Source organism: Triticum urartu, chromosome 6 (assembly GCF_003073215.2).
Source record: "Triticum urartu cultivar G1812 chromosome 6, Tu2.1, whole genome shotgun sequence".
Lineage (NCBI taxonomy): Eukaryota > Viridiplantae > Streptophyta > Magnoliopsida > Poales > Poaceae > Triticum > Triticum urartu.
The window spans coordinates 546,743,032-546,814,681 of NC_053027.1; the positions used below are offsets into that span (position 1 = coordinate 546,743,032).

Sequence of the window (71,650 nt, forward strand, 5' to 3'; positions counted from 1 at the left end):
CTTGAGCTTAGTTGAATCACCTGGAGCGGTATCATCGGTCCCTGCATCTGGTTTTGAAAATAATCTGTGAGTCACGGGGACTCAGCAATCTCACATCCTCGCGATCAAGACTATTTAAGCTTATAGGTAAGGTAAAGGTATGATGTGGAGCTGCATCAAGCGACTAGCATATTTGGTGGCTAACATACGCAAAAGAGAGCGAGAAGAGAAAGCAAAGGCATGGTCGAACAACTATGATCAAGAAGTGATCCTAGAACAACCTACATCAAGCATTACTCCAACACCGTGTTCGCTTCCCGGACTCCGCCGAGAAGAGATCATCACGGTTACACACGCGGTTGGTGCATTTTAATTAAGTTATGTTTCAGGTTATTTACAACCGGACATTAACAAATTTCCATCTGCCCATAACTGCGGGCACGACTTTCGAAAGTTCAAATCCCTGCAGGGGAGTCCCAACTTAGCCCATCACAAGCTCTCACGGTCAATGAAGTATATTCCTTCTCCCAAGACAATCCGATCAGACTTGGCATCCCGGTTACAAGACATTTCGACAATGGTAAAACTAAACCAGCAAAGCCGCCCGAATGTGCCGACAAATCCCGATAGGAGCTGCACATATCTCGTTCTCAGGGCACACTCAGATGAGCCAGACGTCGGGTAGGCCAGCCCAGAGTTGCCCCTGGTAGCCCCGGACATCGCTCAGTTGGACCAACACTTAGAGAAGCACTGGCCCGGGGGGGTTAAAATAAAGATGACCCTTGAGTCCACGAAACCCAAGGGAAAAAGGCTAGGTGGCGAATGGTAAAACCAATGTTGGGCCATGCTGGAAGAGTTTTATTCAAGGCGAACTGTCAAGGGGTTCCCATTATAACCCAACCGTGTAAGGAACGCAAAATCCGGGAACATAACACCGATATGACGGAAACTAGGGCGGCAAGAGTGGAACAAAACACCAGGCATAAGGCCGAGCCTTCCACCCTTTACCAAGTATATAGGTGCATTAAGATAAACAAGATAATATTGTGATATCCCAACAATAAACAAGTTCCAACAAGGAATGATCTCCAAACTTCACCTGCAACTAGCAACGCTATAAGAGGGGCTGAGCAAAGTGGTAACATAGTCAAACAACGGTTTGCTAGGACATGGTGGGTTAGAGGTTTGACATGGCAATATGGGAGGCATGATAAGCATGTGGTAGGTATCGTAGCATAGGCATAGCAAAAGAGCGAGCATCTAGCAAGCAAAGATAGAAGTGATTTCGATGGTATGGTCATCTTGCCTGAAAGTTCTCAGAGTTGTCTTGATCCTCGTAAGCGTACTCAACGGGCTCCTCGATCACGTACTCGTCTCCCGGCTCTACCCAAGCAAGAACAACAATCAAAAAGGAACACAATCAACCACGTGCAATGCTCAAGCAACATGATGCAAACATGGTATGATATGCGTGATGCGATATATGATGCATATGCATGATTTGCAAAGGAATGATTGGACCTGGCCTCAAATTGGAAATACAAGAGTGCCACTAGAAAGGTGAGGTGATTTCGGTCGAAATTCGATATAAAGATCACCGGAATCGGATGCACGATTTGGAAATGGCAAGCAAAACAAATATGGCACCGGTCTGCGATTAACAGCAAGTAGCCTTCTAAATGCATCAAGATAAATAAGCTACTGCACTCAAACATGATAACAAAACATATGGCAGGGATCCACCCATAATGCTTGACAAAAGATGAACACTGAGCTACGGCTAATTCACTCATTAACAGGTTCAAACAAGCATGGCAAAAGTGCAAAAGATAACAGGTTTCAGACTTAGTGAAATTAACAGCAAGTCGGGAATTTATCATCAGGAAGCAATGTTTAGAGCATGATAACTACATGCTACAGGAACATATCATGGCAAAGCAAGGCATGGCATGAAGCTATGCAAAGCATATAACAAAAGTCCCTTAGTGACCATGAGCCAAAAGGGATCAGAAAATACAATTTCAACCATGTGAATATAGCAAAAACATAAACAGATTCAGACTTAGTGAAAAACTGGAGCATGGCAAAACAGATAACGAGTAGGCATGTTTATGAGCCCGATGCACTCACTACAAGGAAATGCATGACAAACTAAGCATACACCCAGCAAATAGACATGGCAAGAACAGAACATAGCATGCACGGATCAACAACAACAACCTCGGCAAAATTGCTAAACATGTCAACAATCTGCCAGGAACATTTTATAACAAAAGTAGAGCTCGATTCAGTCAAGCTAGGGTGCTCCATAATTGCAAACAAAGACACAGATGGATATAGCACAACAATATCTACAAAACATCCTTACTGATCATGCTCAACAGAGGCACAGATCACTAGGAAACAACATGAACATATGGCATAAAAATAAGGACAGGGCAAGGACTTACTGAAATTCTAAGTCCCTGAAATCAGCATCATTGAGTAAGCTACTTTGCATGCTTGTGCTAGTCACCACAAAGATCACAAAAATACATGGCATACACCCCTGTAAAGATGGCATGACATATATCAAAACACATGTAGAGCTCAGGATCATAGCATGCACACATTAATCATGGCAAAAATGACAAAAGGGCATTTGCTAAAACAGATCTGAAACTATCCTCACATAGCCCTCTTCCAACAGCACTTCGAGCATCAAGATGAGCTCAAATGAAAATGATGCAATGAGATGAAATGATGTACTCGTCGAGACGAACATTTTGATATGCTACACGCGTGAATCCGAGCTACGATGAGGGAGTTATGGCATGTCAAAGTATCCACAGAAGTTAGGGTTAGGGACGAAAAAGTCAACCCCGAGATTCTCAGATCTGGATCCGGCATGGGTTATGAGGTTCGTCGGTGCCGGAGTTGGACTTGGAGCCGCCGGAGAGGACGAGGGCACCGATGAGGACGTAGCCGGGGCCGGATCCGGTGAGAGGAGGACGGTGCGGCGACGTCGGTGGTCGGACGCGGCGCCGGCGTGGACTGGCGGCGTGGTGGTGAAGTCCGGCGCGGTGGCGGAGCTCGCCGGCGTCGGGAACCGCGGCGGCGCGGCGGAGAACGCGGCGGCCGGAGCGGGCGGCTCGGGCGACGCGCGGGAGAAGGAGGACGACGCGGGCGGCGTGATCCAGATGGGCCTCGGGGGCCGGACGCGGGCTCCCCGGGCCGGCGGCCGGCGGCGGCAGGTCTGCGACGCCACGTGGCGCGAGCTGAGTGGCGGGGCGGTGTGTCCGGCGTGCCCGGACACGTCCGGCGCGCTGAGGGACGAATGAACTAGGGTTTGGAAGGGGAAGATCCGGGATTTAGAATGGGGTGTCTTTATATAGAGGTAGACGGAGCTAGGAGGGCCCAAATGAGGTGCGGTTTGCGGCCACGCGATCGTGATCGAACGATCTAGACGATGGAACGGGTTTATGTGGGTTTTGGGCCACTTTGGAGGGGTGTTGGGCTGCAACACACACGAGGCCTTTTGGGTCCTCGGTAACCGTTGGAGTATCAAACGAAGTCCAAATGGCACGAAACTTGACAGGCGGTCCACCGGTAGTAAACCAAGGCCGCATAACAAGTCTCAGTACAATCCAAAGACGTTTAACCCCCACACACGAAAAGAGGTAGAAAGGGACACCGGAGGACATAGAAGCGCCGGAATGCAAAACAGACAACGGGAAAAAGGCTCGGATGCATGAGACGAACACGTATGCAAATGCAATGCACATGATGACATGATATGAGATGCATGACAAAGATGAAAACACACGGAGACAAAAACCCAACAACGAGGAAAAATCATAACTTCGTGCCGGAAACGACAAGAGTTGGAGTACAAATAAGGTAGGTTACATCCGGGGTGTTACAACACTCCACCACTACGAAAGGATCTCGTCCCGAGTGTTGGAAATATGCCCTAGAGGCAATAATAAATTAGTTATTATTATATTATATTTCATTGTTCATCATAATCGTTTATTATCCATGCTAGAATTGTATTGATAGGAAACTCAGATACATGTGTGGATACATAGACAACACCATGTCCCTAGTAAGCCTCTAGTTGACTAGCTCGTTGATCAATAGATGCTTACGGTTTCCTGACCATGGACATTGGATGTCGTTGATAATGGGATCACATCATAAGGAGAATGATGTGATGGACAAGACCCAATCCTAAGCCTAGCACAAGATCGTGTAGTTCGTATGCTAAAGCTTTTCTAATGTCAAGTATCATTTCCTTAGACCATGAGATTGTGCAACTCCCAGATACCGTAGGAGTGCGTTGGGTGTGCCAAACGTCACAACGTAACTGGGTGGCTATAAAGGTACACTACGGGTATCTACGAAAGTGTCTGTTGGGTTGGCACGAATCGAGACTGGGATTTGTCACTCCGTGTAACGGAGAGGTATCTCTGGGCCCACTCGGTAGGACATCATCATAATGTGCACAATGTGACCAAGGAGTTGATCACGGGATGATGTGTTACGGAACGAGTAAAGAGACTTGCCGGTAACGAGATTGAACAAGGTATCGGGATACCGACGATCGAATCTCGAGCAAGTATCGTACCGATAGACAAAGGGAATTGTATATGGGATTGATTGAATCCTTGACATCGTGGTTCATCCGATGAGATCATCGTGGAGCATGTGGGAGCCAATATGGGTATCCAGATCCTGCTGTTGGTTTTTGACCAGAGAGTTGTCTCGGCCATGTCTGCATGACTCCCGAACCCATAGGGGTCTACACACTTAAGGTTCGATGACGCTAGGGTTATAGGGAAAGTATGTACGTGGTTACTGAATGTGGTTCGGAGTCCCGTATGAGATCCCAGACGTCACGAGGAGTTCCGGAATGGTCCGGAGGTAAAGATTGATATATGGGAAGTATGGTTTTGGCCACCGGAAGTGTTCCGGACATCACCGGTAGTGTACCGGGACCACCGAAGGGGTCCGGGGGTCCACCAGGTGGGGCCACCAGCCCCGGAGGCCTACATGGGCCAATAGTGGGAAGGTACCAGCCCCTAGGTGGTCTGGGGCGCCTCCCACCAAGGCCCAAGGCGCCTCCTAGAGGGGAGGGGGAAAACCCTAGGCCAGATGGGCCCTAAGGCCCACCCCAGGTGCGCCTCCCCCTCTCCCCCTTGGCCGCCACCCTAGATGGGTTTTGGGGCTGCCGCCACCCCTAAGGAGGGAACCCAAGATGGGGGCGCAGCCCCTCCCCTTCCCCTATATATACTTGAGGTATTGGGGGCTGCAAGACACACGAGATCATCTCCCTCTTGGCGCAGCCCTACCTCTCTCCCTCCTCGTTTCTCGTAGTGCTTGGCGAAGCCCTGCTGGAGTTCCGCGCTCCTCCACCACCACCACGTCGTCGTGCTGCTGCTGGACGGAGTCTTCCCCAACCTCTCCTTCTCCCCTTGCTGGATCAAGGCGTAGGAGACGTCACCGGGCTGCACGTGTGTTGAACGCGGAGGCGCCGTTGTTCGGCGCTTAGATCGGAATCAACCGCGATCTGAATCGCTACGAGTACGACTCCTTCATCCGTGTTCTTGTAACGCTTCTGCTTAGCGATCTACAAGGGTATGTAGATGCACTCTCCTTCCCCTCGTTGCTAGATTACTCTATAGATTGATCTTGGTGATGCGTAGAAAATTTTAAATTTCTGCTACGATCCCCAACAGTGGCATCATGAGCTAGGTCTATGCGTAGTTTCTATGCACGAGTAAAACACAAAGCAGTTGTGGGCGTCGATATTGTCAATTTACTTGTCGTTACTAGTCTTATCTTGATTCGGCGGCATCGTGGGATGAAGCGGCCCGGACCGACCTTACACGTACTCTTACGTGAGACTGGTTCCACCGACTGACATGCACTAGTTGCATTAGGTGGCTAGCGGGTGTCTGTCTCTCCCACTTTAGTCGGATCGGATTCGATGAAAAGGGTCCTTATGAAGGGTAAATAGAAATTGGCATATCACGTTGTGGTTTTCGCGTAGGTAAGAAACGTTCTTGCTAGAAACCTATAGCAGCCACGTAAAAACTTGCAACAACAATTAGAGGACGTCTAACTTGTTTTTGCAGCAAGTGTTTTGTGATGTGATATGGCCAAAAGTTGTGATGAATGATGAATGATATATGTTATGTATGAGATTGATCATGTTCTTGTAATAGGAATCACGACTTGCATGTCGATGAGCATGACAACCGGCAGGAGCCATATGAGTTGTCTTAATTTATTTATGACCTGCGTGTCAACTTAAACGTCATGTAATTACTTTACTTTATTGCTAAAGCGTTAGCCATAGTAGTAGAAGTAATAGATGACGAGACAACTTCAAGAAGACATGATGATGGAGATCATGGTGTCATGCCGGTGACAACGATGATCATGGAGCCCCAAAGATGGAGATCAAAAGGAGCAAAATGATATTGGCCATATCATGTCACTTTTGATTGCATGTGATGTTTATCATGTTTTACATCTTATTTGCTTAGAACGACGGTAGCTTAAATAAGATGATCCCTCACTAAAATTTCAAGAAAAGTGTTCCCCCTAACTGTGCACCGTTGCGAAGGTTTGTTGTTTCGAAGCACCACATGATGATCGGGTATGATAGATTCTAACGTTCGAATACAACGGGTGTTGACGAGCCTAACATGTACAGACATGGCCTCAGAACACATGCGAAACACTTAGGTTGACTTGACAAGCCTAGCATGTACATACATGGCCTCGGAACACGAAAGACCGAAAGGTCGAGCATGAGTCGTATAGAAGATACGATCAACATGAAGATGTTCACCGATGTTGACTAGTCCGTCTCACGTGATGATCGGACATGGCCTAGTTGACTCGGATCATGTTTCACTTAGATGACTAGAGGGATGTCTATCTGAGTGGGAGTTCATTAAATAATTTGATTAGATGAACTTAATTATCATGAACATAGTCTAAATTTTCTTTGCAAATATGTTGTAGATAAATAGCTCACGTTGTAGCTCCCTGTTTCAATACGTTCCTAGAGAAAGACTAAGTTGAAAGATATTGTAAGCAATGATGCGGACTGGGTCCGTAGTCCGAGGAGTGTCCTCACTGCTACACAGAAGTCTTACGCCTTTGATGCACCGCTCGATGTGCAAACCCCTACAACGTCGTCTGTGGATGTTGTGAACGCCTGACAGACACATCCTGATGACTACTTGATAGTTTAGTGCACCATACTTTATGGCTTAGAATCGGGATTCCAATGACGTTTTGAACGCCATAAGACATATGAGATGTTCCAAGAGCTGAAATTGGGATTTCAGGCTCATGCCCGTGTTGAGAGGTATGAGACCTCTGACAAGTTCTTTTGCCAACAAGATGGAGGAGAATAGCTCAGCTAGTGAGCATGTGCTCAGAATGTCTGGGTGCTACAATCACTTAAATCAAGTGGGAGTTAAACTTCCAGATAAGATAGTGATTGATAGAGTTCTCTAGCCACTATCACTAAGCTACTAGATCTTCGTGATGAACTATGACATGCAAGGGATGGAGTTGATCCCGGAGCTGTTCGCGGTGCTTAAGACCGCAAAAGGTAGAAATCAAGAAGGGGCATCAAGTGTTGATGGTTTAACAAGATCACTGGTTTCAAGAAGGGCAAGGGCTAGAAGGGAAACTTCATGGATGGCAAATCAGTTGCCGCTCCAGTGAAAGAACCCAAGGTTGAACCCAAACCCGAGACTGAGTGCTTCTATTGTAAGGGGAACGGTCACTTGTAGCGGAACTACCCCAAATACAAGGTAGATAAGAAGGCTGGCAACTTCAACAAAGTATATACGTGTTATTAATGTGTACCTCACTAGTACTCCTGGTAGCACCTGGGTATTGGATACCGGTTCAGTTACTATTATTGGTGACTTGAAGCAAAAGCTACGGACTGAACGGAGACTGGCTAAGGGCGAGGTGACGATGTGTGTTGGAAGTGTTTCCAAAGTTGATGAGATCACCATCGCACGCTCCATCTGCCTTCGGGGTTAGTATTGAACCTAGATAAATGTTATCAGGTGTCTACGTTGAGCATGAATATGATTAGATCATGTTCATTGCAATACGGTTATTCATTTAAGTTAGAGAATAATGGTTATTCTGTTTACATGAATAATACCTTTCATGGTCATGCACCCTATGTGAATGGTTCACTAAATCTCGGTCGTGATAATACACATGTGTTGGAAATATGCCCTAGAGGCAATAATAAATTGGTTATTATTATATTTCCTTGTTCATGATAATCGTTTATTATCCATACTAGAATTGTATTGATAGGAAACTCAGATACATGTGTGGATACATAGACAACACCATGTCCCTAGTAAGCCTCTAGTTGACTAGCTCGTTGATCAATAGATGGTTACGATTTCCTGACCATGGATATTTTTTTGGGCAGGAGAGGATGCTTACTCAGGTGCTCAATGTCTTATTGCTTGGAAAAATGTTTGCTTACCAAAAATATACGGTGGTTTAGGGCTCAAAAACCTACATGTACAAAACAATTGCATTCTCATGAAATTCACTGCCAAAGCTCTCTCCACTACACAAACACCTTGGCTAGAATGGCTAGATCTCCAACACCCTAATGCTCTAGTCTCCCCACCCCTGCAAACCTCTTTCCTTTGCCGCACAATTTCACAGCAACTCACTTCTCTACAAAATATAATCTTTGTGTTGACACACAGTGGTTCACACACCTACTTTTGGTTAGATACCTGGTTGACTCCACAACCCTTGTTCATTACCTTCCCCCACTTATTCTCCCACTCCACTCTAAAGCTGGTTAAAGTGGCTAACATTCTGCGTTTTGGTATTCAAACTAACCTCCGTAACCGTCTCTCTCTCACAGAAGAACAAGAACTTGTCTCGCTTGTGGCTGTTTTGCAGGACTTTATGTCTTCGGCAGGGGAAGACCAACGGTTCCTTCGACATGGCATTGCCTTCTCCACCAAACATGCATACGCCGCCCTCATGGAGCAGCCGGATCACGATCCTCATGCTCTGCTCATTTGGACCGCAAAGATTCCTCGGAAGCTCAAAGTCTTAGCTTGGCTGCTCTTCAAAGACCGCCTCAACACCAGCATCAACCTTGCACACAAACATATAATCGCCTCAGATATATGCCCTCGGTGTGCGAGGCTGCCAGAAGACTCCAGCCACTTGTTCATCTCAAGCCCTCTCGCCAATAGGATCTGGCAACGTCTGGGCTTTCTGCCCCAGTCTGACGATATCACAGACCTCTGGGATGTCGCTACCCCCCCCCTCACCTCCCTATCTGGTCTGCTCGCAATGACATGGTATTTAGGACGATTGATCAAAGTTCTGTAATACCCTTAGAAACCTTATTTCCACTATGGATCTCTGGTCTCATCGTCTTGTGCTCCCATGGGACAAGGAGGATGTCTTCTCGTGGCGCTCCTACCTCTCTACACGGTACACCGTGCCTATGTAATGTTGTACTTACTGCCTCAGCAGTCCTAATATTCAGGTGGGGGAGCTCCCCCTATGATTCTTAAAAAAAAGACTGATCGAAGAATCACCACGAATCCCAGTGGCGCTGCCGCCGCTGCGACCGAGCCAACGGTGACAAGACACTGACCGGCACAGCAGTGGCGGAGCTTCAATCAAATGGTTGGGCGGGCCAAAGAGTACAAATTTTTATTCTGAACCATATTATGTGTATGTGTCCATTTCCGGCTGCTGCTCCCGAGAACCTCCACTCAGCTGTGTGTTTTCTTCGAGGAACACAAGCGACAGTTCGAGGCTAATGTCGTGATGCCTGTTGTTTGTCTATATGGCTGTCCATCGCCATGGGCTGGGGCTTCGTATAAAAAAATATTTTTACTCCAGACCTGGGCGGGCCATGGCCCACTCGGCCTTGCCGAAGCTCCGCCAGTGCGGCACAGGCCTCTGTCTTCGTGCTTGCTTGCTTTGTGCTCTAGTTGCTGTTGTGCACGGAGAGGCCGGAGGCGTGACGTGAGACCGTGAGAACGGAGATCGGTCGAGCAAAGCTTGGCGGGAGCAGGAGGGGAGTGCGTTGTGGTGGCGGTGCGTGAGCCATGGCGCTGGAGGTCTGCGGAGTGTTTGGATGGCTGCTCGGCGGGGCCCACGCAAGCGACTGAGCGCTTCGATGGCGCTGGGTGCATGTTCGCGGGGCCCACGGAGGATGTCGTCGGACCCACCTCATATCTTTGTTTAGCTCGTTTTGGCTTGACTGTTCTTCCATGTGGCCTTTCTTTTCTTTTTTCCAACGAAAAATGTGTGGTTTGGGTTCGACATCATTCATGGTTGAAATTTGAAATTTCATATGTCAAATGAACCCTAAACTGCTAACTTGGCGCAGTTTTTCCCTCGGTTCTTTTCTGCATGCCTCTTGAGACTTGAGAGAGGGAAAAAGCTGAACCAAGGCAACTGTTACGTACTCCCTCCGTTCGGAAATACTTGTCATCAAAATGAATCAAAAGGTATGTATGTATTTTTTTCTAGATACATCCCTTTTTATCTATTTTGATGACAAGTATTTACGGACGGAGAGAGTAGGAGGAAAGTATGTTTCTTATGTACAGAGAAATAAGATATACTCGTAGATATGTATTGACATCTAGACAGAAAGCCATGCAACGAATATTTTATTTAGTTCGTGTATTAGCATTGATCAAAGTCAGGCTTCATAAACTTTGTCAAAAGTTTATAAACAAAAACATGAGTATATACAATAACAAATCAATACCATTAGATTTATTGATGAATGTACGTTCACATCATATAGATTTGTTATGATAAATGTTTATATTGTTTTCTATAAACTTGGTTAAATTTTACGAAGTTTGACTTCAGGCAACTCTAATATGCAGAGTAAATAAAAACAAAGGAAGTACGAGACAACTATACAGGTCTAGCTAGTGAATAGTTCATCACATGACACGGCACATGTGACTATCTGAACTCCCATCCGATGGCTATAGCTAGCTCGTATATGAAAACGAGGCAAGAACATTAAACCAGGGGCAGATAGAGGCACGGTATCGCTGAACCAAAAAAAGATCATTGTGGGTTGATCTGTTTTGTTGTTGTTGTTGTTCATGGATTCATGGTAGGTAAGTATGGATGCATGATGTAATTGTAAGAGCATCTCCAACAGCCGCGCTAAACTAGCGCCGCGTCGCAAATTAGGCCGTTTTAGCGCGCGCAACGCGGCGGGTCGCTCCAGCGGGCGTGCAAAAACGGCGCGCGCGCTATAACGGATTGGGCGCGCGGTTGAAAACACTTACCCGCGCGGTGTATTTCGGGCGCCAGCTACAGCGCGTGGCACACTTGAGCGCTCGCGCCGCACTCTCTCCTCTTCTCGTCCTACGGCCCGCGCGCGCCGGCGCCCTGCCGCCCACCCATGGACGCGCACACCGGCGCCCCGCTCACCCCGCTGTACAGCCGCGACCCCCCCCCCCCCCCCCCCCCCCCCCCCCCCCCCCCCCCCCCGCTGCCGCCGCCGCAGCAGCAGCCGCCGGCGGCGCCGGAAACCCTAGCGCGGAAAGCGCTGGCGTCGCCACCGCCGGAGCTCCGCCGAGCGTCGGCCTCGCGCGCAGCCTCTTCTTGCCGCCGCGGATGACCACGGCGCCGGGTGGCGTCGCGCCGGCGCCGTCCCGTGCCGCCGCCGCACCGTCGAAGAAGGTCCCCAATGCGGCGCGGACGAAGAAGGGCAAAACATCCGCGAAGAAAAACAAGGCGGCGGACGGCTCCGGCACCACGAAGGCGAGGGGAAAGAAGCTTGCAGGGCGTTCGACGGCCGCGGCGGCTACCGAAGCGCCGGCGAGCTCACTCGTTGAGCCGGCCGCCGACGCGCACCACGTGTCATGCCCCCAAGGTGAAAAAAATTTCCAACTTTTTTTTTCTTCTTATTTTTTTAATGCATCATCATCACATATAGATAGCTTATTTGCATTGTTCAAAAAACTTTGTAGTCTCAACGATGATGCATACATGTCCACTATGGGTGTTGGGTCCAACAATTCGCATTGGTCTCAAACCAATGACATCCATTTCGAAGACCATGAGTTTGAGGTGGACGAGGAGGGTGAGGGAATTGTCGAAGCGCCGAAAGGAAGAGCGGGCAATTACTCAACCAACGATGACAAGTTACTATGCCATACTTATTTGCAAGTGTCGAGGGATCCATCCATTGGAGGTGATCAAAGTAGAGACGCGTATTGGGGGCGAATGAAAGAACACTTTGATGCTCACAACTTGAGTGGAATTGACCGCTCCGAGAGATCACTTCGGTCCCGATGGTCGACAATCAACTCGGATTGTCAAAAGTGGGCGGCCGTACAAAAGGCAGTTGACAAGATTAACCCAAGTGGCACAAATGAGGATGATCGAGTAAGTGGCATCTCATATATGTTCATCATACTTGTTTTTGGTGACCGAAGTGCTAACTTGTTTTGTTTTTCTTGTAGTACAACATTGCACAAAACTTGTTCAAAGAAGAGACAAGGACAACCAAGAAGGGGAAGATCAAGAAAGGCAGGGTCTTTACCTTGCCTCATTGCTATGAAGTGTTAAAGGATGATGAGAAATGGAAGAAGCGTGATGGTTTGGAGGATTTGCATTTGAGCAACAAATGGAAGCGAGCAATTGAGATGAATGATGATGAGGAGGAGGATGATGCATCAAGTGATGACGGCAAGAGAAGCCCCACACCCAACTCGGTTTCATACTCGAAGCCAAAATGACCAGATGGGTGCAAGAAAGACAAAACCGAAAAGAAGAAGAGGAAAGGAGATGATGAGCTCAAAAATGCTATGGAAGCTATTGTGAAGGCAAGGGTCGAAGCCAATGAGGTGAGGAAAATGGCAAGGAACCAAGATGCCGTGGCCCAGGAGAGGAGGTTGGCGGCCGAGGAGAGAAGGGTGGCGGCCGAGGAGAGAAAGGTGGCTTTGGAGGAGAGGAAAGTGAGCAACGAGGAGCGAGCTAAGTTGTTGGAATGGGAGAAGCACTTGTTCTTCTTGGACACATCTAACCTCAATGCGGCGCAAAAAGAGTATGTCAATCTTGCCCAACAAGAAGTCTTGATCCAAAAAAGAGCCTTGGTTCGTGCAATGGGTGGCGGTGGCCTCGGCGCCATGGAAGGCATGGGTGGCTTCGGAGCCATGGGAAGCATGGGTGCACATCCGGCCGTCATGGGAGGCATGGGTGCACCTCCGGCCGCCATGGGAGGCATGGGTGCACCTCCGGACGCCATGGGAGGCATGGGTTGCTTTGGAGCACCCTCCGACGCTATGGCCGCCATGGGAGGCATGAGTTTTGCTTCTTTCATGGGAGGCATGGGTGCACCTCCGGCCGCCATGGGTGCAATGTCTTTCGATGTGCCTTCTCACACACATTCCCATGAAGATGCCGTTGAAGATCTTGCCAACACCGTCGGAGCTTCACATGATGCGGTGCGTGATGCGGTGCGTGATGAGGAGAGGGAGGAAGATTCATCTTCAGAGGCGTAAGAGTCGTCTTCGTAAGATGAGGACGAAGACGAAGACAAGGAAGATGAAGATTGATGTGTCTTTCATGTCTTGAACTTCAGTTTGCATTTGAATTTGGTTGGATGAACTTGTGGGCATGATTTTGAACTTGTGGGCATGAACTTTTATTCATCAACTTGTTTGTGTCAAATTTCACATGTTCATTTTTGTCCAAAATATTATATATGCAAAATGCCCGGCGAGTCGCGCGCGCTGTATTTTTGCGCTCTGTTGGAGCGGCGCGCGCGCTGCATTATAGCGCGGCTGCTGGAACCAGTACAGGCGGGCGCGCAAAACCAGCCGCAGCGTGCGCGGTGAACAGGTTTTTTACGCGCGGCGCTTAGCGCGGCTGTTGGAAATGCTCTAACCTGCAGATTGGAGGAGGAGGAGCTCAATAACATGGAGGCCAGCCTACACAACTAGACGGCGCGGGCATGCATGGATAGCCCAAGCCTTCCACGTGCGCACTTTCTCTATTCATTGAGCCTAGCCAGGCAGCTACTACCAGGCTTGCATGTGTGTGTGACAACGCACGTACTGGGCAAAGTCAAGCAGGCTGAGCTGATTGCGCGCAAGCATGGCCATGACTCACGACCCGGCAGGGACACCAGGCACTTCATCTAAACAGGGGTAGCTACTTATCTAGGCACTGGTCAGCAGTTGCGAGTTGCAACGTACTACTAATAGGAGTAGCTCAGCTCATGTGCACCACCACCACCACTGGTCATGGTTCCATGGAGCTAGCTAGATCAAGGCCGCTGAATTTTCAAACCCTCGCTGCCGGGACACTAAAACAGTGATACCCAAGCGGAAACTATAGCTTGCAAGGGGGTTCATTAACAGTACCAACCATCCTCTGATGGGAAATAAAATAGATTTTGAAACTCGTAGCTACAGCCTGACGTATAGTAGTATAATAAGTGTTCGTAGTTGAAGCCCCCAGCCCGGCTGCGTAGATACGTATACATGCGACCTTGTCCTGTTAGGCAGCTGCATGTACGCCACTAGCTTCTTTCCTCGCTAGCTACTTGCTCTGTTCTGCCATGCAATGTTGCACGGACGGACGTACCCATGCTGCATGCGTCGGAAATTCTAAACCTTATCTTTGCGTCTCCTCCTAATCAGGTGATCGATACAGTCAGGTAGTCAGCCAGACAAGTTGCATGCAGAAAAAAGAACAGTTTACGATGCACCAGTCTGGATGACGCTTAAACTAACCACGATCAGCTGTTGCGCACACTTGATGTGTGGATGCATGGGTGCACACGTCGGTCGAAGGGCTCGAGTCCAAGTGCGCGCGTAGCCGGCCAGCGTCAGATCGATCGACTTGGTTGGTGCAGGTGATCAGCCTGACAGTGGCATGTATGTTATGTAGCTTGTAGCTATGGCTAGCCATGTTTCGAGCTGGCTAGCCATGTTTCGAGCTAGCTAGCCATGTTACGTGTGTTGTCAGCTACGTAACATTCTACCACGGCCGGGAAGGGGCAATATATAGCAAGCAAACTGATCATCCTAGACGGTTCCCATTAATTTCTCGTCAAATGAAATCGGCTAGTAAATTATGTCTAAATACAACCATATCTAAACAAAACTAAAAACAAGTAATATGGATCGGAGAGAGTAGCAAGTTTGGAGGGCTGCACGGAAAATGTCCACGTACGAGGACAGTGCGGAACAGCTTGGCGAATAGCTAGTTTTGTACTACCACTAATTAATTAGCCCACCCGCCATTGTCTTGTAGGAATGCTTGTTAGATTGTTCATTGTTCAAGCACGACCAGATGGATGATTGCTAGTCTTCGTAGCTACTACTTAGTTTTCTGATGGTCAAATTAATGCCGCCACTAACACCGGCCTATGCATGTACTACTATATACTCCTGGACCCTGGTTTCGCGGGATCGTAGTACTTGACCGGGTCGATCGAATGGGGTCTATGTCCAATGATTGGAGTCACACCGTCATGATGTCGGCCTGGGACTACTCCTGTGCTCCACTATACTGCTTGCGTCCGACCAAGTTTATTGAGCCATAGCAATGACGTACTTTAGAAAACCTCGGTCAAAAAATCGGCACCCCTGTTTTCAGCTGCACCAGCTAGCCTGTGGCCTAGGTAGAAGTAGAACGTAACCGGAGCTCAACTCAGTAGACCTTCCCATTTCTGGAGTTCCCTCGTCTTCTTCTTTTTAACTGGTGCATCCATCCAGATCGGGAGCACGTACTGTGCCCCGATGGACGTGCATGGGGTGCGGTGCACCATGCATGCATATCTGGATCGTGGTCGTGGATCGTCGAATTAAGCTCCTGCATCTCATCCGCACGCACATGCGAAATGCCGCCAGCTCCCTCTCCTGCGGTTCAGGAGCGCAGATAGATCGGTCGACCAAGGCAGATCAGGCCCATCAGGAGAACACCGCGCATGTGGCCGCCGGCGGGCGACCAGTCCACACGACGGCGACGGCGCGACGGCGGGGCCGGGGGAGACGACGACGACGACGTACGGCCTCGCGATCGTCCAGGTGCATGCACGCGTCGGCCTCGGGCTGATCGTACTACGTGGGCTCGATCACGATTGATCGCGGCGTACGTCCCGCCGGCTAAGCTTCGACGGAGAGATCAGCTAGCTGTACGTGGTGGTCCTGCACCACACTGCACCTCTTCTCCCTGCGGACTGCGCTCGACGCGGTGTGTAGTGTAGGCGCGGTGTCATGAGAGGGATGTGCGTGTTTCGTTCCTCTTGTTTAGGCTCTCAGGTGAGTCTTTGTTCAAAAATAATAAGGGCATGTATAATGATTTTATCTTAAGAGTGCCACGTAGATAAATGATGAGGTGAAGGAAAGAGAAATCATAAGAAAAAGGTTGTCTTCTCTTGTTTAAGAGAAGACAAGAGATGATCTCTTAACATAATTTGTCTCATCATATTTTTAGGAACAACTAATTATTGAAGATAAGGCTAAGAGATGACCCATTGTAGATATGTTTTTTTATCATCTCTAGTTAAATGCAAAACTTAAAATAAGACTATCTTATCAACCATTGTACATGCCTTAAGAAGTTTGTGAGTCTGTGGGCAGCCCCCGGGAATCGCGGTACGGCCTTGGGCAATTACATCGCAAGAGTTTGCCGCGTTGAACGGATTGGGGTTGAATCTCCGGGTCAGGGCCTCAGAATACAAAATCATGTGAAGGTGCTAGACTTGGCACTGGTTCTCGCATTTTTCTGAATTTATTTTAGTATTTTTAGCAAATGTTCGTTTAGTGGAAAGAGATACTTTCCGTCGGAACGCCTGCGATGAGGCTTAGTATCTCGTATCTCGGAGGTGCCCATAGAGATTAGTGTATGTGCGTCATGTGGGCATCTGCGTTGTACTGTGTTAAAAAAACTATATGAGTGTGTTTTGTTGCCCGGAGGAGTCCAATACAGGCTTTGGCAGGACAGAATCAATGCAAGATTGAAAATGACTGCGAGCAAGCGAACACATCGTATGTGTACACGCTCACACGACGTCTAGTGAAGCAGCGGCGGAGCTAGCAATTTATCAAAGTCTGGCACACCATAGGCTAAAATACTTCACTTTGTCCCACCGACCATGAGTAAATCACTTTGTTCTACCAAGAACAACATCATGCATATGTTTGCATAGAAGTTATGTGAATATAAGCATTGTACGACCATAGTGGAGAAATCTATTCTGCATACCAAGAAGCGCGACCTGGATAAAGCTAGGGACCCCTTACTTGCTACTAGTTGTTTTCTGCCCTGCCACAAACCGGTTTCTGCTTTTGCATATGCAAAATTATAATAGTTTCTGTCCATCCCCATCCACAATTTGATTGCCATGGCAGACAAAATTGGGATATCCATGGGGCTATTTGTAACGCCCTCACTTGCTAATGTTGTTGTGACTAAAAAGCTAAAGGGGGCTAGACATGACTTACATGCTAGTTACCCATGTAATCATTTGTAAGTGTGATTAGAGGGAGGCTGAGGAACCGTTACCTGAAAATAAGAAAAATTGATGATGACTTTGATGCCTTGGAGCGTTTACAAAATATGTTTGTAACTCACTCTCAAGAGAGGAAACGAAAAAATGACTCACCTACTCACGGTAGTGTGAAACTTAAAAATCAGAAGGATAGGACAAAACAAGTGAAGTTTCATGACATGATTGATATTGATTTGTTCAGGGATTGGTGGTTTTGTAAAGCAAGTGTTTCTAAGAGAAACTATTTCTAATTATAAAATATATATTTTTGTCGGGGTTCAAGAAACCCAGGTGCAGCAGATCAGTAACTCATGGTTGAATGTTGTTTCAAACAAATTCAAACGGTTTTGGCTTGTTCCAATGGGTAGGCTTGGGGGATTACTTTCTAGTGTTAATGAAGATTATGTTGTGGTTTTACACGCTTGCTTTGATAGATATTACTTGGGAATTCGCATGAAATACGAAAAAGGATGGCTTTAGATGGAAATTTATTAATGTTTACGGGTTTGCCCAAGAGGATAACAAGGAGAATTTCCTGCTATAGCTTGGCACAACTGTGGGGACCATGTTTTCCTTGGGTTAACTTTTATATTGTTATAAAAAGTGAGTACAATCTTCTAACAGTAGTTGCAGTAAATGGTCTATGTTTTTAAATTAGCACTGAAACAAAAGTATGTTGTGATTTAGCCTAGGGAACGGTTGAAAAATGTCTCATTTTGTTTCCTAGCATAGATAAGCTTATTTTGAATCCTGCATATCCGTTTTCACCTTTTGCCTTTGTGGCTATGTAAGGAACTTCTAATGATTTCGTTAATGAAACGAGGGAGGAATCCCTTTCTTAAAAAGAAATAAGCATTGATTTTTTGTAGATTATACATGTAAAACAAACTCAAGATACGATAATAACAATCAGGTCACAGAACACTAGCCACACAACCCAAATTTGGATGACTCGACAAAAAATCAATCTCTAATGTTCAACCACACACCCATGTGCATACCACATAGAGATGTACAAGATAAAAAAAGTAGACTGGTAAATTATACATTTCTAGACTGAAATAGAAATTAAGGGGTTGTTTGGTTTCTAGCCACACCTTGCCACACTTTGCCACAACTAACCTTAGGCAAGTTTGATCAAGTTAGGTAGGTGTTTGGTTTTAGCCACACCTAAGGCAAGAATTTTTTTATTAGTAGTGAACCCCACATGTCATATACACAAGAAGTGTGGCAAGATTCCCTTAGGGAAGCCAAAGTGTGGCTAACAATTCGAGCAACTCAACTAAGGCAAGTGTGGCAAGTGTGGCAAAAATCATGTGGCAATATATGGCAATGATAGTCACAATCCAAACAGCCCCTAATTGACGACAATAATGCAAACTATTCCAAATACAATATAGTCTAAACTAGGCATACATAATGTAATTTTTGAAACTTCACTGAATGAAACCCTTTGAAAATATTGTCATCAAAACCTTTTTAAAACTCATGTTTGATGTACCAAACCATCAAATTACTGAACCACACATTTTCCATCTTATTGCCTAATATATATAACCTTTTTTAGGACTGCTGCCTACTTTAGACAATCTTAACTACATCCACGTGATTTTGACTAACAATTTTTTTAGGGTGACATAACGAAAGCAATTGGACCTTCTTGTAGAAGAACTGGAAGATATCTTGTTCAAGGAAAAAAAATCATGCAATATCCTCATGCGGTGGCCTCCCGTGGCCAATGCAGGAAGAGAGAATTGGGCACATTGCCTAAATGGATAAGGAACTTGGCCCAAGTATGAGTGGAACGCTTTGGCTTACCCAAATGTTTCTAGCCGTTCCAGCAATTTCCACCACCATGAGCTCGCCAGAGTGTACACGGCGGCATCGAGGCCGGGCAGGTGTCTAGGGTGTAGGTCCGGTAAATCCACATGAGCTATTTCTCGCCCGTTGCGAGACATAAATTGGTCCCACCTCTAGGTGCGGAACAACTGGGCTAGACCGGTACTGTAGTTGTCGCGTGAGTTTTTTTTCCTATGGCTCTCTTTATTAGTTTCACTGTTTTGCATTGGTTTCTCTGTTTTTTCAACACATATCATTTTTTTTCAAAAATATTGTACATTTTTCTATACAACAGGAACATTTTTATACATGATTAATATTTTTTCAAATATGCATCTTCTTCTTTTTTTTGAACACAGTTCAAACGTAAGTGCTCATGTAAGCGTGCATACACTCAACGTCTCCTCCCACTGAACGCGCATTGACCAAAATCCTAAAATAAATTCAGGATAAATGCGAGTACCACAATTTGAATGCTGGTGGGTTGAGGATACCATTGTCCTCCTAACCATTCAACACAGGTTGATTCACCAAACATATATCTTCTTATGTCTGCTTTTTTCATACACATTGTACATTTTTCGTGTACATCTAAAACATTTTTTTATACATATTTAACATTTTACAAACACATGTTTTGAAAAAATTTAATATGTGTTTTTTCAAATACATGTTATAGCATTTTTGAATGATCTGAAGCCTTTTTTTAACCATACAACCATTTTTTTTCAAATTTCATAATTTTTTAATTGTCACAAACATATTTGAAATGTGTGAGCATTTTTTGAAATGTAACATAATTGGTTTGGATGTTACAATTGTTTTAGTTACACGAACATTTTTTTACGTTGCATAACATTTTTCTAAATTGTCATGTGCATTTTTTGAAACTCGTGAACATTTTCTAGATTCCACATACATTTCTTAATGGTATAAGTTTTTCTAAAAGGTGAGTGAACATTGTTTCACAATGATTGAACATTTTTTAAGTATGTGATTGAATACGCTACAAAAATTAACTATTGTTTCATGATATATGTTCTTAGTATTTTTTAAAATATAAACAAGAGTAATAATGGAAAAACACGTGTGTGATGTCGGCATGATGGACCCACATGGCTACTAGGCAGCCCACTACCGACTCCTTATAGGCGAGCCGAGCTACTGCCTTGCATAAAGCAAGATAACCGTGACCCGGTGAATCTGTCTATGTTGTGAAGATTGGAATCACGGTGCAATTGGACCTTCTTGTAGAAGGACTGGACACCAAATTAATGAGATATCTTGTTCAAAGAAAAAAAACATGCAATATCCTCACGCAGTGGCCTCCCGTGGCCCAAGCAGGATGAGAGAAATGGACACATTGCCTAATGGCTATGGCTAAGGAACTTGGCCCAGGCATTAGTAGAACGCTCTAGCTTGCCCAAATGAATTGTATTCCGTCCATGCCACCGTTTCTAGCCGTCCCAACAATTTCCATCACCATGAACTCGCCAGAGTGTACACGGCGGCATCGAGGCCGGGCATGTGTCCAGAGTATAGGTACGGTAAATCCACATGAGTATTTATCGTCCGTTGTGAGACGTAAATTGGTCCCGCCTTTGGGCGCGGACTACTGGGACAACCCAATACTGTTGTTGTCGCATGAGTTTTTTTTCCTACGGGTCTCTTTATCGGGTTTTCATCGTTTTACATAGATTTTCTTTCGTTTTCTTTCTTTTTATGTGTTTTATTTGTTTTTTCAACATATATCTATTTTTTATACATACTGTACATTTTTGTATACACTAGGACCATTTTTATACATGTTTAACGTTTTTCAAATACACGACTAACATTTTTTCAAACATATCTTTTGATTTCTACGTTTTTTATACAAATTGCACATATTTGTAAATATCTAAAACATTTTTCATACACATTTTAAAATTTTCAAATGCATGTTTTTGTTTTTTTAATATGTCTTAAACTTTTTCAAATACACATTGAAACATATTTCTGAATGATCTTAAACCTTATTTAGACCATGCAACTATTCCCTTAAATTTCTTAATGATTTAAATGTCACAAACATATTTTGAAATGTGTGAGCATTTTTCAAATGTCACATAGTTGTTTTGAATGGTATGACTGTTTTAATTACACGGACACTTTTTTTACATTGTATAGATTTTTCAAAATTGTCATGTGCATTTTTTAAATGCTTGAACATTTTCTATATGTCACATACATGTTTTTAAATGGTATAATTGTTTTATAAAAGTTGAGTGAACATTGTTTTAGATTGCATGAACATTTTTTAAATATGCGATGAACACTAAAAAAATAACTATTTTTTCATAGTATATGTTCTTAGTATTTTCCAAAAGATAAACATGAGTTACAAAGAAAAACCATGTGTGGGAGGTCAGCATGAGAGACCCACATGGATACTAGGCCAGCCCACTACCAGCTCCTTGTAGGCGAGCCGAGCTACTGTCTTGCATTCTTCTAAAAAAAAGCTATCGTCTTGCATAAAGTGAGAGATAGCCGTGCCCCGATGAATCCGCCTATGTTGTTAAGATTGGAGTCATGGTGCTTTAAACGGACAACGTAACAAATCCATGATAATTAGGCATACTTTTTTTATGTATGCAGAGTTCTTTCGTCCAATGTAAAGAACATTCTTGAACACTGCGAAAAGGAAACTAATGGGTGGCGCACGAGCTATCTATGCATATTTTTACAAGTCACATTGATTTTTTGTGGGACAGTATCCCCCCTACCTTTCATTTGCTGATTCTTATAAGTGATGTAACTATTCTATCCAATTAATAAAGCCCTCCAAAAGGCTATTCTCAGAAAAGATTCTTTTGAGAGTTCTTTGTTACAATAGATATTTCTGAGAGCTTATTTCAACTTAAACTTAAGGGGCATAGCAAAGAGAGCTGTCGAACTCATTTGGATATAATGAACATATGGGCCACAGTCGGATTTATTCATGGCCCTAACATGTGATTGTACCACTCTCGCCAAGAGCCCCTTTGTTTCTCTAACGTGGACCAAGCCCAAAAGAGACTACATCGATCAAAAGATGAGGCCTAGCCCAACGAGCCCATCCTTGGTCGCTACTCGTCCGGACTATATATTCCCCACTGCCCACCACTCGAGCACTTCACGGACCTAGGGTTTTGCTCCCGCCGCCGCCGCCGAAGCCGCCGCTGCGTCTTCGTCTCCGCCGCGACGATGGTACGCTCTCCTCCTCTCTTCCCATGGAGTCCCACCCTCTCCTCCAGCGTTTCAACCTCCCGCTGACCCGATTTCCCCGTTCGCTCCTCTCCTCCTCGCAGCCGTCCCACAAGACCTTCCGCATCAAGCAGAAGCTGGCCAAGAAGCAGCGCCAGAACCGCCCCATCCCCTACTGGATCCGCATGCGGACCGACAACACCATCAGGTAACGGCCGCCTCCTCCCCCCTCCCCCTCTCTTCCCTTCGATCCAGCCCAGGCGTCCGTGGTCTGACCGACCAATCGTTCTCTGCCGTGCTCAGGTACAACGCGAAGCGCAGGCACTGGCGCCGCACCAAGCTCGGGTTCTAGATCCGGCCCGTCCGACCGCCGCGTGGGGGAGCCATGGCTCAAGAGTTATCTGCATTTTGTTTTATGGACGTTTCAGTGTTTGTTATGCAAGCTAGGAAGTGATCCCAGGATGTCTCTGTTAACAATTTCTTCGTGTTATGAGGATTGCTTGTACCCTGGTGTACTGATGTTACCGTGCTGTGCCAAGTAAAGAACCTTTGCTATAATGTCACCCTTGTTAAATTTGTCTCCATGGCTTGATTTTGGTTCGAATGGTCAACTGTATTGTGCTCTTGTTTGTTTCTGTGTACCTCTCTTTGTATTGTGCCATTGTAATGGCCAAAGGGCATAGTAATTGTGATGAACTGGCTGCTAGTTGTGCTATCTAGTTCATGTTTGTGTTAGTTGTAGTGTTTTTCCGGAGATATGTTGTGGCAGACCACTTACTAGAGAGAGAGAGAGAGAGAGAGAGGGATGTGATTTGATTGTTGTTTTCTTGATTTGCTTTAACTAGTAACTAAGGTATTTCATGTCCTACTAAGTTTTGATGAGGGTTTTTATACCAGCATGTGTTTGATGTAGTTGGTTTATGTTTTAAGCAGGGTCAGGTTTTGTAACCCTGTTTACATGTAGAGTGTATGGCTGTCAGTTCACAGATAGTTTATCCATGCTTCAGATACATGGCGTGTAGTACAGTTTTGAGTTCACTTCCTTCACTTGCCAGTTACCAACTCAATTACAGTTTTGAGTATGACTTGTACAAATTGACATACTGATTAGTTATAGTTTTGCTGATAAATTATGTACAGTGATAGGAGTACCTCAGAGCCATGCATCTGTCTAGTTGGTACAAACTACATTTCCCCTATGAGGAGCTGATGTGTTTTCAAATTTAGCTGGAGCTTAGGGCTGGTTACCAACATCTGAGCTATAGTATTATGAGCCAGTAACTTAAATATGGTGTTCCTAGCATCAGAGAATCGCCACAGGTTCTCCGAGTTTTGATTTCTGATCATAAGTTAAGCCAACTGATTTTGTTTAGGATTCCTGGTTACCTGGTAGTTATTGTGCAATGCTGGAATACCTAGTCGCCTTTGCGTGCTACTAGAACGAGCCTTCTATGTTGAATCATCACAGATCCATCTGCTTATGTATGGTGTTCTTCATGGTTTAAGCATCCCTGATTTGTTTGTGTGTGCATTTGACGGTTCATGACTGTTCATCGTATGCACTGTGTTGAATGACGATTATCACTTGGGGTGTGTTTGGTTGCGGAACGAAGTAGAATGGAATGTAATGGTTCCATGACATTCCATTCCACTAGAATGGGTAGGTTTTGTTCTTATGTTTGGTTGAGGTAATATATGGAATGGAATGGTTACATTTGAGTGTTTGGTTGGTGAGACAGAATAAAATAAATTTGGTCATTTTAATAACATGTATACACAAGCATGGTAGATAGATGATATCAAACATATCTTACGAATATTTCTCCTGCACCAATACATTTCTATAAAGAAAAAGAAGCAATTTACACAGAAGAACCAAGAATGTATGAAACCTATGATCTGCTACCGCTCCTGTGCCTCCACGAAGAAAAAGAAGATGCATATCATCGCTAAGAAGAAGCCATCTACAGAGAAGATGCTACCCCGGCAGGCCAGGCGGCCACGCACCAGTAGATCAAGCCGCCGGTGCAACCGCCCCTCCCCCCGCAGATCATGTCACCGGCGCTGCGTCCAAGCAGATCACGCCGCGCCGCCGGTGCAGCCACCCCTCCCCCCGCAGATCAGGTCACCGGCGCTGCCTCCCAGTAGATCAGGCCGCCGGCGCCGCGTCCAAGCAGATCACGCCGCCACCGCCGCAGGAACGGGTCCTAGGAACGATGCTGCTGCCCCCGCAGGTCAGGCCATCGCCCTCCAGTGGCTCGGCCGCCTCACCTGCTCCTCTTTCAGATCGAGAAATGGAGGGACGAGGGAGAGGCGACGAAAGAGGGAGAGGCGATAGGATTTCTCGGGAGTGACGGGCGAGCGAGACCCAGACCGGTTCCACGTGATTCCTCCGATTTGGAGGTATCGGCGCGTTCCGGATATGGGAGGAATATTCCCTCGGTGGAAACGAGTTGGTTCTTGTGTTCCACTTATGTACCAAACGCAGGAACGAGGCCTCGGGACGGGTCCGACCCATGCCATTCTAGTTGGTGACAGAAACCAAACACACCCTTGAAGTATTACAATTACAATTCATCTGTTCTTCGTTCTGTTCAGTTGCATTTTATGGCTGTCTGTTGATAATTATGACTGTCAAATGAATGCCACCCATCACCTTGAGCTCTTCTATTTTGAATCATCAGTCACGTTAGTAGACAAGCCATGGCTGTTGGAGCTCGTGCATGCTTAGCCGAGCTATGTCTAGCAAATTTGCTTTCTCTATACCCCTGTTTTGAGTTCCTTTATAAATTGCTCTGTAGCTAGTGTGTTTAAGCGATGCTGACCTTCTTGACCCACGGCAGTTCTTTCAGCTGGTTTTGCTCTGTTTTGTTGACCATCTCAAGCGATGAAATTGCTGGTGTACATTGTCTGCTGGGGTTTGCCTAGGCAAGCATGTTTGCACAAGTTTTCATTTCCCTTGTACGAGTGAGTATTTATTCCACACAACACGCTAACATATTACAAGAAAAAGAACCAACAAGGTCTGGCATAAACTCAAAACTGTACTCCTATACATACTAGTAGAATGCCCGTGCATTGCTATGGGCTAAAATGCATGTAAATATAAATAAGTTACAGAACTAACTAACATGGTCTTCAAGGTTAAAGCTCATTTTCCCCTTATACGTCCAAGCGTGTTCGGACATCAAACGACAAGCTCACCGAATTCAACTGTCTCGGCCATCCGAGCAGTCCCAAATCTAGATTATGTAGGGAGAAATATGGTTGTTGTGTTATCTTCGGCAAGCTTCCCGAATTCAACTTTCTCGACCTTCCTTTTTTTTGGACTGTCCCCTTCCCGCTCAGTTCCACGCCGTAGCAGGACATCTCTCGCTGGAGCTCTCTCCTTTAAAACCAGACGATGCCCACATCACCTTCGTCATGGTGTCCTCTCTCCTTCACATTATACTTCCCCACGGATGGCCAATGAGGAATCCCCTGCCAACCGCCCCACTTTCCACCTTGATCCCCTCCCCACGTGTTTGTGTTGATTCACCACCGTCATCAAGAGGGAGGAGGCATGCATCACCCATGACGCTCCCTGGCAAAGAAGGATACAGTTGAATGGTGCATTACCATGAAAGAAAATACGATGTTTGTTGTTGGGCATTTAACTGATACACCACTGTGTCCTTTATCTTAACCAAAAAATTATAACTTGATGAAAAATATATATTTATAGGTACAATCATGCTCATTTCCCATTGCCATACTCATGTAGAATCATGTTGGGCACATCACCTGGAAGGCACGAAAACAATAAATTATAATAGTCTGGGTACCGAGCACAAGTATACATAATGTTTTAGTCTACAGTGATTCCCAACTTGAGTATGAGACCATTTGTTTCTACAGCTTCAAAATAGAAGGAATTGCTTCCAAATAGAAATAGCTAGCACGAACTCTTAATACAATGTTAGTATCTACACAATCTGGATACCATTTCTTTATCCTCCTCTATCTGCACAAAAAACAGATTAAGGATAAATATTATTATAGATCCCAGAGATTGACAAGTAGTATGATCCTTACAAAAAAAACTACTCCCACCATTCCAAAAGTAAGTGATTTAGTACAAAGTTGTTTACTTTCGCAAGAAATAATTTGAGAATTCAACGATCAACCAATACAAACAGCATGCTTATGTTGCACATTCTTGGATAAATTTGCATAACTATTAATCTGATTTGAGACTACAATTGATGATGGTTGGGAGCTTGGAAGTGTGTTCAAGGCACATTATGGGACCATAGTTCCTGATACCAAAATAACAGATCAGCCTTAGAATTTGCAGAAGGTTGGGACTATGATTTAGGGTCGCAGAAGGTCTCAAACAACTCGCAGACATAATCTGAAATGTGAATTCTGAAGTTGTAGAAGGTCTCAAACAACTCGAGAATCAAGTGCAGTGGGACACCATAGTTCCTGATACCAAAATAACAGATGAGCCTTAGAAGTTCCTAAGGGGAAAGAACATAGTATGAGTACAGATAGTTGACTGCAACGTGTTCCATCACGAAGCAAACTTAAAATTAATTTAGGCATAGATTAGCAACAAGTAGTCGAGTACACGGTCATGAGAACGAATCTGGTCCCCAGTGACAGAACATCCACGCGTCGCCGCTGTCCCCAGTCACCACCACCACCGCGGGCCGCACCATTGATCCAATCTCACTTCATCTATCAATACCACACAATGGGCAGAGAACACTTATAATTAGTGTACTCTAATAACACATAAAAATGAATAGGGAAGTAAAGAAAGCATTTTATTAGTTAGTGTTCTCTAAACCGTATCTTTCACAATTAAGTACCACACTCCATCCTATTTTCCAGGTTGGTCAAATTGTCTCATACATAAATCAAATATCAAGCTACTGTTTAATCCATAACACTCAATAGAACTGTTACCATTGAAGAATACCTCATAATGACTTCATCAAAGTCATTTACATTCAATTGAACTTCCTTTAATTATGTGTGGCAGTTGTCAAAGTTTGACCACTGAGATGGCATCAAACTAATTAGCAGTGCATATAACCTCTCAGGCGCCTTTCTTTTAGGACAAAAATATGAGTACAAAAGGGGAGCATGCGGTAATTGATACATAAAAATACAGAGGTGGAACAAAAGATATCAACCTAATCACCTTGAAAAATGTAGTTCTACAAACACACAAAACATGGACACTGAAAAAGGACTACAATTTATAAATTCCCATATGTATAATGTGTCAAATAACTACGGCAAAAGAGATTAACAATAGAATCACAAAACCTCATCAACACGGTGTTGCCACAGAAAATTTGGATCTACCCCTACAACAGGATGAGAGACCCATCCATTCAAAGAGGAAGGGGATACAAGGCAAAAAAATGAAAATCAGATCTGCACTCAAAAGTAAATAAAAATCATGTACGAGAAAAAGGGCCAGGGAAAAATAGTTGCGTAGTGGGTACCTGCTCCTCCCCGAAGGCGCGGTTCTATATGAACTCGTACAGAGGTGGATGCTGGCGGGGCCTTCTGCTCGCGCCGTCGGCAGTAGGGAGAAGCGGCCACGCCAGTCACGCAATCCTGATGCCGTCGGGCCTCTCTCCATTACCTCTCGAACAGCCGGCCACCACCGCCCTGGTTCCTCGACGCCCCCGCTCACCACGTACGGCTTGAAATCTGGACCGCTGTGTCACCAGCACCACGACGGCCGGTGAGGAGGGCCCGATTGATGTCGGGGCCAGGAAGGGTGAGTGCTGACGGAAAGGAAGGATGTGTGGGGACGGCCGCTTGGGCTCGAGCAGGGCCATCCGACGAGGCAACGAGTACTTGCCTTCCCCTTGTGCCGGGAGATCCTCCACCCTCCGGTCCGCCAAGACCATAGTTTTAAATAGCCGGCTATAGCCCCGCTATAGCTCCGCTATAGCTGTTTTTAAGGGTTGCCGCTATATGCCATAGCCCGCTATTTGAAACATTGGCCAATACTCACAATATCCACTGCCCACATCGGACGTTTGTGGCGCCGTGGCCGGCGACACGGGTATGGTGCAGGAGATGGATTGGTTGTGTAATGAGGGCCATGTGAGCCGCCGACACCGATCTGGGGAGAAGGAGAGCTCCGTGGAGCAAACCCTATTTAGGGGAGGAGGATTCGTGCAAAGGAGGAAACGAGGGCTCAAGCAAAGCAGGCAGCCACACGAACAGGGTGGCAGCGACACCTAGCAAAGGAGGAAAAGAGGGCTGATGGAGAGAACGTCGCCGTGGCTGCGAGGCGGTGCTAGGTTTCGTTGGGAGGAAGTAGTGATGATGATCACATCTGCAGGACAGGGGGCGAGGATCGATTGACTTGGGACGTTAGGAAAGATTCTTTTTTTAAGGGTGGGACGTTAGGAAAGTTATATTTTTGATCTGTGTTATATGTTAGGAAGGTGTTGATTAGAAAGAAAAGAGTGAACGGGGAGGGGTTGGTTTATTTGGGTAGAACCAACGGATTGCAAAAACCATGACAGGTTTGGTAGCATTGAAAAAAAATCGGTGGTGGGGTGGAGACCTCGTTCGATCGACGGGAAGAAGTAAACGAACGAACTAAACAACGTACGTACTGAGACATTATGAGTGAGAGAAAAAGTACCACTTCCACAATAAGATTTGTTTGTCATGGTTTACTTCTTAATTTTCTTAAAATTCTTTATTTGTTTCCTGAAAATCCATTATTTTTTTCCAAAAGCAAATTACGTTAATGAAAGAGATCGGTTAATTTGAACAGGTTAGGAAAGTTAGATATGTGATCTTTTGTATGTTTGGAAACTGCTAATTTTTTAAAAAAATAGTGAAGTAAAAAAAATAAACCAATGGATAAGAAAACCCGTGGGAGGGGATGGTGGGAGGTGGGAGTGTTGGAAATATGCCCTAGAGGCAATAATAAAAGCATTATTATTATATTTCTTTGTTCATGATAATTGTCTTTATTCATGCTATAATTGTATTATCCGGAAATCGTAATACATGTGTGAATAACAGACACCAACATGTCCCTAGTAAGCCTCTAGTTGACTAGCTCGTTGATCAATAGATAGTCATGGTTTCCTGGCTATGGACATTGGATGTCATTGATAACGGGATCACATCATTAGGAGAATGATGTGATGGACAAGACCCAATCCTAAGCATAGCGTGAGATCGTGTAGTTCGTTTGCTAGAGCTTTTCCAATGTCAAGTATCTTTTCCTTTGACCATGAGATCGTGTAACTCCCGGATACCGTAGGAGTGCTTTGGGTGTACCAAACGTCACAACGCAACTGGGTGACTATAAAGGTGCACTACAGGTATCTCCGAAAGTGTCTGTTGGGTTGACACAGATCGAGACTGGGATTTGTCACTTCGTATGACGGAGAGGTATCACTGGGCCCACTCGGTAATGCATCATCATAATGAGCTCAAAGTGACCAAGTGTCTGGTCACGGGATCATGCATTACGGTACGAGTAAAGTGACTTGCCGGTAACGAGATTGAACGAGGTATTGGGATACCGACGATCGAATCTCGGGCAAGTAACATACCGATTGACAAAGGGAATTGCATACGGGGTTGCTTGAATACTCGACATCGTGGTTCATCCGATGAGATCATCGTGGAGCATGTGGGAGCCAACATGGGTATCCAGATCCCGCTGTTGGTTATTGACTGGAGAGCGATCTCGGTCATGTCTACATGTCTCCCGAACCCGTAGGGTCTACACACTTAAGGTTCGGTGATGCTAGGGTTGTAGGGATATGTATATGCAGTAACCCGAATGTTGTTCGGAGTCCCGGATGAGATCCCGGACGTCACGAGGAGTTCCGGAATGGTCCAGAGGTAAAGATTTATATATGGGAAGTCCTGTTTCGGCCATCGGGACGAGTTTCGGGGTAACCGGTATTGTACCGGGACCACCGGAAGGGTCCCGGGGGTCCACCGGGTGGGGCCACCTGTCCCGGGGGGCCACATGGGCTGTAGGGGGTGCGCCTTGGCCTGCATGGGCCAAGGGCACCAGCCCCAAGAGGCCCATGCGCCTAGGGTTACAAGGGGAAAGAGTCCTAGGAGGGGAAGGCACCTCCTAGGTGCCTTGGGGGGAGGGAAACCCCCCTTGGCCGCCGCCCCACCCTAGGAGATTGGATCTCCTAGGGCCGGCGCCCCCCTGGCCCTCCTATATATAGTGAGGGAAGGAGGGCTTTTCTCTCACGCCTTTGGTTGCCTCCTTCTCCCTCTCCAACACCTCCTCCTCCTCCATAGCGCTTGGCGAAGCCCTGACGAAGTACTGTAGCTTCATCATCACCACGCCGTCGTGCTGCTGCTGGTGCCATCTCCCTCAACCTCTCCTTCCCCCTTGCTGGATCAAGAAGAAGGAGACGTGGCTGTTCCGTACGTGTGTTGAACGCGGAGGTGCCGTCCGTTCGGTGCTAAGATCTCCGGTGATTTGGATCACGTCGTGTACGACTACCTCATCCCCGTTCTTTGAACGCTTCCGCTCACAATCTACAAGGTACGTAGATGCATCTAATCACTCGTTGCTAGATGAACTCCTAGATGGATCTTGGTGAAACCGTAGGAAAATTTTTGTTTTCTGCAACGTTCCCCAACAATGGCATCATGAGCTAGGTCTATGCGTAGTTCTCTTGCAGGAGTAGAACACAATTTGTTGTGGGCGTTGATGTTGTCAACTTTCTTGCCGCTACTAGTCTTATCTTGCTTCAACGGTATTGTGGGATGAAGCGGTCCGGACCAACCTTACACGTACGCTTACGTGAGACCGGTTCCACCGACTAACATGCACAAGTTGCATAAGGTGGCTGGCGGGTGTCTGTCTCTCCTACTTTAGTTGGAGCGGATTCGATGAAAAGGGTCCTTATGAAGGTTAAATAGAAGTTGACAAATCACGTTGTGGCTTTCACGTAGGTAAGAAAACGTTCTTGCTAGAACCCTACTTCAGCCACGTAAAACTTGCAAACAACAATTAGAGGACGTCTAACTTGTTTTTGCAGCAAGTGCTTTGTGATATGATATGGCCAAAGTTGTGATGAATGATCTATATGTGATGTATGAGATGTTCATACTATTGTAGTAGGAATCACGACTTGCATGTCGATGAGTATGACAACCGGCAGGAGCCATAGGAGTTGTCTATATTTTTTGTATGACCTGCGTGTCATTGAGAAACGCCATGTAAGTTACTTTACTTTATTGCTAAACGCGTTAGCCATAGTAGTAGAAGTAATAGTTGGCGAGCAACTTCATGGAGACACAATGATGGAGATCATGATGATGGAGATCATGGTGTCATGCCGGTGACAAGATGATCATGGAGCCCCAAGATGGAGATCAAAGGAGCTGTGTGATATTGGCCATATCATGTCACTATTATTATTTGATTGCATGTGATGTTTATCATGTTTTTCATCTTGTTTGCTTAGAACGACGGTAGTAAATAAGATGATCCCTCACAACAATTTCAAGAAGTGTTCTCCCCTAACTGTGCACCGTTGCTAAAGTTCGTCGTTTCGAAGCACCACGTGATGATCGGGTGTGATAGATCCTTACGTTCACATACAACGGGTGTAAGACAGTTTTACACATGCAAAACACTTAGGGTTAACTTGACGAGCCTAGCATGTGCATAGACATGGCCTCGGAACACAGAAGACCGAAAGGTCGAGCATGAGTCGTATAGAAGATACGATCAACATGAAGATGTTCACCGACGTTGACTAGTCCGTCTCACGTGATGATCGGACACGGCCTAGTTAACTCAGATCATGTTATACTTAGATGACTAGAAGAGGGATGTCTATCTAAGTGGGAGTTCATTGAATAATTTGATTAGATGAACTTAATTATCATGAACTTAGTCTAAAATCTTTACGATATGTCTTGTAGATCAAATGGCCAACGTAGTCCTCAACTTCAACGCGTTCCTAGAGAAAACCAAGCTGAAAGACGATGGCAGCAACTATACGGACTGGGTCCGGAACCTGAGGATCATCCTCATAGCGGCCAAGAAAGATTATGTCCTACAAGCACCGCTGGGTGACGCACCTGTTCTCCCTGCAGAACAAGACGTTATGAACGCTTGGCAGGCACGTACCGATGACTACTCCCTCGTTCAGTGCGGCATGCTTTACAGCCTAGAGCCGGGGCTCCAAAAGCGTTTTGAGAGACATGGAGCATATGAGATGTTCGAAGAGCTGAAAATGGTTTTCCAAGCTCATGCCCGGGTCGAGAGATATGAAGTCTCCGACAAATTCTTCAGCTGTAAGATGGAGGAAAATAGTTCTGTCAGTGAGCACATACTCACTATGTCTGGGTTACATAACCGCTTGACTCAGCTGGGAGTTAATCTCCCGGATGATGCGGTCATTGACAGAATCCTCCAGTCGCTTCCACCAAGCTACAAGAGCTTTGTGATGAACTTCAATATGCAGGGGATGGAAAAGACCATTCCTGAAGTATTTGCTATGCTGAAATCAGCAGAGGTAGAAGTCAAGAAGGAACATCAAGTGTTGATGGTCAATAAAACCACTAAGTTCAAGAAGGGCAAGGGTAAAAAGAACTTCAAGAAGGACGGCAAGGTAGTTGCCGCGCCCAGCAAGCAAGCTGCCGGGAAGAAGCCAAAGAATGGACCCAATCCCGAGACTGGGTGCTTTTATTGCAAGGGAAGTGGTCATTGGAAGCGGAATTGCCCCAAATACTTAGCGGACAAGAAGGCCGGCAACACCAAAGGTATATTTGATATACATGTAATTGATGTGTACCTTACCAGTACTCGTAGTGACTCCTGGGTATTTGATACCGGTGTCGTTGCTCATATTTGTAACTCACAGCAGGAGCTGCGGAATAAACGGAGACTGGCGAAGGACGAGGTGACGATGCGCGTCGGGAATGGTTCCAAGGTCGATGTGATCGCCGTCGGCACGCTACCTCTACATTTACCTACGGGATTAGTTTTGAACCTCAATAATTGTTATTTAGTGCCAAGTTTGAGCATGAACATTGTATCAGGATCTCGTTTAATTCGAGATGGCTACTCATTTAAATCCGAGAATAATGGTTGTTCTATTTATATGAGAGATATGTTTTATGGTCATGCTCCGATGGTGAATGGTTTATTCTTTATGAATCTCGAGCGTAATGCTACACATATTCATAGTGTAAGTACCAAAAGATGTAAGATTGATAATGATAGTCCCACATACTTGTGGCACTGCCGCCTTGGTCACATAGGTGTCAAACGCATGAAGAAGCTCCATGCTGATGGACTTTTAGAGTCTCTTGATTACGAATCATTTGACACATGCGAACCATGCCTCATGGGTAAAATGACCAAGACTCCGTTCTCAAGAACAATGGAGCGAGCAACCAACTTATTGGAAATCATACATACTGATGTGTGCGGTCCAATGAGTGTTGAGGCTCGCGGTGGCTATCGTTATGTTCTCACCCTCACTGATGACTTGAGTAGATATGGGTATGTCTACTTACTGAAACACAAGTCTGAAACCTTTGAAAAGTTCAAGGAATTTCAGAGTGAGGTTGAGAATCAACGTGACAGGAAAATCAAGTTTCTACGATCAGATCGTGGAGGAGAATACTTGAGTCACGAATTTGGCACACACTTAAGGAAATGTGGAATCGTTTCACAACTCACGCCGCCTGGAACACCTCAGTGTAACGGTGTGTCCGAACGTCGTAATCGCACTCTATTAGATATGGTGCGATCTATGATGTCTCTTGCCGATTTACCACTATCTTTTTGGGGCTATGCTTTAGAGACTGCCGCATTCACTTTAAATAGGGCTCCGTCGAAATCCGTTGAGACGACACCGTTTGAATTATGGTTTGGTAATAAACCTAAGTTGTCGTTTCTAAAAGTTTGGGGATGTGTGTCAGGAAACTTCAACCTGAAAAGCTCGAACCTAAATCGGAAAAATGCGTCTTCATAGGATACCCTAAAGAAACTATTGGGTATATCTTCTACCTCAGATCCGAAGGCAAGATCTTTGTTGCCAAGAATGGGTCCTTTCTAGAGGAAGAGTTTCTCTCGAAAGAAGTAAGTGGGAGGAAAGTAGAGCTTGATGAAGTATTACCTCTTGAACCGGAAAATTGCGCAACTCAAGAAAATGTTCCTGAGGTGCCTGCACCGACTAGAGAGGAAGTTAATGATGATGATCAAGATACTTCTGATCAAGCTCCTACTGAAATTCGAAGGTCCACAAGGACACGTTCCGCACCAGAGTGGTACGGCAACCCTGTCTTGGAAATCATGTTGTTAGACAACGGTGAACCTTCGAACTATGAAGAAGCGATGGCGGGCCCGGATTCCGACAAATGGCTAGAAGCCATGAAATCCGAGATAGGATCCATGTATGAAAACGAAGTATGGACTTTGACTGACTTGCCCGTTGAACGGCGAGCCATAGAAAATAAATGGATCTTTAAGAAGAAGACAGACGCGGATGGTAATGTGACCATTTATAAAGCTCGGCTTGTCGCTAAGGGTTATCGACAAGTTCAAGGGGTTGACTACGATGAGACTTTCTCACCGGTAGCGAAGCTGAAGTCCGTCCGAATCATGTTAGCAATTGCCGCATTTTATGATTATGAAATTTGGCAAATGGACGTCAAAACGGCATTCCTTAATGGTTTCCTTAAGGAAGAATTGTATATGATGCAGCCGGAAGGTTTTGTCGATCCTAAGAATGCTGACAAGGTGTGCAAGCTCCAACGCTCGATTTATGGGCTGGTGCAAGCATCTCGGAGTTGGAACATTCGTTTTGATGAGATGATCAAAGCGTTTGGGTTTACACAGACTTATGGAGAAGCCTGTGTTTACAAAAAAGTGAGTGGGAGCTCTATAGCATTTCTCATATTATATGTAGATGACATACTTTTGATGGGAAATGATATAGAACTCTTGGACAGCATCAAGGCCTACTTGAATAAGAGTTTTTCAATGAAGGACCTTGGAGAAGCTGCTTATATATTAGGCATCAAGATCTATAGGGATAGATCGAGACGCCTCATAGGTCTTTCACAAAGCACATACCTTGATAAGATTTTGAAGAAGTTCAAAATGGATCAGTCCAAGAAAGGGTTCTTGCCTGTTTTGCAAGGTGTGAGATTGAGCTCAGCTCAATGTCCGACCACGTCAGAAGATATAGAAGAGATGAGCGTCATCCCCTATGCCTCAGCCATAGGTTCTATTATGTATGCCATGCTGTGTACCAGACCTGATGTAAACCTTGCCGTAAGTTTGGTAAGAAGGTACCAAAGTAATCCTGGCAAGGAACACTGGACAGCGGTCAAGAATATCCTGAAGTACCTGAAAAGGACTAAGGAAATGTTTCTCGTTTATGGAGGTGACGAAGAGCTCGTCGTAAAGGGTTACGTCGACGCTAGCTTCGACACAGATCTGGATGACCCTAAGTCACAGACCGGATACGTGTATATTTTGAATGGTGGGGCAGCTAGCTGGTGCAGTTGCAAGCAGAGCGTCGTGGCGGGATCTACATGTGAAGCGGAGTACATGGCAGCCTCGGAGGCAGCACATGAAGCAATATGGGTGAAGGAGTTCATCACCGACCTAGGAGTCATACCCAATGCGTCGGGGCCAATCAAACTCTTTTGTGACAACACTGGAGCTATTGCACTTGCCAAGGAGCCCAGGTTTCACAAGAAGACAAGGCACATCAAGCGTCGCTTCAACTCCATTCGTGAAAATGTTCAAGATGGAGACATAGAGATTTGTAAAGTACATACGGACCTGAATGTAGCAGATCCGTTGACTAAACCTCTCCCTATGGCAAAACATGATCAACACCAGAATTCCATGGGTGTTCGATTCATCACAATGTAACTAGATTATTGACTCTAGTGCTAGTGGGAGACTGTTGGAAATATGCCCTAGAGGCAATAATAAAAGCATTATTATTATATTTCTTTGTTCATGATAATTGTCTTTATTCATGCTATAACTGTATTATCCGGAAATCGTAATACATGTGTGAATAACAGACACCAACATGTCCCTAGTAATCCTCTAGTTGACTAGCTCGTTGATCAATAGATAGTCATGGTTTCCTGGCTATGGACATTGGATGTCATTGATAACGGGATCACATCATTAGGAGAATGATGTGATGGACAAGACCCAATCCTAAGCATAGCGTGAGATCGTGTAGTTCGTTTGCTAGAGCTTTTCCAATGTCAAGTATCTTTTCCTTTGACCATGAGATCGTGTAACTCCCGGATACCGTAGGAGTGCTTTGGGTGTACCAAACATCACAACGTAACTGGGTGACTATAAAGGTGCACTACAGGTATCTCCGAAAGTGTCTGTTGGGTTGACACAGATCGAGACTGGGATTTGTCACTCCGTATGACGGAGAGGTATCACTGGGCCCACTCGGTAATGCATCATCATAATGAGCTCAAAGTGACCAAGTGTCTGGTCACGGGATCATGCATTACGGTACGAGTAAAGTGACTTGCCGGTAACGAGATTGAACGAGGTATTGGGATACCGACGATCGAATCTCGGGCAAGTAACATACCGATTGACAAAGGGAATTGCATACGGGGTTGCATGAATCCTCGACATCGTGGTTCATCCGATGAGATCATCGTGGAGTATGTGGGAGCCAACATGGGTATCCAGATCCCGCTGTTGGTTATTGACCGGAGAGTCGTCTCGGTCATGTCTGCATGTCTCCCGAACCCGTAGGGTCTACACACTTAAGGTTCAGTGACGCTAGGGTTGTAGGGATATGTATATGCAGTAACCCGAATGTTGTTCGGAGTCCCGGATGAGATCCCGGACGTCACGAGGAGTTCCGGAATGGTCCAGAGGTAAAGATTTATATATGGGAAGTCCTGTTTCGGCCATCGGGACAAGTTTCGGACCACCGGAAGGGTCCCGGGGGTCCACCGGGTGGGGCCACCTGTCCCGGGGGGCCACATGGGATGTAGGGGGTGCGCCTTGGCCTGCATGGGCCAAGGGCACCAGCCCCAAGAGGCCCATGCGCCTAGGGTTACAAGGGGAAAGAGTCCTAGGAGGGGAAGGCACCTCCTAGGTGCCTTGGGGGGGGGGGAGGGAAACCCCCCTTGGCCGCCGCCCCCCCCTAGGAGATTGGATCTCCTAGGGCCGGTGCCCCCCCTTGGCCCTCTTATATATAGTGAGGGAAGGAGGGCTTTTCTCTCACGCCTTTGGTTGCCTCCTTCTCCCTCTCCAACACCTCCTCCTCCTCCATAGCGCTTGGCGAAGCCCTGACGGAGTACTGCAGCTCCATCATCACCACGCCGTCGTGCTGCTGCTGGTGCCATCTCCCTCAACCTCTCCTTCCCCCTTGCTGGATCAAGAAGAAGGAGACGTGGCTGTTCCGTACGTGTGTTGAACGCGGAGGTGCCGTCCGTTCGGTGCTAAGATCTCCGGTGATTTGGATCACGTTGTGTACGACTACCTCATCCCCGTTCTTTGAACGCTTCCGCTCGCAATCTACAAGGTACGTAGATGCATCTAATCACTCGTTGCTAGATGAACTCCTAGATGGATCTTGGTGAAACCGTAGGAAATTTTTTGTTTTCTGCAACGTTCCCCAACAGGGAGGAAATAAAACCGGAGTACCAGGCTACCAACTGCTCCATTAGGAGTAGAGATACATTGTCTGCTAGGGTTTACCTAGGCAAGTACTCCCTCCGTCCCATAATATAAGAGTGTTTTTGACACTAATGTAGTGTCGAAAACACATTAGTGTAAAAAACACTCTTATATTATGAGACGGATGGAGTATGTTTGAACAAGTTTTCACTTTCTTTGTACGAGTGAGTATTTATTCCACATAACACACTAACATATTACAAGCAAAAGAGCCAACAAGGTCTGGCATAAACTCAAAACCGTACTCCTATACATATACATTGTCTGCTGGGGTTTGCCTAGGCAAGTACTCCCTCCGTCCCATAATATAAGAGTGTTTTTGACACTAATGTAGTGTCGAAAACATACTAGTGTAAAAAACACTCTTATATTATGAGATGGATGGAGTATGTTTGAACAAGTTTTCACTTTCCTTGTACGAGTGAGTATTTATTCCACACAACACGCTAACATATTACAAGCAAAAGAACCAACAAGGTCTAGCATAAACTCGAAACCATACTCCTATACATACTAAAGAGAGGGCACTCTTCTTCCCCTTCCCCACTGAAAAATACAAATGAAACCAACTTCTTAACATCTAGGTCAAAGAAAAAAACCAACCCTGAGAATCTGAACCAATCTTCCCCGCTCCAGCCTCCCGGCGAGACTCGACGGGAGGCAGAGGGGGACAAAAGAACTTAGAGGTGTAGATATCGCTGCCCTGCCTATCGCCAACGACGAGGAGGAGGTTCGTCGACGATCATACCGTGTAGCTCTAGTTTATTGTCTCGATGTCGAGCCCCTTGAGCTTGACGACCGACTCGACGTGGCCCTTGAGCGTGTGCAGTTGTAACACCCTCTGCGACTATAACTCCCATGTGTCGAGGCACGACTTAGAGACATAATCGCATTGAAGGCATATGTCGCAAGTAGGGTAATCTTTACACATCCCATGTAATATAATAATAAAGGGGAGATAACATAGTTGGCTTACACTCGCCATGTCAATCAAGGTACATAAATAACATTACATCATCCAAACACTCATGGCCCGACTACGGCGCCAAAATAAAAGATAACCCAACATGCGATACGGTCCCGATCACCCCCAACTGGGCACCACTACTGATCATCAGGAAAGGAAACATAATAACGTTGAGAGTGCTCGTCGAACTCCCACTTGAGCTCGAGCGCGTCACCTGGAGCGGAATCATCAGGCCCTGCATCTGGTGTAATAGTAATCTGTGAGCCATAGGGACTCAGCAATCTCGCACCCTCACGATCAAGACTCTTTAAGCTTATAGGTAAGGCAAGGTAAATATATATGTGGAGCTGCAGCAAGCGACTAGCATATGTGGTGGCTAACTTATTCGCAAAAGAGAGCGAGAAGAGGAGGCAAAGCGCGAGCGAGAATCTAGAGAGCAACCTGCGCAAACATTACTCCAACACCGTGTCCACTTCCCGGACTCCGCCGAGAAGAGGCCATCACGGTAACACACTCGGTTGATTCATTTTAATTAAGTTAAGGTTCAAGTTATCTACAACCAGACATTAACAAATTCCCATCTGCCCATAACCGCGGGCACGGCTTTCGAAAGTTCAAATCCCTACAGGGGAGTCCCAACTTAGCCCATGACAAGCTCTCACGGTCAACGAAGGAATAGACCTCCTCCCGAGACGTTCCGATCAGACTCGGTATCTCGGTTCTTCAAGACACTTCGACAGGTCAAAACTAATCCAGCAACACCGCCTGAATGTGCCGACAAATCCCGATAGGAGCTGCACATATCTCTTTCTCAGGGCACGCTCAGATTGTCCTAGGTATGGGTAGGCCAGCCCAGAGTTCCCCCTGGTGGCCACCGGCAGCTGACAGGTGGACCAACACTCAGAGGAGCACTGGCCCGGGGGGGTTAAAATAAGATGATCCTCGGGCTCCGGAAACCCAAGGGAAAAAGAGGCTAGGTGACAAAAGGTAAAACCAAGGTTGGGTATTGCTGGAAAAGCTTTAATCAAGGCGAACTATCAAGGGGTTCCCATTATAACCCAACCGCGTAAGGAACGCAAAATCCGGGAACATAACACCGATATGACGGAAACTAGGGCGGCAAGAGTGGAACAAAACACTAGGCGAGAGGCCGAGCCTTCCACCCTTTACCAAGTATATAGATGCATTAAGATAACAAGATAATATAATGATATCCCAACAAGTAAATAAATGTTCCAACAAGGAACGGCTTCCAATCTTCACCTGCAACTAGCAACGCTATAAGAGGGGCTGAGCAAAGCGGTAACATAGCCAATCAACGGTTTGCTAGGACATGGTGGGTTAGAGGTTTGACATGGCAATTTGGGAGGCTTGAAAGCAAAAGGTAGGCATCGTAGCATTGGCATAGCAAAAGAGCGAGCAAACTAGCATAGCAAAGATAGTAGTGATTTCGAGGGTATGATCATCTTGCTTGCAAAGTTGTCAGAGTTGACTGGATCCTCGAAAGCAAACTCAACGGGCTTCTCGTTAGTGAACTCATCTCCCGGCTCTACCCAAACAAGACAAACAAGCAACAAGGATACAATCAACCACGTGCAAGGATCAACCAATATGATGCAAGGATGGTATGCTATGCGGGATGCGATGCGGGATGCATATGCAAGAATTGACAAGGGATGCAATGAACCTGGCCTCAACTTGGGAATCCAAGTGTGCCACTGAAAAGATGAGATGAAATTGCTTGAAAACGATATAAAGAACGACGGAATCGGAGTTACGGTTTGGAAATGGCAAGCGATTCAAATATGACACCGGTCTGCGATTTACAGCAAGTAGCCATCTAAATGCAATGAGATGAACAGGCTACAACACTCAAACATGGCAACAAAATACATGGGAGGGATGCATGCAAGATGCTTAACAAAAGTCTAGCACTGAGCTACGGCCAAATCATCCATTAACAGGTTCAAACAAGCATGGCAAAAATGCATATGGCAAACAGATTTCAGACTTAGTGAAATTAACACTTGTCTGGAATTTCAGATCAGGTAGCACACTTCGGAGCAACAAAACTACATGCTACAGGACCTGAACATGGCAAAGTAAAGCATGGCATGGAGCTACTCAAAAAGCTTAACAAAAGTCCCTTAGTGACCTTGAGTCAAAAGGGATCAGAAAATACAATTGCAAGCATGTGAACATGGCAAAAACATAATCAGTTTTCAGACTTGGTGAAAACTGGCATAGGCTGAAACATATCTCAAGTAGGCATGTTCACGAGCTCGATGCACTCACTACGGTGCAAGTCATGAAAAGCTAAGCATACATCTATCAAGAACACACAAAATACAAGCTAGACATGGCAAGAACAATAGCATAGCATGCACGGATCAACTACAACATCATCGGCAAAATTGCAAACAAGTTGACAATCTGCCCAGATTTACAAAGTAGCAAAAGTAGAGCTCGATTGACTCAAGCTAGGGTGCTCCATAATTGCAAACAAAGACATAGATGGATAGAGCACTACAAGATTAACAAAACATCCTTTCTGATCATCCTCAAAAGAGGCACGGATCTCTAGGAAAACAACATGAACATATGGCCATATGAAATAAACAGCCCAAGGACTTAGTGGAATGCTAAGTCCCTGAAATCAGAATTACCAAGTGCCTCACTTGGCAAGCTCGTGCTAGTCACCACACACACATCACAAAAATACATGGGTTGCACCTCTGGAAAGATGGCAAAACCCTTAACAAAACATATGTAGAGCTCACGGGCATAACATGCACACAATAATCATGGCAAAAATGACAAATAAGCAAATGGAGTAGCAGATCTGACAATTATCTCAAGTAGCCCTCTTCTAACAGCATTTCGGGCATCAAGATGAACTCAAATGAAAATGATGCAATGGAATGAAATGATGTACTCTCTGAGATGAACATTTTGATATGCTATATGCCAAAAAACGGAGCTACGGATGCGGAGATATAGCATGATGAAGATGGGCACATGGATTAGGGTTTCGGGCAAAAGTCAACCCAAATCACTCCGGATCTGAGATCTGCACGGGAACCGAGGTTCGTCGCCGGGGCTCGCCGGAGTTTGGGGCCGCGGTGGCCGGAGGAAGGGGGAGGCCGGCCGGAGCTCGTGGCGGCGAGGGAAGACGGCGGCGGCGGCACGGACGCCGAGGTGGAGGAGGGAGCGGCGAGGCGGAGGAGGGAGCGGCCGGGGACGGTGGCGCTCGCCGGCGCTGTCGGTGGCCGGTCCGGTGCGGCGGCGCGGCGGCCGGCGAGGCTGGCGACGGCGGCGGGCGGCGGCTCGGGCGGCGGATGGAGCCGGGCGGCGGGGCGCGGTGCGATGGGCCCCGAGGGCCCGCGCTGGGCTCGGCGGGCCTCAGAGGCGGCGGCGGCGAAGCGGTCCCGCGGGGACACATGGCGGCGGCTGGCTGGCGCGGGCGGCGCAGCGGACGCGTCCGGTCCGTCCGGACGTGTCCGGCGGCGGCGGAGGAGAAATTTTTAGGGTTAGGGTGAGAGGAGATCCGCGAATTTCGGGGAGGGACCTATTTATAGAGGTAGGAGGAGCTAGGGAGCTCCAAATTGAGCACGGTTTTCGGCCACGCGATCGTGATCGAACGCTCTAGATGATGGAGCAGGTTTAGGTGGGTTTTTGGCCAAATTGGAGGGGTGTTGTGCTGCAACACACACGAGGCCTTTTCGGTCCCTCGGTTAACCGTTGGAGTATCAAACAAAATCCAAATGGTACGAAACTTGACAGGCGGTCTACCGGTAGTAAACCAAGGCCGCTTGGCAAGTCTCGGTCCAATCCGGAAATGTTTAATCCCCACACATGAAAGAAAGGTAGAAATGACCACCGGAGGAGAACAAAGCGCCGGAATGCAAAACGGACAATGGGGAAAATGCTCGAATGCATGAGACGAACACGTATGCAAATGCAATGCACATGATGATATAATATGAGATGCATGACAACGATAACAACACACGGAGACAAAGACCCGAACCCGAGAAAATAAAATAACTTAACGCCGGAAACGGCAAGAGTTGGAGTACAAATTGGGAAAGTTACATCAGGGGTGTTACAGCAGTTCCCTGAGCCTGGCCACCTCCGCCCGCTTGGCGGACTGCTCGGCGATCTCCGAGAGCTCGCGGTAGCCGTTATTGTCGGTGAACATTTCCGAGTTGCTGCTGCCCTGGTTGAGGCCGTGCAGCGTCCTCTGCGTCGTCGCCCACTGCGCCTTCCTCTCTAGCTTGCCGTAGTCGTTCTTGTTGGTGAAGGCCGTCTGCGACATTCCATGGACAAACATGAGATGAACTCCAATGGAGTTTACAAATGGAGGTGGGTAATGGAGGAGGGATGGGGATGGGTGCTTGCCTTGTTGTTGATGTTGTTCCATGCCCTGCCACTGAGGGCGTAGCGGATGATGAACTTGAGGATGTCGAGCGGGATGTAGGTGACGACGGTGAAGGGGAGGGGAGGGGGATCTTCTTTCAACTGGTTTTGCTCAGTTAAATTGTCTCTCTTTTGTTGACAGTCTCCAGCGATGAAACTGCTAGTGTACATTGTCCGCTGGGGTTTGCCTAAGCAAGTACTCCGTCCCACAATATAAGAGTGTTTTTTACACCAGTGCTAGTGTAAAACACGCTCTTATATTATGGAAACGGAGGGAGTATGTTTGAACAAGTTTCACTTTCCTTGTATGAGTGAGCATTTATTTCACACAACACGCTAACATATTACAAGCAAAAGAACAACATAAACTCAAAACCGTACTCCTATACATACTGAAGAGAGGGCACTCTTCTTCCCCCTCCCCACTGAAAAATACAAATAAAACCAACTTCTTAACATCTAGGTCAAAGAAAAAACCAACCCTGAGAATCTGAACCAATCTTCCCCGCTCCAGCCTCCCGACGAGACTCGGCGGGAGGCAGAGGGGGGCAAAATAACTTAGAAGTGTAGATATCGCTGCGCTGCCCTGCCTATCGCCGATGACGAGGAGGAGGTTCGTCGACGATCATACCGTATAGCTCTGGTTTATTGTCTCGATGTCGAGCCCCTTGAGCTTGACGACCGACTCGACGTGGCCCTTGAGCGTGTGCAGCTCCCTGAGCCTGGCCACCTCCGCCCGCTTTGCGGCCTGCTCGGCGATCTCGGAGAGCTCGCGGTAGCCGTTGTTGTCGGTGAACATTTCCGAGTTGCTGCTGCCCTGGTTGAGGCCGTGCAGCGTCCTCTGCGCTGTCGCCCACTGCGCCTCCCTCTCCACCTTGCCGTAGTCGTTCTTGTTGGTGAAGGCCGTCTGCGACATTCCATGGACGAACATGAGATGAACTCTAACAAGTGGAGCTTGCATGCATCTAATCTAATGGAGGTGAGTCATGGAGCTTGCCTTGTTGTTGATGTTGTTCCAGGCCCTGCCGCTGAGGGCGTAGCGGATGATGAACTTGAGGATGTCGAGCGGGATGTAGGTGACGACGGTGAAGGCCCAGATGGAGAGCCCCCAGCCCCACCCGATCCCCTGCATCTTGCAGAACTCCCAGTTGGCGTACACGGCGATGCACGTCGCCAGCAGCTGCGCCACGAAGAAGGCGATCACCAGCAGCGCCCCCGGCCGCTCCACGAACGACCAGCTCCGCGACCGCGTCACGAAGATGAGCGCCTGGCTGATGATGCTCACCTGCAGGTACAGCGCCGCCATCATCTCCTTCTCGTTCTCCCGGATCGACCGCACCCCGAACGTCTCCTGCATCCATCGCCACCACATTTTTCATTTCAGTTATCTTCTTATGATCATTCATGGCGGATCGCCGGAGAGTCGGAGGAAGAAGACGATATGGAAGGTACCGGGAAGAACTCGGTGTCGTGCGCGAGGTAGAAGAAGAGCACGGTGATGAGGGCCATGTAGGTGCCGAGGACGACGCCGGTGGCGAAGATCTCCTTGAGCTTCCACGAGTCGGGGGTGGGCGACGGCTTCACGCGGTCCTTGGAGATGGTCATGATGGTGCCGTCGTTGAGGATGGCGATGACGAGCACCATGAAGGGCGCGAAGTCGAACTTCCACAGCAGCGCCACCAGCATGAACCCCAGCACGATCCGGATGGTGATGGACACGGCGTAGATGGTGTAGTTCTTCATCCGCTGGAAGATGGCGCGGCTGGTGAGCACCGCGCTCACGATCACGCTCAGCCCGGGCTCCGTCAGCACTATGTCCGACGCCGACCGCGCCGCGTCCGTCGCGTCGTCCACCGCGATCCCGATGTCCGCCTTCTTCAGCGCCGGCGCGTCGTTCACGCCGTCCCCGGTCATGCCGCAGATGTGCTTCCGGTCCTGCAGCCGCTTCACGATCTCGTACTTGTGCTCCGGGAACACCCCGGCGAACCCGTCCGCCTTCTCGATCAGCTCGTCGATGGGCAGCCCGCTCATCTCCGTGCTCTTGTCGCCCAGCAGCGTCGTGGACGGGTACATGTTGGTGCCCATGCCCAGCCGCCGCGCCGTCTCCTTGCCGATGGCCAGCTGGTCGCCGGTGATCATCTTCACGTTCACGCCCAGGTGCAGCGCGCGCCGGATCGTCTCCGCGCTGTCGTGCCGCGGCGGGTCGAACAGCGGCAGCAGCCCCACGAACTGCCACGGCTCGCCGGGGCTCTCCTTGTTCTTGGCCGGCACCGCCTGGTACGACACGCCCAGCGACCGGAGGCCCCGGTCGGCGTACTGGTCGATCAGGCCGTGGACCCTCTTCTCGGCCTCCTTGGGCATCCGGCACAGCTCGATGATCTGCTCCGGGGCGCCCTTGCTGATCCGGTGCCAGTCGCCCTTGCCGTCGATGTAGGTGATGGCCGTGCGCTTCTCCACGGGGTTGAAGGGGAGGAAGTGCACCTCCTGGATGCCGGCGCGGGCCTCCTTGGCGTCGGCGAGCATGCCGACGATGCACGTGTCGATGGCGTCCTGGTTCTCCACGCGGGACGCCCTGGCGGCGTAGAGGAGCACCGTGTCCTTGTCTATCCCTTTGCCGTACACCTCGATGAGCGTCTTGTCGACGGTGAGCTTGTTGAGCGTCAGCGTGCCCGTCTTGTCGCTGCACAGCACGTCCATGCCGGCCATCTCCTCGATGGCGGTCATGCGCTTGGTGATGGCGCCCTGCTGCGACAGCCGGTGGGAGCCGATGGCCATGGTGACGGACAGCACGGTGGGCATGGCGATGGGGATGCCGCCGATGAGGAGCACGAGCAGGTTGTCGATGCCGTCGCGGTAGGCGCGGTGCTGGATCGGGTACATGACCACCACCTCCACCAGCATCCCGGCGGCGATGGAGATGATGCAGAAGTTGCCGATGGCGGTGAGCACCTGCTGGAAGTGGCCGACGTTGTTGGTGCTGTCGACGAGGTGCGCCGCCTTGCCGAAGAAGGTGTGCACGCCGGTGGCGATGACGACGGCCTCGATCTCGCCCTGCTTCACCGTGGACCCGGAGAAGACGCCCTGGCCGGCGTGCTTGTTCACGGCCATGGACTCCCCGGTGAGCGCGGCCTGGTCGACCTTGAGCGGGTCGCCCTCGAGCAGCCGGGCGTCGGCGGGGATGATGTCCCCGAGCTTGATGCTGATGACGTCGCCGGGGACGAGGAAGGAGGCGTCCATCTCGCTCCACTTGCCGTCCCTCAAGCACTTGGTCTTGGGCGCCAGCCCGGCCATGAGGGCGGCGGCGGCGTTGCCGGCGTTGTTCTCCTCGATGAAGCTGATGGTGGAGTTGATGAAGAGCAGGGTGACGATGCCGACGAAGTCCTGCCAGTCGGGGGGCTTGCCGCCGCCGTTGGCGAGCACGATGGCCATGACGGCGGCGGCCTCCATGACCCAGGACAGCGGGTTCCACATGAAGCCGAGGAACTTGAGCAGCTTGCTCTCCGTCTTCTCCTCCAGCTTGTTGGGCCCGAAGATGGTGAGCCGGTTCTGGGCCTCGGTGCCGCTCAGCCCCTGCTTGCTGCACTTGAGGTGGGCGAAGACCTCCTGCACCGGGATGGTCTCCAGGTCCACCGTCTCGTTCTTCACGTCCTCCAGCGTCATGGACGCCATGGCGCCGGCCGGCTGCCTCCGCCGGTGCCGGTCTCTCCTCCTCCTTCTTGGTCGCCTCGCTGCCCTGGCGTGTGCGTGGGCGGGAGTGGCCGCGCGCGCGCGGGGAGGGGAGGGGAGGGGAGGGGAGGCGTGCGCTGCTGCTGCTGCGGCGGCGGCGGCGGCTGGTGGGCTGAGCTGTGGTGTGGTGTGCTGCGGGCGCGCGGAGCAAGCTGGGAGCGAGTGGGGGGTTAGGAGGGAGGGAGGGGGGAGGTGGCGGTCCGTGCGGTGCTTGAAGAAGACGAGGAGGGGGGCGGGCGGGCGCCCCAGGATCCTCATACCGCGCCACCGGGCTCGCCGCGGGCGGAGGTAGCTCACTGCCGCACGACCGGTCCACGCCGCATGCAGCGGCCGCGAGCTCCCATCGCGCGACCCGCGCGGCTCACCCCTGCTCCTCCTACTCCTGCATGCGCTTGCTGCTGTCCAGTCCAGTGCAGTGCAGTGCACACACAGCTGGGTTTTCTTCCACTAGTTACGAGCGAGGCACCGCCACCGTCACATAGCCCACACCTTCACATGAACATGTTTACTCCCCCCTAAAGAAATATAACAGCATTTCCGTAAAGAAATATAAGAACGTTTAAATTACTAAATTGCTCCTTTTTTTTAAAAAAAGGGAGTAGTATTTATTTAACACAAAAAATCGTTTTGGAATGTTGTGGGGAGTGCTTTGGGTAATCTCAAAATACCAATGTTTTTTTTTATCTTTGTCAGAATTGGATCCCTACCTATATAGTGGTGAAGTTCGCGCCGGTTGTTTTCGTTCGTGTGCTGCTTTACTTTGTTCATTATGAAAAACAGGAAATAAATCTTTGTTTTCAAAGCATTTTAGCTGAAGATCCTACTAATGTAATCTTTACTCTATGCTCTTTGCTGGATTTTTGGGATGTTCTGTAGAAAAAAGGAGTGATAAACATTCTTAGGGAAGTGACTAAGAGGGTGACCCAAGTGGCGTGCGATGTCCATGGCGGTGCTCTTGGCTGGGCGCGACTGTGGGGAGAATCTACTCGAGCTGTTCCGTCAGTGTGGCTCTTCAGTTTGTCTATTTTTAGTCTTTCGTTGTTCTTTCTTTAGTGGCATTGCAGGTTCTTGGTGCTTAGTAGTAGAAGGCTGTTTCCATGATATGTTGTCCTATACAAATTTCCGTAAAAGCATCCTAAAGATATAACTAGACATCTTAGAATGTATGTTATCGTTTTTGGTGTTGCGGTTTGTTGCATCAGTTAAGTGAAATAGGTTGTCTGTTGGATGATGTGTAACTCTATTTTCGTAATGAAAATTGAGGCTATGTGGCCACTTCCACCAGAAAAAAACACAAGAAAATCGTTAATAATCAAGATAAATATGTGAAACACACACTCTTATATAATGCAACACACGCCACACCTAATGTGTTCCTCTTATTAAACACGATTTATAGTCGACCAGTGCCCCATGAAAGTCGGCCTGCACGTGTGTACATGTGAGGAACGAGATCCTCTGATGTACTTCAAAGTACAGCCGAGGGACGTCCTTCCCGTATCACCGTATCACCGTTCGCTGGTCATCTGACGGCAGCAGCCAAAAACCACGAAAACACAGCTGCGAAGCAGCGTGCAGCCATGAGCCCAGAAGAGATGCGGCCCAGTTCAGAGGAAGGAAAAAAAACACCGATCCATTTACTCCCGGTCGCCGTTCGCTCGCCATCGCCATAACCTAGCTTAACCCTAGCGCCGCCGCGATTGATAGGGCGAGCACCGCTGCCATCGCCGCACCAGCGCGGGAGTGCGACCGCCGCTGCCGCCCGTGTCACAGCAAGAGGGAGAGTGGCTAGCAACGCCATGGCCGCCACCACCGCATGACTGCAGCACGCCGTCGAGCTCGCGGCCGCTGCGGGAGGTGCCAAGTGAGTGCCGCGTTACTGAGCGCAAGCAGCCGTGGATGAAGGGCGACAAACACATAGCCTGTAATGTCACGCGGCCTGCATTGCGAATTTGCGATGCTGGAGGAGGCAGGCAGTAGTTGAGCAGCAGGAGTCAACAAGAGCCTGAACTGAAGTTTCAGATGTAGAAACTGTATTTCTATTTTGTTAGGAATCTAGAACTCGGATTGAACTGAGATTGTATATGAATGTTATCAATTTAAGAGCTTATCAATGATTCTTGTCAAATTGTGAGCACAATACTTATTTATGATCTGGGTTGCGTACCGAGGTGCTAGTGGCTGGCCCTGTTCCGAACTTATTTTTTATCTCTCTTTTCTACTAACAGAAAGAGCAGTGTTCTGAAATTATAATCTTCATACAACATCCCTTTTCCCCTAGGAACAATATCATCTATGATATGTGCTTGTGCTTGTGCACCACCACTACACACCCCTTCACCAACCACTTGCATCTTGTGGTAAAAAAATCTGGTAAGTTCTCAGAAATAATGGATTTATTTATAGCTGGGATTGTTATTTAGCAACATACCACTGAAGTATGTGATGCTTGAGCATGTGCACCATCACCACATGCCTCTTCCCCAACAATGCAAAAAAAAAACATGAGCAATGGACATGTAAAGTGCGGAGCAAATATTAGAACCAATGTGAAAGGGAACAAACAATTAATATGTTTCTCTGGGACATGAAATAATTCATGGTATCCTTCCCTAAAAATTGTGAGACTCGTGCCAAAGAGAATAAGCAAGGAGGCAATAGTACTTGGAGAACTTAGATCTAGTTGATCTCTCATGAGAGTTAACAAATTGGGTGTTGTGTCAGTTACGTATTCGAATCAGAGCGTACTGTGCTTGCCTCTTCTTCCATAACTGTGGTATAGAATAGAATTTCAACTAGATAATTCTTTCCTAACAATAGGGAAAGCTTGATCAAGTTCAAAGCAATCTGGTAATGGAAGATGGATCCGTTTCAAAGCAATCTGATGATGGAAGTTAAGATGAATCAGCTTCAGAGCAATCTGATGATGGAAGTTTGATCAATTTCAAAGCAATTTGATATGGAAGATTAATCAATTTCAAGATAGAGACAGGATAATGACGTACTCAGAAGAATGGCGAGCAGAGCACCTCGTCCCTCCGTGATTGATCCCTTCGCTGGAGCACGCCCTTTTTCTGTCAGTCTGGCGACGTTTTCCCTAATCTCGCGCCCTTTTTCATCCGCCCCTCTCCCGTTCCATTGGGCTGGGCTGGATCGTGTTTGTGGGCCGACTGTGCTCTGTGTTTTCGTGGTTTCTGGCTGCTGCCGTCGGATGACCAGCGAACGGTGATACGGGAAGGACGTCCCTCGGCAGTACTTTGAAGTACGTTAGAGGATCTCGTTCCACATGTGAGTACCAGGATTTGTCTTCTACCAAGGTAGGTCATCCTTTGGTGACTCCACCACCCGTCGAGAAATCATTCTTATTTTCGTTTGCCATCACATTCGGTTCCACCCCTTTCCGCTACATTGGTGATGTGGAGGACAAAAGGGTCATGGCTTGGCTTAGGCATGACAGATATTAACCATCTAAAAATATCTGCTCATCGATGATCTGACACTCGCCAATCTTACAATGCTAGGTATATGGCTACTCCTTTAAGGGATATCAGAGACAACCGTATACCTAGATTTACGCCCGTGATGGTAATGTAGCTACTATAGTGATGTAGTGGCTAGAGTAGATCTATCCTAGTTAGATGTTGATCTTTGTGGTGGTACTCGGACAACTAGGATTGAGTTCTTATAACCTTAATCCATTGCTTGATCTTTTTTACGGTGCCTCGAAGTCCTTTATACGTGCGCCTTGTCCTGAGGGCGAGACTTGATCTCCTCTTAAAGTCAGGCTCGTAGATGTGAACGACCTATCCTTGGTATACAAGTTTTAAACGTCTTATTCCGCAGGGTACTTGGCATATCCACATGTCAGGCCTCGGGATCTTATGGACCATGTGTACCCCTACTTTATTGTATGGTATTTTATGCATATTTTTCCGCTAAAAATCGTCATCGGTGTTGCCAGCGAGCTGGAGGAAACAACAAGGGAGTGGTGAAAGTGCAAGTTCCTCCACATGGAGGTGTGTTGGCGGTCCAACTAGAACCCATAAGTCTAACACACGTGAGCCATTCATCTCAGTTACATCCAATGGCCATGAGCGCTTCCTGGTGAAGGGAGTAGAAGAAAACCCTAGTCACTCCAACCATATATAGCGGTGACCTCCATTGTGAGAGTGAGAGAACACACACAGAACAATAGAACTCGTGAGATGCGAGAAAGAGATGGTCCTTATGTATCTGACTAGACAATGTTCTAGGTGGTTATTAAAGGCTCAAACATCCTCGGATTGACACCAAATTTGATGAGTTTGTTCTTTACTTTGTGTACTTCGACCTGGTTAGCTGGTTCAATGATTGTGTCATTGGAACATCAAATTTGAGTGTTTTTTTGGTTCGGACTGCTAGTATTTTTGTACATAATAGTTTTTCAAAGACTAATAAATTTGGTTGGCAAACAATGTTCGATTAAGTTGAAATTTTGAGGGTATATCATGAGCTCTCATATCTATTTGTCTGCCAAATTTCGTGTTGTTTGGCTTGGTGATTTTAGAGCCACTGACAAAATATAGAAGGGGACCAAAGGGACGAAATATATAAGGGGCCAAAGTTGTGCTTACTCTACTTTGCTGAAATCTTGCCTCTTGTAGTACTTATTGTTGTTCCTGGTTGGCAACATGTCAAGTGTGTTGTAAATCCCTCTAGAGGTTCTAAATACACTATACCCGGTCATGTGTTTTTTACTCCTCAAGTTGAGGAGGTTTTTTTCATATTAAATCTTGTGTCACACATGCATGTTGTTTATCTCTATTTAGTTGCTTACTTGTTGGTTGAAGCTGCCCTCAAAATTCATTGCAAGTTGAGGGGGTTGTATTGTGCATAATTACCATGTCGGTAAATTGGTGCAGTGTTTTCCTTTTTTACAATAATTGGTGCATTCCTTTGTTGTTTTCATGGCCCATCGGAGTGGCATATAACATATGTACAACCCTACTACAAGATTTCCCCCCAGCTTTGCGATAAACCTTATTGGGGAATACAAGGTTTTCATGAGGCTGATCACAAGCTAGCACAACTTTAGAAAATGGCATAGAAAGTCTCGGATTCAAGAGCTTCGCCCTCACCAAAATGATCAGCATGACATCTAAGCTACATTTTTAGAGAATACTTGGCATAATACTCATATACAGGATAATCAGAGGCAAAATGCCGCTTCCTTAAAAAACATGCCATCTGCAAAGTCGTAAGTATCAAACAACGCAGGGCAGGAGGGCTATTTTCAGGCTTATCATTTTTGCTTTTCATAGACTCTGCCTGAAAGTATACTAATTCGGTATTACTAGCCTAAAACTTGACTCTTTGAAGTTGTGCAGCGGTATTAAAATGTGAGTGCAAACTTTTAGTACTCCCTCCATTACAGTTTATTAGGCGCAACTCAGAGGGCTCTGAGACCTAGGTGTTTTCTAATTGGAAGGAAAAACGGAGCCAGTTAGCTGTAGATGCGCCTAATCAAATGTAAAATTGACGCATAGTACTCCCTGTCCATTAAACTGATTGCATGCACCGGTTTCCTTCTTTTCCCCCTGGCGTTTCCTACTCTGCATGCACCGGACCGAGTACTTTCCTTCCGCATGCATTTCTTCCGCGCGCGATTTCTACGCCGCGAGTTTTCTTTCGCGCGCGATTCCGCGCCTGATTTTCCTTCTGCGCCGCACGCCGCGCGCGAGTTTCCTTCTTGGCCGCCTGATTTTCCTTCTACGCCGCGCGCAGTATAAGTAGCTATGGCGATGGATGTTCACGAACAGACGGCGCTCATCTTCGGCTTCCTCCTCTTGGCCTCCTCGGTCCAATGGCACGGACGCAGCAAGATGAATCAGATCGCCGGCTTCCTCCTCTTGGCCTCCGTGGGCTGTCTAGGGTTGCTTTCCAACCGAGAGCGCAGTCGCCCGGAGGACTTCCTCCTCTTGGTCTCACCGGACGAGCGAGAGTTCCATCCATCTCCATCGGCACGGCTGGGTTCGACCATCTTCCTCCTCCAACGACTTTGCCTCGACGGCGCGTCGGCCTCGCACGCCCATCTCGCCCTCCGGCACCTAACGAGGCCGGTTCGTCGAACTGGAGTGGCTCCGTCGGCAGGGAAGGTACAGACAGCGGCGGCGGGGCCGGGATCGCAAGTTCTACGTTCGTGGGCTTCACGTTTGGCAGCGGAGGGATCTCGTTTGGCGGTGGCGGCGGGATCTCGTTCGTCGGCGGGGCAGGTACAGGCAGCGGTGGCGAGTCACTAGGCTTCACGTTCAGTGCAGCCAGCACAGAAGGTAAACACTAATGTTCTACCAGCTCCTATGTTCGTCGGCGGGGCAGGTACGGCGCGTCGTACTGTGTTTGCGTTTAGTGCACTAGTGCATGCGTTTAGTACCAGCTCCATGCACTAGTGCATGCGTTTAGTACCAGCTCCAAGCACTAGTGCAGGTACGGCGCGTCGTCCTGTGTTCATGTGTTCGTCGGCGTTGCCAAAACTGCAGATCGTTACCAAAACTGCAGTGTTTGCTGCAGGAGTACTAAAACTGTTGTGTTCTAAAGCTGTTCTCTTCTCACGTTTGTGTTCTAAAGGAACTGGTGGACACAATGGTTTGGATGTGATGAACGGAGAGAACGCAACTGGTTCGGGCATTGGCTATCGAGGAAGTGGATACAACCCAAATTTTGCCCATGCCGACGAATACCCTCCTAGTCAAGAGGCTGTACAAACCCAAAAACAACCAATCGATTTGAGTAAGCATATTTACAGCATAGTTTTGTTTCCATATTTTTTGTTTATCTAATTATTTTTCCTACGAATCTAGATGTTCTGTCGAACAAGGAGACAAGAAGACAGTACAATACAGATGACAAGCGTCACATATATGCTGAGATCATTAAACGTAATGGTACGGGTATAAGGTTGAAGCATGGTGTTTCTAAAGCTGTTGCACTAGCTTGTGATTGTCCTAGGAGGATAGTGCAAAGGGTATGGCGGGAGGCTAAAAAAGGTGGCGGCATTACTGGGGTCAAAAACAATCGGAAGCTCAAATCAGGAAGGAAGAGGATTAATTTCGACATATATGCATTGGAGGCCATCCCACCTGGAGAGAGAACAACATTAGAACAAGTTGCTGGACATTTGAACTTGTCAACTACCACTATTTGGCGGAGGTGAGCGTTATACTATCAGATTGTTGTCAATTTTCTACATGTCAACATTCTTTTATTATATGGAGGTGAGTGTTATCAACGAGATATTTTTGATATTTTGTTGTAGGTTGAAGATGAAGGAAATTAGACGAATAACAAGTGAATTGAAGCCTTCTTTGACTGCTTCAAACGAAAGGGCTCGTGTGGAGTATGCTCTTATGCATCTTGAGCGAAGTAGCCTAACATCCCAAGGCGGTATTAATCCCACATTTAGGGCTGATATGGATGTGGTTCATATAGATGAGAAATGGTTTTATCGCACGCGGAAGACCCAGAACATGTATTTGAGTCATAGAGAGGAGGCACCACACCGGGAATGTAAACATAAAAATCACATTCAAAAAATTATGTTCTTGTCCGCAATGGCTAGACCAAGGTATGATGCTCAAGGCAATTGTGTATTTGATGGCAAGATTGGGGTTTGGGCTTACACAGAGTGGGTGCAAGCAAAAAAGAAGAGTCAAAATAGGTTGGTACTTGTTCTTGTTACTACTCCTACTTTCTGCTAAATTTTTATATGCACATTATTTACTTGTTCTTTTATTTCTATATTCTTAGGTTGAGGGGAGCATGGGAGTTGAAGCCCTGCGATAAAGTGGACAGGGAGAAAAGTCGGGAGTATTTAGTGAAATACGTACTGCCGGCTATAAAGGAAAAGTGGCCTGAGAGTGATAGATGGAACACCATCTACGTACAGCAGGACAATGCTAGGACTCATATAAAACCAGATGATCCACATTTTTTGCAGGAAGCTGCAAGGGGTGGTTGGGATATTAGGATGATATACCAACCACCTAATTCTCCTGACACAAACATATTAGATCTTGGTTGGTTTGCCTCAATTCAAGCAATGTTCCATAAAAAGATGCCCAAGACTCTACCCGAGATTGTCGCAAAGGTCTTGCACCGATTTGAGTATTTTATGTTATTTGTTCAAGATATCTACTCCCATAGGTTAATGTTATGAACTGATTGAGTTTTTTAATTTTATGTGTAATAGGTTAATCAATCCCTTGCTGAGTACCCCCATCAAAAGCTTAATAGGATCTGGTTGAGTCATCAAGCGTGTATGAGAGAGATCATCAAGCACAAGGGTTCTATGCACTATGCAGTTCCTCACTTGAAGAAAAAAGCACTAGAGAGACAAGGATGTCTCCCTGTTCGTTTGACAGTTGACAGAGAATATGTTGAGCAGTCAATTGAGCACTTGAACTCAACATGAGATGTAATGGCAGATTTTCAGTAGCACTTGAACTCAACATGAGATGTAATGGCAGATTTTCAGTAGCACTTGAACTCAACATGAGATAATACTCCTACTAGTGTTGTGAATGTACTGTTTTGAACTCAACATGAGATAATACTCCTATATGCAAGGGGCGGCCATCAGGTTCATAGATCATGCAGTAGCTTTTTTTTTGCGCAAATCCTATGGTATACTTCATTGCTATTCCCCTTGATTACTTTGTGAATAATCCGCAGGTTCACTCATACACTTTTACATATTCTATCACCAAGATAAGCTCATAATAAGATTATATAAAACCATATTCGTACTCACTTTCTTACATAAACTTGAAGCATATAAAACCATTACAACTCACTTTATTTTCATCATCCGGCGAATCTAAACTTGACTATCCGGCACATTATGCGCTTTCTTTTCGTCCTCTAGATAGATAGATGGGTTGCGACGGCACCTTATGCATACCCCTTCTTTGTTTATCGCCACCGTAGTCGCACAATCTTTGCACCAAAAGTTGTCACACAGGCAAGGATTTCCGCAAGCCTCGCAAGAACGCAAATCTTTTGGTACCGGGAGCCTACATCCTAAGCAAAGGAATATGGAAGGCTCACCGCGGATGCCACACTTGAGGCACAAAGCCGGATGAATGCACACCTCGCAAGTTGATGTCGGGTTGGAGTAGGTTCTGTGTGACACATCTTGCACGAGGTTAGCGGTGCGGACGTACCTAGCCGAAATCCTTGCATCTGTAGCGTCGACATTGGTTGCACGATCCACTCTATGAAAAAGATCCTGGATGTTTTTATCAACCCTCTGAAATTCATCCTCTAGTTCTTGTACTTGGCCTTGCGTGATCTCCACATCGCCATCCACCTCGACATGGACGGCATCCACCTCGCCCTCCACCTCTCCTTCTCCATGGACGCCCTCCACCTCTCCTTCTCCATGGACGCCCTCCATCTCTCCTTCTCCATGAACCTCAACTTCCTTCTCCATTTGGCTTCCACCTCGCTGGTTCAAGGAATAGCAAAGCAAATGGCTCTTCTTTTATACACCAAGGAATGGGGATGCGGTGTGAAAAGGAGATCAAAAGCTGCTGCATGCAAATCCTTCTCCATTCACACCTCAACAAAAACTGACGTGTTCCCACTTGCATGCAGAATTGGAAGGAGAAAGGAAAAAGAGCACCGCATGCACCAAACGCCACAATTAATTCTGTGATTAATGAAACACGCCTTAAATCTCTCCTATTCTGAAAAATCAAGGATTTGGAGATGCGCCCAACAAACAAAAATGGAGGGAGAGTACATGGAATATATACCAGTATGTGTAGTTATTTAAATAGTTTAAATTCAAGCATAAGCAAAGGTTTAAAAAATCAGGTTTTTTTTAAAATCACATTTCACAGGGCAAAGAAGACGGACGAAATGTTGACAGCCGAACAAACACATGGAAAAGAGCAAGTTTCAATTTCCTAGGCATCGACTCTACTCAATGCAGAACACCCAAATGTTGCATTCATGAATCAACTTATTGTGGTGCATCTTCAGTTCGACATAATGTAATTTAGGGCTAGAAGGGTTGTTGCTTAGTTTAGGCATGGTTGATAATAATCATCTAAGAAAAACCTTGCTTGTTAACGGTTCGTCACTTGTCTATCTTGCAATGGTACGTATACAATTTGGGTGCCAGGTGGGGTGATGTGGCTAATCCATCAAGAACCACTAGTAGAAAACAGGGCTATGGTCCAGGCCGGCTCAGCCCATTAGTCCCGGTTCAGTCTAGAACCGAGACCAATGTGGGCATTGGTCCCGGTTCGTGAGCCCAGGGGGCCGGCCGGGCCACATGGGCCATTGATCCCGGTTCGTCTGGACCTTTTGGTCCCGGTTGGTGGGACGAACCGGGACCAATGGGCCTCGCTCCTGGCCCACCATCATTGGTCCCGGTTGGTGGCATGAACCGGGACTAAAGGCCCCTTTAGTCCCGGTTCATGCCACCAACCGGGACCAATGAGGTGCCTATATATACCCCCTCGCGGAAGAGCAGAGCACACTGCTCTGTTTTTTTCTGGCCGAGGGGGAGAGGGCTCATTTAGCTCAAATAATGAATTAATAGCAAACAGAATGAACTATAAAACTTTTATGAAAATAAAAACAATCAATTAAAATATTATGTTCTGATCAACTAAAATAAATCTATAATATTCTTCAATAGCAAAAAGAATATAATTTTTGTGACCTAAAATCAAACTATAAGTATTTAATTGTAAGTATAAATAAAAAATAAATAGCAAAGAAGAAAAAAATTTCTATTTTTATAGTAAAGTTATTCATAAACTAGTGATTCACACAAATTTTATAAAATTCAAATTTAAACTATTCAAAATTTTAAAACTAATGGCACTAACAGAAAGTTTATAATTTTTGTGACCTAAAATCAAAAAGAAATCACTAAAAAACTATAAGTATTTAGTTGTAAGTATAAATAAAAAATAAATAGAAAAAAAATTCTATTTTTATAGTAAAGTTATTCATAAACTAGTGATTCACACAAATTTTTAAAAATTCAAATTTAAACTATTCAAAATTTAAAACTAATGGCACTAACAGAAAGTTTATAATTTTTGTGACCTAAAAACAAAAAGAAATCACTAAAAAACTGTAAGTATTTAGTTTTAAGTAGAAATAAAAAAATAAAAAACCAATAAAATGTAGAAATAAAAAAGAAAAAACCAAAAAAAATGCCACCTACTGGGCCTCCACGGCCTGAATACGACTAGAAACCCTACATGGGCCAGGATTCAGGCCCGCAGAGGCCCAATAGGCCCACAGGCAGTAACAAGTTTAGGCTCGAAAGCCTGCATTACAGAGGAGCTCGAATGGGGAGGCACAACAGCGCTTATAAACAAGTGCCGGCGCCCTTCAGCTAGCGATGTGGGACTAAACCTCAGCTAGCAATGCAGCACAAGGCCATTGGTCCCGGTTGGTGGCACCAACCGGGACAAGGGGGCATTGGTCACGGTTCATGGCACCAACCGTGACCATTGCCCCCCTTTAGTCCCGGTGGTCCCGCCTCCTTCGTCCCGTTTCGGCTGCCGAAAATTGGCCTTTGGTCCCGGTTCGTCGCACCAACCGGGACTAAAGGGAGCATTAGTCCCGGGTCGTAGCACGAACCGGGACCATTGATGTGGCTATATAAGCCACCACTTGTGAAATTTTGGCCAACCGCTCCCATTCGCCCCGACGCCCCCAGGCTGTTCGTCGTCGTCGTCGCCGCCCCGAGCCCGTCGTCACCCCGCGTCGTCGCCCCGCGCCCGCCGTCGTCGCCCCGCCCCGCCCCGTCGCCGCCCCGAGCCCGTACGTCGTCACCCCGCGCCGTCGCCACGAGCCCGTCGTCGCCCCGCTCCCGCCGCCGTCGCCCCGCCCCGTCGCCGCCCCGAGCCCGCCGCCGTCGCCCCGCCCCGTCGCCGCCCCGAGCCCGTCGCCGCCCCGAGCCCGTCGGCGCCCCGCGTCGGCGCCCTTTAGGTTGATGATATGATGATGTTTTTTTTTCTGTTGATGATATGATGATGTTTTTTTTGTTGATGATATGATGATGTTTTTTTTTCTGTTGATGATATGATGATGTTTTTTTTTCATATATGCATTTTTTCATATATGTATTTTTTTTAAGTTGTTAGTAGATATCGATTTTAGGTTAGTGCATTTTATCACTGATTTTAGGTTAGTTGAGCCTCTTTAGTGCATTTTATGTTTGTTGCATTTTAGGTTAGTGCATTTTATGTTAGTGGAGAGGAAAAAGTAAAATAAGGAAAAGGAAAATAAGTAGAGAAAGAAGGAGAAGAAGAAGGAGAAGACGAGGAGAGGAAGAAAAGGAAGAGGAGAAGAAGAAAAAATAGAAAAAATTTTCTTCTTTTTTTTCTTCGATCTTCTCCCCCTCCCGATAGGAAAGTTTTATATAGAAAGTTACAATTTTAGAAAAGTTTTATATATGCAAAAATTACAATTTTAGAAAAATAAGGATAGGAAAGAAGAAAATAAGAAGAGGAAAGAAAGAAGAAGAGGAGAGGAAAAGAAGAGAAGAAATAAATAAGAAGAAGAAAAAAGAAGAAAAAAAAGAGGAGAAGGAAGAAAGGAAATAGACGTCTATTTCCTTTCTTCCTTCTCCTCTTCTTTTTCTTCTTTTTTCTTCTTCTTATTTATTTCTCCTCTTCGAAGGCTTTTTCTGAACTTTGTACCAAAAAGCGAATTATCCTATCTGGGACTCCGTTCCAGAACAACTTTGAAGAGCTTCGTACCATCATGCACATGTTACTTTCGTCTAATGATGAAGACATGGTTTTGTTGAATCCTTTGACACTAGGTGGTCGATATCACTTCTCTCTGTATGCATATATGTTCATGACGATCTTCTGTTTCCTTCGTTTGCTTACTAGCTAGCCAGCGTGTCTAGTCCTCTCTATACGTATGTATAGTACGTAGCGTCGACCAAGCACGGACATAAGAGAGGACACTTCTCTCTATTAATTATAGCTAGCTAACATAATATATGAAACACCTAAATTACCCCCCCAAAACCCCCAACCCCCCCCCTTTCAAAAAAAAACAAAAACCCCAGCCACAGAAATGCTGACGCGTGGATGCCTATTGGTCCCGGTTGGTGCCACCAACCGGGACCAAAGGGTCTTCTGTCTGGGCTCTGCGCACTGCCCACGTGGAGGCCCATCAGTCCCGGTTCTGGATTGAACCGGGACTAAAGGGTCGGGGCATTAGTACCGACACTTTAGTCCCGGTTCAGGAACCGGGACTAAAGGCCCTTACGAACCGGGACTATAGGCCCTTTTTCTACCAGTGAACTTCAAAGACAATGATATACCTAAATTTGTGTTTGTCTACCATAATAATGCATCTGCTACAGTGATGTAGTAGCTAGACTAGATCTATCCTAGTTAGATGGCGATCATTGTGGCGGTACTCCTGGGACAACTATGATTGAGTTCTTATAATCTCAATTGCTTGGTATTTCTGGTGGGAACTCCAGGTTCTTTATACACGCACCTTGTCTTGAGAGGCAAGGCTTGATGTCCTCACACATCATTATTGGTGTATGCCAACGAGCTAGAGGAAATATATAACGCCCTCGATGCGGCTATATCTTCTATATGTCGAAGCACGGCTTAGAGGCATAACCGTATTGAAAGCAATGTCGCAAGTGGGGTAATCTTCACACAACCCATGTAATACAATAAGGGAAAAGATACATAGTTGACTTACAATCGCCACTTCACACAATTACATAAATAAAGCATTACATCAACCAGATACAATCAAGGTCCGACTACGGAACTAAAATAAAAAAAGACTACCCCGAATGCTATACAGATTCCCGATCGACCCCAACTGAGCCCCACTATTGATCAACTAGAACGAAACAACACAAAGGACAATATCTTCATCGAGCTTCTCCTTGAGCTTGGTTGCGTCACCTGCAAACTGGTTTTGGAAGTATCTGTGAGTCACGGGGACTCAGCAATCTCACACCCTCGCGATCAAGACTATTTAAGCTTATAGGTAAGGTAAAGGTATGATGTGGAGCTGCAGCAAGCGACTAGCATATATGGTGGCTAAACATACGCAAATGAGAGCGAGAAGAGAAGGCAAAAGCACGGTCGAACAACTATGATCAAGAAGTGATCCTAGAACAACCTACGTCAAGCATAACTCCAACACCGTGTTCACTTCCCGGACTCCGCCGGAAAGAGACCATCACGGTTACACACGCGGTTGATGTGTTTTAATTAAGGTCAACTTCAGGTTTTCTACAACCGGACATTAACAAATTCCCATCTGCCCATAACCGCGGGCACGGCTTTCGAAAGTTCAAAACCCTGCAGGGGTGTCCCAACTTAGCCCATCACAAGCTCTTACGGTCAACGAAGGATATTCCTTCTCCCAAGACAATCCGATCAGACTCGGCATCCAGGTTACAAGACATTTCGACAATGATAAAACAAGTCCAGCAACACCACCCGAATGTGCCGACAAATCCCATAAGAGCTGCACATATCTCGTTCTCAGGGCACACTCAGATGAGCTCTCCATACAACTAAAACCAAACCTCGAGTTTCCCCGAGGGGGCGCTGCACAGGGCTCTAGTTTGGACCAACACTCAGAGGAGCACTGGGCGGGGGGGGGGGAAAAATAATGATGACCCTCAGGAGCGTGACCCCCAAAGGAAAAGAGGCTAGGTGGCGAATGGTAAAACCAATGTTGGGCATTGCTGGAGGAGTTTTATTCAAGGCGAACTGTCAAGGGGTTCCCATTATAACCCAACCGCGTAAGGAACGCAAAATCCGGAAACATAACACCGATATGACGGAAACTAGGGCGGCAAGAGTGGAACAAAACACCAGGCATAAGGCCGAGCCTTTCACCTTTTACCAAGTATATAGATGCATTAATTAAATAAGAGATATTGTGATATCCCAACAAAATATCCATGTTCCAACATGGAACAAGCTCCAATCTTCACCTGCAACTAACAACGCTATAAGAGGGGGTGAGCAAAGCGGTAACATAGCCAAACAACGGTTTGCTAGGACAAGGTGGGTTAGAGGATTGGCTTAACAATATGGGAGGCATGATAAGCAAGTGGTAGGTATCGCAGCATAGGCATAGTAAAAGAGCGAGCAACTAAGCAAGCAAAGATAGAAGTGATTTCGAGGGTATGGTCATCTTGCCTGAAATCCCGCAAGGAAGAAGAACGAGTCCAAATGAGGTGCGGTTTTCGGCCATGCGATCGTGATCAAACGACCGAGATGATGGAGAGGTCTTAGGTGGGTTTTGGGCCAAATTTGGAGGGGTGTTGGGCTGCAACACACACGAGGCATTTTCGGTCCCTCGGTTAACCGTTGGAGTATCAAACGAAGTCCAAATGGCACAAAACTTGACACGCGGTCTACCGGTAGTAAACCAAAGCCGCATGATAAGTCTCGGTCCAATCCGAAAACGTTTAATACCCGCACACGAAAAGAAGTAGAAAGGACACCGGGTGACATAGGAGCGCCAGATTGCAAAACGGACAACGGAGAAAATGCTCGGATGCATGAGACGAACAAGTATGCAATGAAATGCACATGATGACATGATATGCAATGCATGACACGCAAGCAATGACAAGGCAACAACAGCGAATAACTGGAGGACACCTGGCACATCGGTCTCGGGGCGTTACAAAACAACAAGGGAGTGGTCAAAGTACTAGCTAGAACATGTTACTGTCGGGCCAAGTCCCTCCACATTGAGGTGTGTTGCTCGCAAGTCCAACACGTGAGCCGTTGATCTCAATTACATCGAACGGTTGTGAGAGCTTCCTGATGAAGGGAGTAGAAGAAAACTCTAGCCACTCCACTCATGTATGGTGGTGGCTGCCATTGTGAGAGTGAGAGAGGACACATAGAACAACACAACTCATGAGAAGAGAGAAAGAAGGAGAGGTAATTCTATCCAGACTTGATGTATATGACTAGACTAAGGTGGTTGTCAAAGGCTCAAACATGCTTGCGGCACCAAACTTGATGCGTTAGTTCCTTACTTTGAGCATCAAATATGAGAGTGGTTTCGTCGGTTCAGTCTGCTGCAGTTTCAGCACATAATAGTTTTTGGAGACAAATAAATTGGGTAGGCAAACGACGTTCAATTAAGTTGAAATTTGGAGCGTATCTCAGGAACTTGTGTCTATTTGTCTGAAAATTTTGTGTTGTTTGCCTCAGTGGTTTGATAGCAGCTGGCGAAATATAGAAGGAGACAAATTGTGTTTACTACTATTTGCTGAAATCTTGTCTCTTGTAGTAGTAGTAGTTGTTGTTCTTGGCTGACAACATGTTGAGTGTGTTGTAAATCTCTCTAGAGAATCTAGAGAAGACTCTATACACGTTCATGTTTTTTTTACTCCTAGATCTTTCCATGTTAAATTTCTGTGTCACATGTGGATGTTGTTTGTGTTTATCCTGTTGCTTAATTGTTGATTAAACTTGTCCTCAAAATTCATTACAAATGGAGGGAGTTGCATTGTGCTGTGCATAATGGTTGTGTCGGTGGGAACTAGTGCATTGCTTTGTTGTTTTCATTGCTCGCCAGAGAGGCATATAACAATGATGTAGTCCCAACAGTTAGAACATCAAGAAAGTTGTCCAAGGCATAGTTTTTCTGGACTCCATAACCCTCCAAGCAAAACACATACGACCAACTAAAAAAAAAGTTTCATTAAAAGGTGTTTACATTTTCCACATGGTTTCATTTTTAGAGAAATAGTAGGCGAGTTAACCTATTGGCTAATGCACATTTTTTGTTAGATTATGTACATTACTAACAAATAAAACTACAAAGACTTGCAAAACTGGCCAGCCAGCAATGGAAATCACAAGGTTTTCTCCTAGCTTTGCGACAAACCTTCTCCGGGAATATACATCATTAAATATATTATTTTTAACAATTTGGCATAGAAACTCTCAAATTCAAGATCTTCACCCACACCAAAGGGACCAACCTTACATTTTTAGAGGATATAGTACTTGGCATAATACTCAGGTACAGGATAGTCAGAGCTATAATTCCGCTCCCTTTAAAAGCATGGCATGTTCAAAGTCATTAGCATCAAACAGCGCTGCCCATTTTCAGGTTGATCTTTTTTTTTTGCTTCTAATAGACTCTCCATAGTATTACCAGCCTAACACTTGACTCTTTGAAGGTGTGCAGAACTATTTAAACGTCACTACACCTTCTAGTTTATGGACTATATGGTACTGGTTAGGGTTCAGGTGAATCGTTCATGTTCATGTTCATCTTCCCCAACCGCCCCACGTACCACCGGCCTAACCGCCGCCCCAGCCATCCCTCTAGCCCCAGTGATGAACGGATTTTTCAAGCAAACCTACTAAATTCAGGCGACTTACAAGTAGCTAAACTGGGACTATATACCTATGTGTAGTGACTTGAAGATGTTATTTAAACTCAAGCATAAGCAAAGATTAAAAAAAACAGATTTTGGACAAAGAAAACAGGCAAAGGGCTGACAGCAGAACAACACAGGGCAAAGAGCAAGTTTCAGTTTCCTAGGCATACTCTGCTCAGCTGCAGAAGGCCCAAATGATTCATGAATGAACTTACTGTGGTACATCTTCAGTTCGACAAGATAATTCAGGGCTACAGCTACAGCTTTAAGTAGTACAACTACAACTCAATTTCAACGAAGCAACAAATTTCCTCAGGAAACAGGCTGCAGTGTCAGCACTACTTATACACACACATCAGATGGCCAGAGGGTTCCATGGTAGTTCCATCGGTTCAGTTCAGCTCAAGCCTTGCGGACAATCACATGGCGCTCCCTCTTGTACTCCACTTCGTCCCTCTGGTGCATGATCACAAGGGCTCTTCTCACCTGAAGCAGCAAAGGTAAAGCATGGTGAGAAACCGAGTGGCTACAGATTATTTTTATGCATGACATTTCGTATGTGAGAAAAATCTGATGTGTGGGATGACAGGATGCTTACAATGGATTCATTCAACCCCATCCGGTTCAGTTCATCAAGCAGCCGACGTTCGGATATGTGGCTCCCGATTCCCATCCTTCTCTTTATCTGCGCTTCTGCTTGCTGTTGGGATGAAGTGAACGATAAACTCAGCAGATGCAAAAGGTTGAAAACGCTGGGTTTTAGTTTTGGATGCAATAGACTCACCTTGATTTCGTTTGCGATCTCCGGTGACAAGTTCAGATGCTCGTTGATTCCAGATCTTGCGGCGTCCACAGTGGAGACGTTGAACAGTCTAAATGCCTCTTCGATGTGCTCTGGCGTAGCCACACTAGTCCTGAGAACCACTCACATGTCAGCAAGGAATGCCATGATATTTGTTTGCCAGAACTTTAGCCACAAGTCATGATGTTAAATACATAAAGATCTTCTAAATGTACCAGAATCAAGCAAGTGGCAAAACAATGTTTGTGGAATAATTAGCATGTGATCAGATTGCACTTACAATCTCATCTTTGCAAGAGATTCGCTCAACCGTATAATAGCTTCAAGCTGCCTCACAGTGATGGGTATGGCTGCAGCTCTTCCTGTCTCATGGGATTGTTGTCTCATTTTCTGCATAATGATAAAACAAATAGGTAAATGTCTCGTATAAAAATGATAACTATCGTCTAAAAAAATTTGATTGTGACAATCACCATGAAACTATCATAAAAAAGGTCTTGAGATTTTCAGAAAGCAGATGCAGAGAATTATTCAAACTGTTGCGGCATTTGCCAGAAAAAGATGCAGTGGCAGAAATCCAGCCAGAACTAAATCACCATCCTTTGGAACAGCAAACATAAACATGGAGAAGCTCAAACTCACGCAATAGCAAAACACATGTACACAGTAATCACCAAGACAAGAAAAAAATATGAATAAAATCACAGTATACAGCAACAGTTTATCATGTCCATTCAAGCTTCTGATCAGTAAGTTCCCAATCTCTATTTTATCATCATTAACGCAAACTTCAACTCTACATGTCTTCTCTTGTGCCTGGCAAAGAAGAAATCTTCACCAAAGGCACAGATAAAGCTTATATGTAGAGGAGCATGTTATAATAAGATTTGGCTAACTTTCATCATTTCAGATGGAAAAATATTTGGACCTTCCTCTTAACTTTAAAAGGCTTCCAAACAAGGAAATGGCAAGTCCAAATAACAGATATGTTCTCATGAACTTTAAGCTGACTCATTATGTAACCAGGTAACAAGGTGAAATTCTGCATAGACATACCTGTCTGATCTCAACGTATTTGTTCTGCAGCATCTCTGCTGCTTTTTCTGAGAGTCGTGGTCTACATGTGTTGCGGCAGTACTCAACGTACCTGCAGATTTGTGAGATTGTGAATATGATGGAGTTTGACAAATTGAGTGAAACATAATATGAAAACCCAACCACACCTTTTCAGCCAATTCTCTCCTTCATTGGTATCTGCGTTCCTGTTTACTTGAGTTGCAGCACCACTGGCATGCACCTTAATGATGTGGTTTGCTATTCGCTGCATTTGAAGTTCATTTAGTCTTTGAACTTAAAAAATTACAAGTATCTGAAGAAAGAAATTGATCCATACCTTATCTTGCTCATACATTCTGACATCTTTAACTATGAAGATTAGATCAAATCGAGAAAGGATTGTTGTCTGCAGGTCTATGTTATCTTGTGCAGTCTGATGAACAGCAGAAGACAGTTTATCAAACTTAGCACTAGAATAGTATATTCATTTTAAAATCAAAATAGTAGGCAAGACAATGAAAAAAAAACAGATTGACTAACCTTAAGGTCATCATAACGCCCTGAAATTGGATTGGCAGCTGCAAGAACTGAGGTCCTTGAATTAAGTACTGTTGTAATGCCAGCCTTGGCAATAGATATTGTCTGCTGCTCCATGGCCTCATGAATTGCAACTCTGGAACCACACAAGAATAACAAAACAGATTAAAACGAGTATGAGAGAGAGGGTACAAAATAAACAGGTACACAATGTTATATTCTAGTTTTGACTAATAATTGGTTAAATTTTACCTGTCTTCAGGCCTCATTTTGTCAAATTCATCAATACAAACTACTCCACCATCAGCCAATACCATGGCTCCTCCTTCCAAATAAAACTCACGCTGTGCAGGAAAAGAATAGCCTTTTACACACAGAACAAAAACTTGAGAGTAACAGAGTAAGTAATTTGATTTAGACAAGCATACCGAGTTACTATCCCGGGTTACAGATGCTGTAAGACCAGCTGCAGATGAACCTTTTCCAGAGGTATAGACTGCAATTGGTGCTGTCTTCTCTACAAACTTCAGAAACTGTCCAAATGTAGAAATGCATGTCACTCACTCAGAAATCATTGGTCTTTACAATAGTGTAAAAACCAGAAACAATTAATTTTGGCAAATTATGTTAACTAAACTAGTGTATCACATGAATTCAGAGTGCAAGCCGTGACATTTTTTAGTGAAAGGGTAGCACTTCTGCATAATGCACAATAAAAGGTTGAGTACTGAGTACATAAGTATAATCTACTGACACATGCAACAGCAAAAGGAGAGCAGGAGCTTAATCCCTGAAAGTTGACTGACTTGAAAGCTACTTGCTAGTTCAAGGTATCAAACTAGATTATGTTTCTCTCCTTCCAAATATTCCAGCAAGCAAAATCAGTAATCACTTACAAATTTCAACAACTCCAGGGAGTTGACAAGACTAATATGACCTATATTGTCATGTTTTTTGCCAACAAACTAAATGCTGTGATAACTTAAAACAGCACTTGCCTGGGATTTTGCTGTGGATGGATCACCCAAAAGCAAGGCATGAATGTCCCCTCTCAAACGGACGCCATCTGGTAGCCTCTGCAGTAGACAATAGTTCAAACAGCATGGGAGCACTCACGATTAGCTACGGGATACAGATTAATTTGCAATGCATATCAGAGGCTGATAATATCAAATACCTTTTTTGATCCCCCAAACAGAAGGCAAGCAATAGCTTTCTTGACATCACCATGACCGTAAATTGAAGGGCCTATCATTGAACAAATCTTGGCATATGCATCCGGCCTCTGTGCAAATTCTTTGAATTCCATTTCCTGCAACCAAACAAGTTAACATTACAGGAAAAAAGTGCAACTCCCATGATTAATGAAAACACTAAAAATTAAACTACCTCATCGAGTGTGAAATGTGAGGGGCCATTTGTGTTGTCATCTCGAGACTGCTCTAACCCCACGATTCTAATGTAGGGCTGTTTAACTCCAACAGCACCTTTCTGGCTGCAAAATGAATGTACAGCGGCATCAGCCATGTAACCAGCTTAGCTAACAGCAAAAACTCAGTTCTGAAACATACTTGTTCGTCCCGGATGCTTGGAATACACTGTAGATGCCAATCACAGTTAATCTAGTCCCTGGAACAATTGTCTGAACAAGATGTCTGTCTACAGAAAGCAGCACATTCCTTGGAAGCTCACCAGTTGGAACATCCTGGAAGATGATATTAACAAAGATTAATGATTGTTGTCATGTCACAGTAGTTGGCAAGTGAACATCGTATAAAAACGGATTACTGCACAACTCAGCAGTTCTGCAGGAAGCATAATACTAACCTCAGGATTTTCCTGCAATTTGAGAGTCTGTAGATCCACATACTTGCTCTTGTCAGGGACTGCAATCCAGGGGTCCAGGGGGCAAGGCTCTTCTCCAGGCTAAGGAAACGAAACGATCAGATACATCAGTACCACCACCATTAATAACAATACAAAAACTAAACAGCATGGCAATGATTGAATATGATCACTGGGAAATATACCTGAGGAACATGATCACAGGATCGTGGGACAATAGCCCCACCTAGGCCTGGCCTGCACGGCACAGTCCTCACACTCCTGCAGTTCTTGCAGAGCAGTGTCACATGAGTGGCCTTGGCTTTCACCCTCGATGCGGCAATTGCAATACCCGCAATCTTCACCAGTTTGGACATGTAATCCGCCTGTAATTTTTTCGTTGGTTATCAAAATGGAGTTCCTAAAACTCTCTGAAATCAGCTAATTTTTACAGAATTGGTTTCAGAATGACCCCAATAGATCTCATGGAGACGCAATTCTCCTTGGAGGACAGGAAGATCTGCACATCGCCGGTGACAGGCTCCTCCATCTCCCCGGTCTCGCCCGCGACCTTCGACCTAAGGCTGGCGAGAACCTCGGACCCGGCCGTCTCGAACTGCAGAAACCCACCACGCCAAGAATTAGACACCAATCCCTGAACCAACAGGAAAAAGACACACATGACACAGTTTCAGAGATGGCAACGCACCAGCGGCAGGTAGTCTGCGGGCGCCTTGCGGATCCTGTCGGCGAGCTCGGCGTCGAAGGCGTCGAGGTCCTCGATGGCGACGGTGACATGGTCGCGGTTGTGCACGAGGCTCTCACTGCAACATATAAACGCGTACACGGGTTAGCCTAGCCCGATTCGACAACGGCGCCAGATCTGGCGAGGGGAAGGGGAGGGGCGGGGGGTACCGGTAGGGGAAGTCGCCGGTGGGGCCGGTGAAGCCGCGGAGGAACTCCTTGAACTTGCGGAGGGCGGAGTGGCGGGTGATGTCGGCGGCGGCGGGGTCGCCCTGCGGGAACTGCGCCTGGTCGCTGTAGAAGACGGCGCCCTCGTCCCAGCCCGACATGGCGGCGGCGGCGGCGAGGAGAGGGGCACGGGCGCGTGCGTGGGCGGGTGGGTGCGGACGCGGCGGGGAATGGGAGAGGATGGGAAGGGAGACGGCGAGGGGGGTGGGGATGGGAGTGGTGGCGCGAAGAGGGTAATAGAGGGTGGTTTGGCGGGAAAGCGGTGCGCGTTTTGGCGGGAGGAGGCTCTTGCGCTCCGCGCTCGTGCTCCTCTAGGGTTTGGTTGGGTTGTTCTTGCGGCGAGGCCGGGTTCGTTGGTGGGCTCATAGTGTGTGGGCTTGGGCCTGGACTGATAGTGGGCTGGTAAAGGTGTCCTAAGTGTCTCTTCTCTTTTTACTAAAAAAACCTTTTTGATGCTAAAAAAAGTATTTTCTTATTCAACAAAAAATCATTTTTTTCTTGGACGAAAATATTGTATCTCAAAGATTATTCCATTGCATATTCATTCTTAACAAAAAAAATATGCGTATACAATATATGCATATTAATATTTGCTTAACCGAAGACTGTAACATTTATGGTCATTCTATAGGAGATTGTAAAGTAGGGCGTGTACATCGCATTTTGCAACTGCAAACAAACAGTACTAGAATTGATAAAAGTCCATATATTGTATGCGGACCAGTAAGGGCGCCCCAAATCTTTCTTTTTTGTTACTCTGAAAAATGCTCTTTTTTTTACTAAATGTTCTCTTTTATTTTTCTTGAAATGAATATTTTCTTAACATATTATTGTCAGAAAATGGTTATTATCTATTTACAAACGGACGACCTGAGTTCCATTTTATTCCTTTTGGAAGGAATACATATAATATCTTCTTAACTAAAAGCATGCAAATTTTGGTCATTTTCTTAAGAGATTGTGGAGTAAGTTCAGACACCACATTATTACAGTTACAAAGTAATTCTAGAATGAACAAGAATTATGTGGATTCGCACAAGAGGCTTGCTACTTACGGAAATTTAACATGCAATACATATGATACGTTTTTGTCTAGCTTTTGCTTCCACTTAATTAATACATATTGAAATGGTGATGGAAGGGGAGGCAACAGAGAAAACGGCGAGAAGAGGAGTTAGGACGACCAAAAGAAAAGAGAAGGAGGAGGAGAACATTGAGACGGACGATGGTGTATGGGTTTAATTAAACCTCCCTACACCGCCATGTCGGTGAAGCGCAAAAGATTTTGTTGACTTGGCATGCACGTGTCTCTTAAAACAAAAGTGCACTTTCAATTTAGGTTAGTTCTAGAACTGGACTACAGATGGTTGCTCGTCCTCAAAGTAACTGGCAAAAGGCAGATTGATTTATTCTTGTCGAGATTCCGGACACAATTGTGTCATGCCGTTTCAATTTTTAACTACCGAGTTGCGCCGAAGGTGGTCGTTCTTCCACGCTAGCTTTTGACAAATGGAAAAGGCAAGCATGTTTTTTTTTGAAAAAATATTGAAGGTAGACAAACAATTCTCTCCTCGAACGCAACCCAGGGAATACCG

The 71,650-nt window shown here is 46.3% G+C and overlaps 3 protein-coding genes and 1 pseudogene across 3 annotated transcripts; 1 reads left to right on the plus strand and 3 right to left on the minus strand.

The window, feature by feature from the left end:
- Positions 1 to 22,479: 22,479 nt before the first annotated feature.
- Positions 22,480 to 23,167, plus strand: LOC125515148 (60S ribosomal protein L39). Its single transcript, XM_048680587.1, has 3 exons — positions 22,480 to 22,612; positions 22,714 to 22,817; positions 22,913 to 23,167. Exons 1-3 carry the CDS (start codon positions 22,610 to 22,612, stop codon positions 22,959 to 22,961), a joined length of 156 nt encoding a protein of 51 aa, XP_048536544.1. The 5' UTR covers positions 22,480 to 22,609; the 3' UTR covers positions 22,962 to 23,167.
- A 15,905-nt stretch (positions 23,168 to 39,072) lies between these two features.
- Positions 39,073 to 43,887, minus strand: LOC125516977 (annotated as a pseudogene).
- Positions 43,888 to 44,318: 431 nt separating this feature from the next.
- Positions 44,319 to 47,385, minus strand: LOC125512820 (ATPase 8, plasma membrane-type-like). The gene is made up of 3 exons (XM_048677899.1): positions 45,169 to 47,385; positions 44,714 to 45,067; positions 44,319 to 44,623 (listed from the first exon to the last, which is right to left on the minus strand). Exons 1-3 carry the CDS (start codon positions 47,383 to 47,385, stop codon positions 44,342 to 44,344), a joined length of 2,853 nt encoding a protein of 950 aa, XP_048533856.1. The 3' UTR covers positions 44,319 to 44,341.
- Positions 47,386 to 64,982: 17,597 nt separating this feature from the next.
- Positions 64,983 to 70,272, minus strand: LOC125515149 (DNA replication licensing factor MCM5). The gene is made up of 19 exons (XM_048680588.1): positions 69,999 to 70,272; positions 69,793 to 69,907; positions 69,556 to 69,699; positions 69,290 to 69,469; positions 69,087 to 69,185; positions 68,831 to 68,964; positions 68,649 to 68,754; positions 68,437 to 68,571; positions 68,258 to 68,335; positions 67,688 to 67,792; positions 67,512 to 67,603; positions 67,263 to 67,395; positions 67,060 to 67,155; positions 66,890 to 66,987; positions 66,723 to 66,813; positions 65,947 to 66,056; positions 65,649 to 65,778; positions 65,463 to 65,564; positions 64,983 to 65,350 (listed from the first exon to the last, which is right to left on the minus strand). The coding sequence occupies exons 1-19, from the start codon at positions 70,154 to 70,156 to the stop codon at positions 65,267 to 65,269; spliced, it is 2,190 nt and encodes a 729-aa protein (XP_048536545.1). The 5' UTR covers positions 70,157 to 70,272; the 3' UTR covers positions 64,983 to 65,266.
- Between the last annotated feature and the right edge of the window lie 1,378 nt (positions 70,273 to 71,650).

Excerpts from the sequence above, each read along its gene's own strand:
- LOC125512820 (XM_048677899.1), bottom strand. The coding sequence starts at position 47,385 with ATGGCGTCCATGACGCTGGAGGACGTGAAGAACGAGACGGTGGACCTG. Across the intron at positions 45,068-45,168 it reads ACGACACCGAGTTCTTCCCG|GAGACGTTCGGGGTGCGGTC; the intron begins GTACCTTCCATA and ends CGATGGATGCAG. Across the intron at positions 44,624-44,713 it reads GGAACAACATCAACAACAAG|ACGGCCTTCACCAACAAGAA; the intron begins GCAAGCTCCATG and ends GGAATGTCGCAG.
- LOC125515148 (XM_048680587.1), top strand. Across the intron at positions 22,818-22,912 it reads CGGACCGACAACACCATCAG|GTACAACGCGAAGCGCAGGC; the intron begins GTAACGGCCGCC and ends TGCCGTGCTCAG.
- LOC125515149 (XM_048680588.1), bottom strand. The coding sequence starts at position 70,156 with ATGTCGGGCTGGGACGAGGGCGCCGTCTTCTACAGCGACCAGGCGCAG. Across the intron at positions 69,470-69,555 it reads TCTCCATGAGATCTATTGGG|GCGGATTACATGTCCAAACT; the intron begins GTCATTCTGAAA and ends AAAAAATTACAG. Across the intron at positions 66,057-66,722 it reads AATACGTTGAGATCAGACAG|AAAATGAGACAACAATCCCA; the intron begins GTATGTCTATGC and ends ATCATTATGCAG.